Genomic DNA, 72,089 nt, shown 5'->3' on the forward strand with positions numbered 1-72,089 from the left:
CAGCGGGCCAACAAGTCCAACCCGATAATGCACGGATCTTTTATATCTGCAAGCCAGAATTCGTGGTTGGTCTGGCTCGTCCCTACCATCACAGATAACAGTTTCTTTCCGGCATTACTGTCCGCTCACCCGTAACCGCGCGTAGTTCGCTATGTGTGGGGTCCAGCCCTCGGAAGAAGACTAGCTGTTTCGGGCAACACTCCTTTTCTCAGCAAACAAATAGTGGACCCCACTAAGGCACTGCATGGCCATCCATCAATAGTGCAGTCCAGGTATAGTCCAGTGGAAAATCCACAGCCCAACTTTGAAGCAGTCTTTGTTGAGGGGTGCTGAAAAACGGAGCGAGGGCCCCCTCACGGCCTCACCCCGATGTCGTTTCCCTGCGGTGATGCTGTACGAGGTAACGGACTTGGGGCGGGGCAATCCCTGGCAAAGTGTCCTGGCTCTCCACATCGAAAACAGCAGTCCACTCGTTGTCTCTGTCGGGGGGTGGATGTTGATTGGGCGCGGCTGACCTCCACTACCTCAGACAGGTCCCCTTCCACCCTTCGTTCAACGGCTCTGGTTAATCGACTCGGTCGTGGTGTTCGTTTTGCCGGTGACTCTGCCTGTAGTATGTCTTCGACCCGCTCAGCCTCCCTCATTGCCTCGCTCAAATCTCGGGGTGATGATAGACAGACATGCTGGCGAAGACGTTCTGGTGTGAGGCCCCGCAGGAAAGCATGAAGTCCGAGTTCTTCCCTCACTGTTGTCGAGAAGGTAGGATAACCTTTTCGTGTCAATACCCTGACGTCAGCGCAAAGGCTCCTATACTCTCACCCTCATGCCGACGCCGGCTAGTCAGCTTGTCTCTGTTGCATTCTGCTGAAGTTCTTTGTCCAAAGCGACTGGTGAGAGCAGCTGTGAGAGCCTGAAGATCACGACACTCTTCTGATGTCAGATCAATGAGTACCTGTAGTGCGGGACCCTCCAAGGCAAGGGCCAAGTGTGTCGCAGCTTCTTCGGGTTCCACTCATTGTGTATCGCGGCCAGGTCCACTTGTGCAAGGTAGGGCTCTAAGGGCGTCAATCCGTTGTATCGCGGCAGCTTAGCAGGTGACCGAGAGAAGAGGACCGGCCGACTGGTAACCTGGGGTATCGCGGTGGCTGCCGACGCCCACTCTGGCCGTGCTTGGACGATCGCAACCTGTCCGGGGAACACTGGCACCATCAGGTCGGTCTGCCTCTTTTCTTCGCGACAGCTCCGCTGATCAGGCGTTTTAACGTAACGCTGTTCTCTAAGATGGCACGCTCTACTTCTTCAAGACTCTGTTCCATGACGGCGTCTTCTAAACAGCCTGGTCTCCCACTTCTGACACCAATGTAGCGACCCGTGGTGGAGTCTTGAAGATTTTCAAGCCGATTTCGCCGTGCACCTCTTCCAAGCTGTCGGCTAGCGGATTGCCAGCATTAGGCACGCAGCTGTACCCAGCTCTTTAAGTACGAGCGCTCGTGTCCCATACACCGCATGACTACGAGCGTCTCGGCAGCACGCAGCTGTACCCAGCTTCTAAGTAACGAGCACTCGGGTCCCATACACCGCACGACTCCGAGTGTCTCGGCATTAATTGCTTAGATGAAATCTTAGCAATGAATAACAGCTCTGTCCTGTTGTATCTCTTTATTCACAGATAGCCAGAAAGCAAAGCTCAAATTCATCCGCTTAACCACTGTCAAGGTCAACAACAAAACGACATTTCTTAACGGCGGTATCTATTTACATTTTTACAACCCCGGACGGCGATATCCCAACCCACCCCACCGGCTGCACAAACACATATAACATTTACAACAGGAAAGACAATTACGAACTTAGTTAATCTTTACACAACAATAACTTTCACATAAATTTCCCATAAATTCCCCACAACTATTTACATAACTTACCCACAAGGCGTCACTCCGCCAGGGCGGACTGCCGGGTTGCTACAATATAAACCATTGATTAGTTCTTTTATTTGATAATTTACTACCACTTGCCCGTCTGGGAAGGGATATTACAGTATATTTATTTTCTTACTATTGGTTTATAACTTAGAGCGGTTGTGTGAATATTTTATAGCGTTTTTATGTAGTCGTATATATGCGGGTTTTTGCACGCTGATAAGTGTATATTTAATTTTATAATATTAATTTTGAATCTAATGTTTATAAAATGAGGTCGTGAGTTTATAAGCGCGGGGGTGTGAATATTTTCAGAAAGTTACACATAAGCATAGCTATGACTGCAAGATAAGTGTATATTTAATTTCACAGTATTAATTTTGAACCTAATGTTTATAAAACCCACATGTCCTAAGTTTATAGCTTATAAATACATTTTCATACTTTTATAGTTTCATATTTACATAAAGTATATTTTCATATTTCATAAATCATATTTGGGGACGGGGCTTAATGTCATCCATCATATTTGGGGGCGGGGCTTAAAGTCATCAATCAAATTCACACCTCTTTTGACACTTGCTATCTATATGTACTACTTGGCTCTCTTCCTCCGACTGGACACAGAATCCATTACATTCATGATATTACAGCTCTCTGAATAATTAAAATACCGAGATGTATACGTGATATAATTTTCATGGTGACAGGAGTTAAAGCACGTTATTAAACATGGGTTTCAAGCGCAGTGATTGTGTGCGACCTTCGATTAAATAATTTATTGCAGCAGTACTCAGGGGCGGCTCTAGGCTTGTGGTGGCCCTGGGCAGAGGAAGAATCGGTGGCCCCTTCACCCGCCGATGTCAATATGGTAGCTTATGCACGGTGGATGGCCACGTCTGTTGCGGACACTGCATAGCTGCCTCGTGCTCATGACACAAGCATTTAACTGTTGCCGCAATTTTCGCTGCGTTTTTAGCTGTGTTGTTATTTTGTCTTTCTGTTTTATATTCAATATACTGTATATTGGCGTAGCCGGCCCTGCAGTCTTTGATTTCTTTCTCCAAGTAACCAAAGAAGGTGCATTGAGAGTAACAACGCTAAAGCAGTTATGGTATTTGGAATACTATGGCTATTCCCTGGACCATTATATTGTTACAAGTTAATTACAATCAGATGTGTTAATATAATAAACAATATGCGGTTAGTTTCAGTGTATTTATAAAGCCGCGCTAGGAAAATAAGGTGTAACCACACAGGAACAGTAGCATTGCTTTGATGTTGGGTGCCGCCAGTCTGCAAAACCGAGCGGAAAACTTGCGTACGACAAGACATTAGGTACCGTGGAAAAGTGCATGGCTTTACGCCAAGTGTAGGTTTTATACATCGGGATTTTAACGTGGAAAAGTTCTTACGCAACATTTCTGTGCGTACGCACCGTTTATACATGAGGCCCCAGGCCTGGTGGGCGGCTGTGGCTGCAGGTTTTCTTTCTAGCTCTTTCTCTAATCAGTTATCAGTTTTCACTGCTAATTAACTCCTTTTCCCTTCATTTTAATAGCCCTGTTTTTAAGGATTCAGTCCACTGAATTGATTCTTGTCTTCATTAAATGACAACCAAACAGAAATGAAATGTGAAATGAGCCAACAGGTGACCAGTTAAATTGGGGCTTCAAACTCTAACCAATTTCACTCCAACCAATTGCTTAACGAGAAGTCAATCCTTGCTATTAATTGAACTCGTTATTTAATTCCATGGCTTCTTGCTGCTCTCATTCTGCCACAGCACACATTTCCCAAACTGTTGATTTTTCTGTTTTTTTTTTTTTTTAAGAACACCATCGTAATGTTTTAGTGGCTTGAGAGATCAACCTTACCAAGACCTCCACCTTTCTTTATTTCCGCATATTGATTGATGGGCACAGGTACACTGGCCATGTGGCAGCTTGTTTTGGGTCTCTTTATTGTTTGGTTGCTAATTAAGAAAAAAGAAACAACTAAGGTGTCTGAGTCAAGTTAATTAAAACTAAGGCAAAAGAAGTTAATTAACAGCAAACACTGGTCACTAATTAAGAAGATGGTTAGAACTCCAGGACTAGAGTTTGACACCCCTGCTTTAGAGAGATTCTCCGACCGGGACATACTTTCCCTTTTACTAAACTTCCACCTCTCCCTTCTAATTACGAGTCTACTTAGGACTCCATCTCATTCCAAGAGGCACTCTTATCATTACGTCCCCAGTACCTCTCCCGGATGGGAAAGCCATTGTGCTCACCGGTCACCAATCTTATTCCTGTCTGCACTTCGCACCTTCACTCAGGTTCCCGGCAGGAGGGGAACTGTTCAGGTCCCAAATAAACTGTGAAAGTAACAGGAATAGTTCAATCAACTAGTCTTTATTCAGTCACAGATGAGTACGTGGATTCATGATTTGCAAAGCAGAAGAGCCAAGTTTTCCAGTTTCCGTCGGCTTTAATATTCAATTTCCTTCCTCCAAAAACAATCCTTCCAACAGAGACCTTTGATTTCCTAAAGAGATCTTGACCGGTTTACTATTTGTGTTTCTCATTATTGGAGAGCACCAATAGTGCAAGGTATAAGGTTTCAGGCCCCTGCGGTTTTCTACCCCAGGTCCATTTCGTTTACCGGGTCACAATCTGCTGCTTTGTGGCTTTAGCATACTAACAGTTTTGTCGGACAATTGGGTAAGGGGATTCTACTTTTCAGCGCCGATCCCCTTCTTCAGTCGTCTAACAGCTGGTTACCGCTCATGGTTTCCACATCAGATCAACCCGTTGGAGCAGGAATATGACCAGACCGTAGAGACAAGAGAGACTCGCCCTCCCGCAACAGTGCTTTGTTGTCCCTCCCGTGAGTGTCGAAGAGAAAATCGTCGGCGCAAAGACACACCAAAGGTCTTCACCCGGAATGAAGGCTCTCAGGAGTCAAGAGGATAGGCAAACAGAGTTTATCGTTTTATTGCAATAAATAACAACACGGACTCAAATCAATTCGGCCAAATCAGGCTGAGCTCTGAACAGTTCAAAAATCACAGATTATATCTCATTTCTTATCATTCTGACCTCGCTTGAAGCAGCTCATTCGCTGCTTATTCTGACTCCCCTTTCCTGTAGCTGGCCTGTCAAATTCTTTTATCATGATCACGGTATTTTAATTTTCTTGTCAATTATCTTTATTTTTCTGATTCGCTTATTTTTAGGTCAGCTGAGAGCAAAACAGATGTGTTCCCTTCTTCCATCCTGGGGCTGTCCTTACCTTATTTTCCTCCCTTCCTGGGTCCTCTCGCTAGATTATATTGGCCGCTAAAGCCAAGCTGCAATTCAAAAAGAAATATGGCCTGTGCCTTTATTTAACCATTAGCAGGCCTTGCTTACATTAATATTTCCACTAAGGTTAATGCTTATATATTTTTCTATATTTATTTATGGTAATACATGAATATACTAATTTTATTTTCCATATGAGGTGTTTTCCCTCATATCTATTATTCCCATGCCCCGCCTTATTTTATTTTTATCCCTGAGCCGGTAATAAACTCCGTCCCGTTCCAGGGAGCGTACTAACTAAGCATTCTCAACACCTCACTTATTCGGCGCCCAGGTCAAAAGTGCTCCTTTTCTAATTTTTGTTCTTCCCACCCATTCTTTCTTTAATATTCCTTTCAGTTCCTAGGGGTGTACTCACTAGCTATTCTAGCACCTTTGTTTCTGTCTGGAGGCACCTTAATCGGCTAAGATTATCTTTCCCGGTCAAAAGACCCCAGGAACTCACCAAGAATTTTCCTTCTGTGTGGAAGTTTCTACTTCACTCGACTTCCAGGAAAAAAATCAGAGGAGGTCAATGGCTCCTCATGCAGGACTCATCCGAGGCAGAACAGTCCTAACTTTTTCCGGAGCTGGTCCTCCCGATCCAGCTGGAATCAGTCCTTTTGCTCAGGCTGTCGCTTGGCCGTTCCTGTCCCCTTACAGGCCACCAAAATCTGTGGATGCTGAAATTGGAAACAACAGGAGGCAAACACCAATTTAAAGTATAAAGCAATCTCTTTATTCTTGGTGAGTCAAAGAGAATAGCATAAGAGCTCAGTGTCACGGACTGGTCAGATCAGACATCCTGCTGCCTAACGTGGGGTCTCCCTCTATATACCTAGTTAGTGTATTAATAAAAAAAAAAAAAAAAAAAAAAAACAAACACATGGCACTTCATTTTGAGGCTATAAATAAATTATAATGGCTTACAACTACCTGAATTGGAATTGCTTCTTTCAGATAAAGAGGTCATCAGGGCACTCACAGTTTTAAGAAATATGTTCAAATAGTTTTAAGAATTCAGAAACTGTCACATTGATTTATAAAATCACAGGGTGTTCTGTTAGTATCAAGAGGTCAGCATTTTCTCATAAAAAATGCAAGTTAGTTTCTGTTGTCTGGTGTTTGTATTGTTCACCATCTTATGTCACAGCATTGGTGCACAGCTGATCAGTCCCTGTATGGCTGACGTCCTGGCAGTACCGTTTCTGAGTCCTTCCTGAAATCTTACATGATGCTGATGATAGCTGATACAGGAGGACCACTTTCAACATTCAGAGCAGCTAAAAGGCTTACCACAATAGGCCAGTCATTTAAGACTATGAAGACCACTGCTGCCTGAAAAGTGTTAACCACATTTAGGACAACAATGAGGTTTATTCTTGCACTTAGAAGTTGTTGAAGAAAATTCTTGCTGTTTGTTAAATATCTGTTGTTTTCCAGTGTGGTCATTCCAGTGTGAGTTCATATGTGGCTCTGAGGTTACCTTACATCTAGGATCGAGTTGCCACTTTCAGTGTTTTGTCCACTATTCTAATATATTTATTAACTACATTCAATAGGAGTCCTTTACCATATTCAGAAGATTTTTCTTCAGTTTTATTGAATGAGGATCCAATGAAAAGATCATTTGTCATTTCTGGGACAGACTTTACTCTAATATGACTTCGCGTGTGTCTCCAAAACCTTTTTCTGGAAGAGATTCCATTACCACATTCAGAACGGGTGTACTGTTTCTCTCCAGTGTGGATCCTTCTGTGGCAACTAAGTGCATTTGGACTTGAGAATCGTTTGCCATATTCTGGACAGCAATTAGGTTTCTCTCCAGAGTGAATTCTCATGTGATCTTTAGGAGTTGTGCGGTCTGAGAAAAGCTTGCCACAGTCAGAACAGGTTTGTTTCTAACCAGAATTAATTATTTTATGATTTTGAAGGAATTGTTATACAACATTCCACATTCAGTACAAATGTAAAGCGTCTCTCCAGAATGACTTTTGTATGCTTATACAGAGAATTAAAGTGTGGATATTGTTTGCCACATTCCAAGCAAAGGTGAGGTTTCTCTCCCGTGTGACATTTGATGTGACTTGTGATGGTGCTTTGTTGTGAGAACTGCTTATTATATTCAGGACAACAATAAGGTTTATCTCTAGTAAGAGTTCTGATGTGGCATTGAATTACACTTAAATATAAGAATCGTTTCTCACATTCAGAACAGCAATGAGATTTTTCTTCAGAATGCATTTTGGCATGTTGATAAAAGACCTTTCTGCCTTGTATAACATTTGCTACATTCAGAACATACATACTGCATTTTCGCTTTACTGGGAGTTTGTGTGTTTACTTGAAATGAGCTAATGTTTAAAACTTTTTTCCACATTGAAAAGAGCAATATGGCTTCTCTCCAGTATCAATTTCAATGTGTCTTGGCAGACTGCGTTTGTCAGAAAATTGTGTGGCATATTCTGGACAATAATGAGGTTTTTATCCTGTGTGGATTCTTCTGTGCCGCTGAAGACTGTTCATACGTGAGAAAGATTTACCACATTCTGAACAGCAATGAGGTTTTTCTCCTGTGTGAATTTTTTTGTGACAGTGAAGACTGTTTATCCTTAAGAACGACTTACCACATTCTGAACAGCAATGAGGTTTTTCTCCTGTGTGGATTATTCTGTGACTCTTAAGATTGCTTCTCCTTAAGAACAACTTACCACATTCTGAACAGCAATGAGGTTTTTGTCCTATGTGGATTCTTCTGTGCCTCTGAAGATGGCTTCTCCTTAAGAACGACTTACCACATTCTGGACAGCAATGCGGTTTTTCTCCTGTGTGGATTCTTCTGTGACTCTGAAGACTGCTTCTCCTGGAGAACGATTTACCACATTCTGAACAGCAATTAGGTTTCTCTCCTGTGTGAATTGTTTTGTGCAACTCAAATTCACTACTCCAGGAGAACAATTTTCCACATTCTGGACAATTATGAGGTTTTTCTCCTGTGTGGATTCTTCTGTGCCTCTGAAGATTGCTTCTCCTTAAGAACGACTTACCACATTCAGGACAGTAATGAGGTTTTTCTCCTGTGTGAATATTCATATGCCTATTAAGAGCACCTGTGTATGTAAATTGTTTGCCGCATTCCAAACAACATTTTTTTCCAGTATGAATTTTGATTTCTTTCTCCACTTGTTGTCTATCAGTTTTCATGGCTTCTGTCTGTGTTACTCCAGTAGCAGGGAGAGAACTGCAATGCAAATAGGCTGCTGTCTGGTTCTCTGATCCTCTTGCTGATTTCTTCATACCGTTCTCATTGTATTGAAGAGAGGGCTGACCAAATGAAGGTGGAGAGAAGCTGCCGTTCTTCTGTACATCTGAAATAACACAAACATATTAACCATTTTTTTTCCAGACAGGTTTATGAAAGTCAACTTAAAACATTTAATACACAATTGGTTACATTTCTCTTCTTCTTCCAACTGGAGCACAGGCAGGTCATGTGACTTGCTTGTCATAACATGGTGCTAATAGCTGAATTTAAACCTGCAAATTCAGGGTTTGATGTCCAAATTCCTAACCACTACCCGCCTTTTAAAATAAATGACACAGTATAAGTAAAGTGGTGGCACATTGGTTGGAGTTTCTTCCTCACACTGAGGTGCCATTTATGGTCTGGCCACTCAGTGTGTGGTCTTTACATGTTCTGCTGCTATCCATTCAATTTCTCCAACTTTCTCTTACATGTTAAAGACAGGCCTGATCTGATCAATCGATCACAAATCAAAATCAGCCGATTTTCACTCCAAATGACTTGACCGATGATCAGCAAATTAGCTGATCTTAACATCTGATATTGAATGATAAAAAGCATGCAAGACCAAGTTCCAACATTACTAAAATACAGAAACACGTCCTCAACAGTCTAACAGTTTTATTTCCTTCATGTAATATTTGTGCAAAAAGAAGTCACTCATGGAGGATTCTGTGCTAACACTTTCAACAATACAAACCTTATTCAGCAACTGAGAAGTCAACAGAAAAGGGACTGGTGTGAAGAACGAGCTGTTCAAATGCTGAGGTGACCAGCAAGCTTAGTCTAGCTCAGTCGCCTACTATCACTCGGCCTCCAATAATGGCAGCACTTAGAAAACTCAACCTTATAATACTGACAGCAAGAACGCCAAAGACTTACTGTGACAGCAAAAACAGTGGAATTTGTAAGCCTGGACAACCAGCCACTTTCAGTTCTGGAAGATGTCACCTTCTAGATCATTTAGATCCACAATTCCATCTGCTAGTGAGTGTTTGTTGACTGATTTATTTGTATAATTAATTAACCAGGCATTAGATGTTTTGACTAAAATCGCTTTTATTAGCCTTTCAGTGAATTTCTAGGTAGATGGGAGGAAACGGATGCAGAGTTTCACTGAGCTGGTACATAAATATAAATTGTTATCAAGTGCACGTCGATTACTTAGAAACTGCAATCAGCCCTCTTATTTACTTACTGGGTAGAATGGTACGAGCCTAGTTTTTAGGCCTAAAAAATAATATTAATAATGCATAATAAATCATTGAGTGTGAATAGTCACTATACAGTTATGAATTCTGTAACAGATATCATCATCATAATGATTTTTCCACAAATTAAACAATGGTGCAAGGACACATATTTCACAGATTATTACAAATCTCAAGCATATAGTCTCCTCAGTGCCGGTGTCTTGACCACACAGATGCAGTTGGAGCGACAGAGGACAGCCGAGAGATCCAAAGAAACTCCCTGCCAACAGAACTGCAGAATGCATGAAGAAATTGTCAATGAAGATAAAAATGATATTTGAGTCAGCAGCATCAGAGGTGAATCTTTATCTCTGTGAACCTCATACCACAAGAGATGCTGGGCCACTGGCTTTCTGGAGGACCAATAAAAGTCATTGTCCTACTTGTGCCCTCTTTATATGAGTGGGGACAGTGAGGGTCTGTTCAGCATGGCAGCACACATCGTGGATGACAGGAGGACCAGACTGTCCTCAGAACATGCAGAGATACTTATATTCTTAGATAAGAACCTGAAGTGTTCACCAAGACTGTCTCGTTTTTCTTCTGGTCGTGGTAGATGGCTACAAATATCTAATTGAACATTTTATTTGATTAGAAATGTGGAGTATGATTAAGACATGCCTTTTTTTTTCAGCTTGTTTTTGTTCATTATGTGTGCATTGTGGGTAAATGTTCTTCGTGTATGCTGTAAGCAGTAGCACTTTATTATGGAATATGACGTTTATGAATGGCTAAAAATACATTATTAAAAAAAACAGTATTTTTATTATTGATATCAGCAGGTCCTAAAGGAATGGAATGGGTGTTCAGTTGTCCTGGGGTCAAATCCTGCCCACAGTTGTTCTACAAAAGGGCACTGTATGGCGTTTCTGGTTATTCTGGTTTTTCCCTTAATCCCCATAAACATGCAGAGGAAGTGGAGTGGTGACTCCAAATTGACCTGATGTGACTGTGGGAGACGGAAGGGCCCAAGATCATCTCCAAGTGAAGATTTCACACCACTGCCAACTTGTCCAGGACATGCTGCCCCAGCAAGTTCAGGCTGACAGCAGAACACAAGATGCTGAAAGAATGTCCTCATGGCTCGTACAGGTAGCTCTTGTCACCGTTAACATCAAAGTGCACGAGATTACCATTAGAAAGATGAGGCACATATTAGGTGTGCACTGGCTTGAGCAAATTCACTCTTATTTAGTGCACAGGGCTGAGGATTTTATTCTTACTTATTTATTTCTTTTTGTGGAGATTTCTGCCTTAACTGCCATACAATTTAAGAAATATACATGTCTTTAACAAAATATGATTTTTGATATTCTCATTGAACGTACTGCGCTGTTGGCCTAACATACGGCACAGCATCAGTCAAAGCTTCATGATGTTCAAGTCATGCGCTCAACACTTTAGATTTTTCCTTATTCACCCAAGTTATTCTATTTCATCATTTATTAGGTAACCTGTTGTTTGTTATCTTGCACCTGAGCAGGTGGTTGAGAAAGAAAAAACTTAAACCCTTAACTTGTATTCCTTTATGAGGAAGAGCTGACCTCTGCTACTATCAGAAGACCCCTGAAGAATGTAAGATCTTTATGGACTATAAGAATGTTTAAATTGATTCTAAGTAGGTGCAAATACAGGGGTGTATTCCTTAGGAATGCAAATGACTGTTTATTTCATGTTTTAGGACATTCCAGTATGACATAAATTAAGATTTATGTATAACCTTAGAATGAACTGCTAGGGTTTTTTTTTTTTCTAGGATATAAAAGAGAGAACATTTTTACTTTAGGTATTCTGCTAAAACCCAAATCAGTCGACTGAGTTGGAAAGAGGCAGTCTCACATTCTCTCTACTCACCAAGAATTAAGAATAAAGAAATTATTTTTACTTTAATTGGGTTTGAGTTCTTCCGTTGTTTCCGACTTCAGTGCTCACAGTTTTGGCGCCCAACGTGGGGCAGAGACGGCCAAGTGACTCCTTGAGCGATCGTCCAGAGGACCAGTGAAGGACCGATTGGCCGGGTCGGTAGGACCAGATCCGCAAAAAGTTAGGACTGGCCTGCCTCTGCCGAGTCCCGCTTGAAGAGCCCTTGTCCTCCTCTGATTTGCTGAAGTCGAGTGAACTGGGAACTTCCAGACGGGAGGAAAATTCTTGGTGAGTACCTGGGGTTTTCTTAACTGGGAAAGATAGACTTAGCGGATTAAGGCGCTTCCGGACGGAAATAAAAAGTGCCAGAATAGTTAGTGAGTACGCCCCTTGGAATTGAAAGAATTATTAAAGGAAAGGAGGGGTGGAAGAAGAGAAAACTAGAAAGGAGCACCTTTTGATCTGGGCCGAATAAGTGAGGTGTTGAGAAGGCTTAGTTAGTACGCTTCCTGAAACGGGACGGAGTCTTATACCGGCTCGGAAAAATAAATAAAAGGCAGGGAGTGGGAAGAATAGATAAAAGGGAAAACACCTCACGGGCGGGACAACAAAGCACTGGTACGGGAGGGCGAGACTCTTTTGCCTCTATAGTCTGGTCATATTCCTGCTCCAACGGGTTAATCTGTTGTGGACACCATAAGCTAACTAGTTGTTAGACGACTGGAAAGGGGGTTGGCACTGAACTGTCAAAACCCCAGACTCAGTGGTCAATAAAACTGTTAGTCCGCTAAAACCACGAAGCAGCAGATAGTGATCCGGGAAACGGAAGGGACTGGAGGCAGAAAACCGCAGGGGCTGTAACCTTATATTTTGTAGTATTAGCACTATCCAATAATGGGAAAAACAAATAGTAAACCAGTCAAGATCCCTTTAGGAATTCAAAAGTCTTTGTTGGAAGGATTGTTTTCGGAAGACTTACCACACCCCAGTATGAGTCCGAAGGGAGGATCACCTAGAAAATTAGTGGAAAAGACAACAGGGCTAGACTTTAAAAAAGCGTGTAAGAAATGGAATAAACAAAGCAGTGGTAGATGGCCAGTTGAGGGAACTGGGGATATTTTCGAAATACAAGAAATTAGAAAAATCCTCTGTAGAAACATGCAAAGCTGCTGGAAAATGGGTCCCTATAGGATGGATATGTTTGATAGATGGGAACTAGTAATTAAAGATCGAGCAATTGAGGCGATGCGGAAGCGAAATGAGACGCTTTCTGGAAATTAAGACCAAAAGAAAAAGAGGAGATGTTACTAGCATTACAAAAGAATAAGACAGAGACAGAGCCAGAAAATAGGCGAAAGAAATCGGATAAAAGAATCCTCTTTACCCAATCATTCACACCCCACCTCCTTATCAACCCCTACCACCTCTTCCTCCTGCTCCAAATGCCCCACCGGCTCCTCTTGTAGCCGATGATTTACCCGGAGCAGATTCACAGTTTCACTATGACTCGTCTTCTCATTCAGACCCGGATGACGAAGACCGAGACCCGGCTTGGAGATAATACTAAATCCCAGCCACATGCTTCACTCCAATCCCCTATTTCTAGTCATACAAGAAGCCGAACATTACAATCACACCAAAACCCCCAATTGGGATGCAGCTTTACTTCCCTAAAGCCGCAGAATTCTGGAGCTGAATTTTCATGTCCCTTAATACAAGTCCCAAATCCCAGGCACAACCCCAATCAACCCGCAGGAGCTAATAATCCCACCACTGTTATGATACATCGAAATTGGGACATCCAAGAATTAAAAGATGTGGTGTCAGAACTGCCAGATCCAAAGGGAGTCGGCGGCTTAAAATTTGTTGAATCACTTCAGCAGCTGGATGACATGTATAAACCAAATGCTGCGGAGTGGACGAGGTGCTGCGCCGAAAGCTAGGCACCACCTGGGCAACAGTAAATCATGGAACCAGAGGGGATGGAAATGCTTGGAGATGGGATGAGTCCTTGAATCGTGATAATCAGGAGCCCCAATTTTTAGAACAATGGGAATTATTAAAGACTGCAATTGCAGGAAAATACAAAAAAGGAACAGATTGGTCACTTATATCAGCTGCCAAGCAGCGGAAAGATGAGACGGTTGATGAATGGGCCCAAAGGATTCAAGACCTGATGGCTAATCATTCTGGTTTGCGAGATAACGAAGATCGAAACCGCTACCGTTCCCCTTTGTTTCGGGTTTAAGAAGTGACATACAGAATAAAGTCAGAACGTCTTGCATAGGCTGGGAAAGTGCTACTTTTGAGGAAGTGAAACGCCATGCTGAGCATGCTGAGAGACAATCCAAACAAAAAGAATATGATACAAACTAAATTGATAGCGCACAGCTTCAATATTACACGGGGAACGGGTAGGGGCAGAGGATTTCAAGGTCGTGGTCGTGGCAACTCCTTCAGATGGAGAGGAAGTGGAAAGGGAAGAAGACTCCAACCCTCCATGCCTACTGACCAGTTCACCCAGATACCTAAATCATCAGAACAGTTTCACACACCTTACACCTGCTACAACTGCGGTGAAGCTGGCCATTTCAGACGTAATTGCCCAAACAAGCGTTCACCTCCACCACTTCCACTCCAGGAACCCAGTGATATTCCCTGGTCATAGGAATTAGCAGGGACCCCAGCCATTTTTTCCAGTTTCCCTTGCTCACTCATCATGCTGATGCAGACCCTTTACTAACTTTGATAGTAAATGGTAAGGAAACTGTTTTCCTTGTGGACACTGGAGCTACCGCTCAACTTTATCATTGTTGGAGGTCCCTGCCTCGAAAGACACTGTGAAGGTCCTCACTGCCTCAGGACAACCTCATACTTTATCAGTATCCAAGCCTCTTCAAGTTCAACTGTCCACTGATAGTTCAATTTTGACACATCGATTCCTGTTAAATCATCTGTGTCCAGTTAACTTATTGGGAAGAGATCTCATGACTAAACTGTCTGTTTCAATCTCCTTATCTGAACAAGGATTCTATTGCTCCATTCCTAAGCTCCTGTGCCAAACTCTCCAACCATCTCGACCTTCTTTTGCTGCCTGGACCCTAAACATTTCCCCACAAAAACTCCTTCTTAATGCCCTCCATGCTTTCCCGTCCTGTAATTTTCCCCACCTCCAAGTCCCTGACACTCTTCACTGTACTGCCCAATATTTCCACACTGAAGTTGATATCCCTTGGTTTGAATCTTTTCTCTCCTCAGCCCCTTGTCCAGAGAGTCTTCACATCCCTTGTATTTTCATCTCTCCCACTAAAGCTGCTGCTTCAGTTCACCTTACACACTTACAAAACACTTTCTATTTAGAAGGTGCAGTCCCCCATGTTTCCCTGGCAAAATCTAACACTGCTCGTTGGGTAGAAATTGGGGACTGGGTTGAACAATGTCAAAATAGGACTGATTGGACATACATTGCACCAGGAATTTTGTCACCCTTGATCACCTGGTTACTAAGGTGATAATCCAAATCGACCTGCCAGTTGTTCGTTCCCTGTGTCACCCGTCTCCTTCTCTGTATTCCTTGCAAAGAGACTCTTTCCTTGGCTATCTACAATTCCTGACATTCTGTGGTCTCAGGGAAAAAACGATTTTGGCAGAATCGCAAATTGTGAACCTTTAGTGGTCTTCCCAAAGTCATCCTTCCGCCTCGTGCACAATATCCTCTTTCTCCCGAGGCTGAACTTGGAATTGCTGCTGTACACAAAGACTTAGTTGAACGGGGAGCTATAATTCCTATTCAGTATTCTCCTGTTAACTCTCCCATTCTGCCAATAAAGAAAGCGGATGGATCTTGGCGCTTCGTCCAAGACCTTAGACAAGTCAATTCTGCTATCTTTCCTAGAGCACCGATCGTACCTAATCCTTCCACTATTCTGTCTACTATCCCTCCTTCTGCATGTTATTTCTCCGTTATTGACCTTGCAAATGCTTTCTTTTCTATTCCTGTACACGCTGATTCACAATTCTGGTTTGCTTTTACTTTTCAAAATCGCCGCTGGACCTGGACCGTTATGCCACAAGGTTATACGGAAGCTCCTTGTATATACGGACAGGCGCTTGCTCAAAACCTGGAAGGCTTCTGGCCTAACAGGGGAAGTGTATTAATACAGTACGTTGACGACTTATTGCTCTGTAGTGAAACAGAGGAAGCATGCGTGCAAGATATGGAATTATTATTAAGATATCTTGTGGAAAATGGCCACAAAGTCTCTAAAGCAAAGCTGCAGCTAATTAAAACCACTGTCAAGTACTTGGGGCATGACATCACTTGTGGTACCAGAGCTCTGTCGAAAGACCGCATAACTACCATCCAAAATCTTCCCAGACCGGTCACAAAGCAACAGGTAATGTCTATATTGGGCATTCTTGGTTATTGTCGACATTGGATCCTAAATTTTTCCGAAAGAGCACAGCCCTTACAAATTCTAGCTAACACTGTCGACCTTCCTCTTACAGGTCGTGTACAGTGGAATGAGCAGGCTGAGAAGGCTCTGTGTGATTTAAAAGTGCATTATTTTCTGCGCCTGCTTTAGGACTCCCTGACTATTCTCGTCCATTCACTCTCTTCGTGGACGAAAAGGGGGGATATATGAATGCAGTATTAACACAGCTCCATGGAGAAAAACAGAGGCCAGTAGCTTATTTTTCAAAAACTAGATCCAGTGGCTACAGGACTTCCGACTTGTCTTAGAGCAGTTGCAGCAACAACGGAGGCTGTGCTGGCAAGCACGGATATTGTGCTCATGAGTCCCCTGACAGTGAAAGTGCCTCACGCTGTTCACTCCATTTTAGTCCAGGCCAAAACCTCACACCTCACTACTGCAAGGGCAATCCATTATCAAAATGTACTCTGTACCCTGTCAAATGTTACTATTGAAAGATGCTCAACTCTGAATCCGCTACCCTACTTCCCACTGAGGGAGAGGGGGAACCACACAACTGCCATAAAGAAATCACAAAGGTCCTGAAACCCAGGCCAGATCTCCAGGAAACTCCATTAGAAACAGGAGAAGTACTTTATGTGGACGGTTGTTCCTTGAGATTGGACGATGGGACACTCTCCACCAGTTATGCAGTGGTCAAAGGAGATCACTTACTTGAAGCAAATCGAATCTCTTCAAACTTAAGTGCACAAGCAGCTGAGTTAATAGCTCTCACCCGAGCTTGTCAGTTGTCCAAAGGGAAGGTCATAACCATTTACACAGATTCCAGATATGCCTTTGGAGTTTGCCATGATCATGGGGCATTATGGAAATTAAGGGATTCAAAACCGGTACTGGTAAGCCCATACAACACCAGAAATTAGTGGAATCCCTTCTCGAAGCTATAACAGAACCATCAAAACTAGCAATAGTTAAATGCCAAGCCCATACTGGGAAACAAAACCCAGTCAGCCAAGGAAATGAATTGGCTGACCATTTTGCTAAACAGGCTGCTTATAATATTACACCAGTCTCTTTATTCCAACAGGAAGATGACAAAGACCCTGATAATCAAATTATTTCTTTACAGAGCTGCCACTGACCGAGAAAGAATAAAGTGGTCCCGAGAAGGATCTCTCTCTGCTGGGGTCTGGATCCATAAGCAAACTAACAAACCTTTCCTCCCAAAAGCTTCTTTTCCAGGAATGGCAAAAATCGCACACGCCTGGATCATGCAGGAAAGACACTATGACTCAGGATGTCGAGCAGCATTGGGAAACCACAGGGTTTTCTACATATGCTGAACAATTCTGCCGACGATGTGCACTATGCCAAAGGTTTAATGTAGGTAAAGGTACTCAGGTAAGCCCGCCACTTCTAACCCAATGGGTCCCTTTGAACACCTCCAAATGGATTTCATTGAGTTAACACCGCCTAAAGGCTACCGTTATTGCTTGGTAATTGTTGATGTGTTCTCCGATGGGTGGAAGCTTTCCCTTCTAAACATGCAGATGCCAAAACTGTGGCTAAAGCTCTAATAAAAGAAATTATTCCAAGATGGGGAATACCACAGAAACTGCAGACCGATAATGGAACCCATTTTGTGAATTCTGTAATAAATGAGCTGACTACTTGGCTCCAGATAAATGTGCATCATTACTGCAAATACCATCCCCAAAGTGGAGGTATTGTAGAAAGATGCAATGGTACCCTAAAATCAAAATTGGCAAAAATCTGTGAGCAGACAAACTTAACCTGGCCAGATGCTCTACCCTTGGCCTTGATGGGGTTGAGAGGAAGAACACATCGGCAGTTGGGACTATCACCTTTTGAAATTTTAACTGGACGCCCATGCCTGTTGGCATGGTTATCGAAATGTTACTCTGCATACTGTGGACAATGATCTTCTTCTAGTCTTGCAGGTCTCCGAGCCTCCCTGAAAGAAGTCCACGAACAAGTTAACAAGGCTTGGCGGACGGTCCCCACCAACGGAGTTCAAGATCCCCTTGGAACCTGGATACTGGTCAGAGACACCCAAGGAAACATTGGCATCAACCTCGCTGGAGGGACCATTCCAGGTGCTATTATCTACACCTCACGCTGTTAAAGTCGAAGGACTTCCTGCCTGGATCCACATCTCACATTGCAAAGAATGGCATTCTTAGTTCTATTATTAATAACTTCTTTTGTCCCCTTGAACATGGGACAGCGAACTTATGGGGACCTTCCCACACTAACTTTCCAAGTAGGGAAGACTACCTCACTCCAGATTGACTTTTGTACTGTTGCTCCTTGTGGAACCGCAGCCATGAACAATGGACTAAGGCTGAAAAATATGTGTGTGTGACTACTGACTCCACTCATTATGGTAGTAATTGTGAAAATGGCAGTGGGTATTTGCCAATACAGGTACCTATGACTGGGGTTATCAGCCCTGGAAGGCTCAGCAACATGATCTCAAGACAAGGTTCTCTATCATTAAGGGACATACTAGCAGAACATGTTTACATGATAATTGTAATCCGTTAATTATCACTTTAAAAGATCCGTCACCTTATGATGGGGGTATTTACATATTAGGGGCAGATGTCTCTGGAAAAGATCCTCTTGGAAAATTCGTTATTCGAGTCACAGCACCAACACCGATTCTGTCACCCCTACCTCTTTAACCTTCCCTACCACTGTCCTTCCTGATGACTCTCCATCGCACCCTGTGCAGTATTTAAATATTACCTCCTTGTCCTCTACTTTCGCAGTTGAGACTGGATATGGGGACCAGAACCGATGGCTTCAGTGGGTAATTTACTCTGCTAAACAGGTGAACCAATCAAATTGTTATGCCTGTGCTATGGCCGACCACATCTGGCCACTACCCCTTTCCCTTAACAGACCTATTGCACCCTGCAGGTCTCTGTTGTGTGTTGCAGCTATTTTCCTCCCCGACTCCCCCTAAGGACCCCTTATGTACATCTCTACACCATCTATTCCCTCCTTTTCCCCTATGACCCCGCCAATGTACCGTTCATACAAGGCCAATTATACTTGTTTTTTGCGAAACGACCCTGATTCCTTGAACTTCATTGGTAAACTACCACCTGAATGGTGTCATCAGACCTATAATGTCTCCCTCGGCTCAAGCACTCATGAAAATCTTTCTCATTCCTGGTTTTCCTCCCATAATTCCCCACGTGCGATATATGGTGGATGTGTAAAAGAACATGTTACTCTCAATCCTTCCCCTGACTGGAGTGGCGTTGCCCTAATCCAATTACTTATGCCTTTCTACCTCTTACCTCTGCACCTTCTGAGTCAGGTCACCCAGGTAAATCCCGAAACGTCGTTCTACCCTTGAAATGTTTGATTCTAATGTATATATAGATGGTATTGGAGTCCCCAGAGGAGTTCCAAACCAATACAAAGCACGTGATCAAGTGGCTGCTGGATTTGAATCAATTATATTCTGGTGGTCAACAATAAATAAAAATGTAGATTGGATAAATTATCTTTATTACAATCAACAGCGATTTCTAAATTTTACTCGTGAAGCCATCGAGGGCATCCATGAACAACTAGACAAAACTCTCTCATGACCTGGCAAAACCGGATAGCACTTGATATGCTTTTAGCTGAGAAAGGCGTGTATGTGCCTTGTTTGGAGACAATTGCTGTACCTTCATCCCTAATAACACTGCTCCTGATGGCTCAGTATCTCGTGCACTTGCTGGTCTTACTGCCCTTTCTGTAGAACTTGCAGAAAATTCTGGTATCTCCAATCCCCTTGATGAACTATTTGAACGGTGGTTCGGAATTTGGGCCGGATGGTGTAAAACTATTTTCACCACTGTCCTCATTTCCCTTGCAATCATGGTTATTTGTGGTTGCTGCCTCATCCCCTGTATTCGTGGCCTTCTTCAGAGGCTTATTGACACCTCTCTCACAAAAGCCTATTTTCTTTATGCTGACAGTTCCCAAAACCCTGATTACAACCCTTTGCTTTCGGAACTTTCTCCCTCTTCTGAATATGATGATATTATTCCCGATGATTGGGTCTGATCATTCACATGTGCACATATTTATGTGCAAAAGGGGGGAACTGAGAAAGAAAAAACTTAAACCATTAACTTGCAATCCTTTATGAGGAAGGGCTGACCTCTGCTACTATCAGAAGACCCCTGAAGAATGTAAGATCTTTATGGACTATAAGAATGTTTAAATTGATTCTAAGTAGGTGCAAATACAGGGGTGTATTCCTTAGGAATGCAAATGACTGTTTATTTCATGTTTTAGGACATTCCAGTATGACATAAATTAAGATTTATGTATAACCTCAGAATGAACTGCTAGGGTTTTTTTTTCTTTTCTAGGATATAAAAGAGAGAACATTTTTACTTTAGGGATTCTGCTAAAACCCAAATCAGTCGACTGAGTTGGAAAGAGGCAGTCTCACATTCTCTCTACTCACCAAGAATTAAGAATAAAGAAATTATTTTTACTTTAATTGGGTTTGAGTTCTTCCGTTGTTTCCGACTTCAGCGCTCACAGTTTCTTTATTCAACTTAAATTAACCATGTTTTCCACTCTCACTTTAATCTTCTAAAAACATCAAAGCACCCACCATTAGAATTTATAAATGCTCTCTTTCTTTCATATTTAGTCACATTACTCACTTATTTTAACACTCCCAGGTGACTCTTCTTCTCTCCCATTTCCCTCGGTGATTTTTTCTTCAGACTCTGATAACTCTGATTTCAGCTCTGCAGAATTCTCCTGCATAGCCAGTCGTCCCGTATTAGTAGACCAGGGCTGTAAACTGGATGGAGATTCTTCACTGGCCTCTTGCTTGAAAATAGTTTCATACTTTTGAAGATCAAGACCAAAGAAGAAATCATTCAAATCCTCAGCTTTAATGGCAGCAGTCACCTCCTTGCACTCCTCCTCCTCTTTAAAAACTGAATTTTTTTTTTCGTGATCCTCCAGCCACTCACAGTCTTCTTCTTTAATGTCCACCGTTCTTTCATCAACACCATCTTCTTTGGCAGAGGCCATGCTCTGTGGGAAACTCTCTTCTCTCTTTAAGTGCCTGCCCTTCTCTTCTCAGATTCACTTCTCACATGGACAGCCCTGAGCTGAAGGCCATTAGATACCTCAGTGTATGGTCAAGTGAAATGGGAAAGCCCTGTGAAAATAAAAGTGTAGAATTAACTTCATAAAGTCAGTGAAAATAATGAGCACACTTCAGGGTCGCAGTGCCCTCCATAAGGTTTGGTTCAAAGACACATGTTTCTTACTTTTCTCTTCTGCCTCACAGTTTAAACTTCCAAATCAGACAATTCAGATGTGATCAAAATGCACTGCAGACCTTCATTAAATGGGATTTGCATACATTTCCGTCCCAGCATGTAGACATGACAACACTTTATCTACACAGCACCATCATGTTTGGACACAGCAATGGCAGGTCTATTAAAGTTGTAATATTTAGGGCTTTGTTGGCTATAGACAGACGTGAACATCAAACAGGAGGACGGGGTCTTCACCTCATTGACAAATTCACATGTTTTAGTGCAGGAAGTGTTGTAAAGACAAAGAGACCATCAGAAATTGTGACACAATTCATTCATTCGTTCACAGATAAGAGTACATCGAGCTCCTCAGAAACTACTTAGTTATAATTGTGAAGAATCAGAGAGATGGCAGAGAATTTTAACATTGAAACAAAGACCACCGCTGCATACAGTCCCTAGGGTAATGGACTACCTGAGAGACACAATCAGACACTCAAAGAAATGATACAGAAAGTGATAAAGAATACTGGATGTGACTGGTTAGTGCCAAATTAGCGCCACAGGGCACTACTGGTAAAGAATACCATGCACAATACTTATATGTACAGCTCATATCAGCCGGTGTTTGGCCTAAATCCAAATCTTCCTTGTATTCTCGTGGACAGACCACCCACCATTGAATACAGCACTAGGAGTGTGTCCGAGGAGCACATATTCCAGCGCTGCACACTCCAAGAAGAGCATTTACTGAAGCCGAGTGTTCAGACCAAATACGGAGATCACTCCATAGACAGGTTAATTTTGAAAATGATAAATCTGAGACAAAGTGGACGACAAAAGAGTGGACTGTGCAGAATGGAAAGGACCTGCAGATGTCATTGGACAGGATGGAGTTGTGAAATGTGTCAGACGTGGAGGTGCTCTTGGACGGGCCCACCATTCTAGACTATGTAAAGTCGACGGTAAAGGTGACAATCGACATACCACCAGCAGTGAGAGAGATGAAGAGAGAGATTTATCTAACACTACATCAGATAATGAAGACACTGGAGATGAGAAGGAGACTCTAAACCAGGGGTTGGCAAACCTTTTGGCTCGGGGGCCACATTGACTTTTAAATTTTGACAGACGGGCCGGGCCAGCACTAGATTCATACATATCAAACTAACATAAAAAAGGCATTGCAGTGTTAATATTCACTTTTAGTGGGAACTGTGTTGTTGATCACCTATTTTTACCATGGCATCGAAGTCTGGTGTTGGTTTTGTTGTGGCAATTCTCAGAACAGATCCGAGGTGCTCATCGCTCAACTGGGATCTGTGGGGTGCTTTGTTGGTGTTCATCACACTAAAAGTCTGTTCACACACATACTGTACGTAGAGACAAACAACACCAGCATCCTGTGTGCCATCTTCTGGATGTTTGGAAATTTGGCTGCGCTTAATGAAGTATAAAGCTCATCCAGTTTAAGAGAGTTGAACTTCTCCTTTAAGACGGTTTCTTTTTCCGGTTTCTTTGTGGTGGCGGCCTGCGCCACCACCACCTAATCAAAGCATCATGATGCACCAACATTGATGGACTGAAAGCCAGAAGTCTACATGACCATCATCATCAGGTCCTTCCATGAAAACCTGAAAATACAAAGAGGACTGTTTGACTTATGTTAGGTAGATTGCCCAGAGGGAACTGGGCGGTCTCGTGGTCTGGAACCCCTACAGATTTTTTTTTTTTTTCTCCAGCCTTTGGAATTATGTTTATTTTTTATTGTGTCTTCTATTTTTCTATTCTTCATTTTGTAAAGCACTTTGAGCTACATTTTTTTGTATGAATATGTGCTATATAAATAAATGTTGATTGATTGATTGATTGGAGATCAATCAGTTCCAACTGCAACTCCTGTGGTGCCATTTCAGGGTCCTGTGTGAAGGGACAAGACACCAGCTGAAGTGACTTGTAAATTTGTCCAAAATCAGAGAACCGATGGCAGAATTCTCCAAGCACGTCTTCCAGTGATTTTCTGTGTTTTTTCACAAGTCGAGGGGCCTCTTTCAGCGTAGCCAGTGTGAGTAAATGAGTGAATGAGTTGTTTGACATTTGCTTTGAGAGTAAAGCTATAGCTTGGTTTTGAAGGCTCTGACGTTTGTGTACATTTTATGCACAAACTGCTCTTTCCCTTGTAGCTTCACGTTCAGCTCACTCATGTGTGTCAGTATGTCCACAGCAAAAGCTAAATCACAAAGCCAATCTGCATCATTCAGTTTAGGAAAATCATCAGCTTTCTCAAGTAGCTCCAAAAATGAGATAATCTCCTGTTTGAGCTCCCACACTCGTCGACATACATTCTACAAAGTTAACCAGCGGACATTGGAGTGGTAAAGCAAGTCCTGGTGATCAGCGTCAATTTCTTCAAGAAACTTAAACTGACGATGCTGAAGTCCCCTCGCTCAAATAAAGTTAACGAGTTTTACAACTGGCTTCACTATGTAGTCAAGCTGCAATACGGATTTACTAAGTTTCTTGGGGGATTAGGCAGTGTAAGAAAATGACTTCCTGCTTAGGGTTGTTCTCCTTGACCCTTTACTGGATTCTTTTGAGCAACCCAACGTTTTTTTCCAGTCAGATTTGGCGATCCATCTTTGTTAACGTTGGCGAGCGTACTCCAAGGTAGCTTGTGCCTATTGATGACCCCCGACACGCTATCATACAAGTCCTCTCGCCGCGTTTTCCCCTTTAGGTATTCCATGGCCAAAAACTCCTCCATTATCTCATAATTGTCATTAATCCCTCTGATAAAAATTAAAAGCTGAACGGTGTCCTTTATGTCATTACTTTCGTCCAGTGCCAAGGAATATAATGTAAACGACTCTGCTTTATTGTTTAACTTGCTAGCTAAGTCTTCGTCTGTCTATTAGCTCAACACGGCGAGTTACTGTCCTGCGTGATAAACTCATTCTTTCAAATTTGTTCTTGCTCTCAGGACACAAGATTCCTGCTGTCTCTACCATGCGCTCTTTGAGAAACTCCCCTTCGGAGAAAGGCTTGCTGGTCTTTGCTAATTTGAATGCCAGCACATAACTTGCCTTCGTGCTTGATTCTTGGATGGCAGTTTGTCTGATAAAGGAGTTTACCTCTGAGCGGTAGCCGTCCGTTCTTGAGTTGACTGGTTGTTAGTTTAATTAGCATGCTTGGTGGAAAAGTGACGACTGATGATGTATTCCTTTAAAACCACAACGGTTTCTTGGCAAATAAGACATACAGCCTTTGACCAGACTTAGTTGTCCATTCCTTATTAAACACTCTGCACTCACTATCGACTTTTCTTTTCTTTGGCCCACTCATTGTTGCAGATGGGTTCAGAGCAGTATCAGAGTAATAACAGAGAGTAACCCGGGCTCCGCAAAATCAAGTCAATGTATCACTTCGCCTAATGCGCCACCTGGTGGAACGCCAGGCATTAAAGGACAAGGTCAAATGAATACAGTCATAATTATGATAGGATTTCATTTGGGCTATTTTGTACCAATCTTCGGCGGGACAGATTAAAAAGACCAATGGGCCAGATGTAGCCCACGGGCCATAGTTTGTCCACCCCTGCTCTAAACTATTCAGTCCCAGTAGAAGATTCCGATGTTGAAGTTGAGCAAACTCACAGCTTAAGACGGAGTCGTGTTTGTCTAAAAAAGAGGCAAACTCTGAGATATGTGGACAGAGATGGTGACATACAGAAAAAGTATTAGATTGGGCTGGCAAAGCAGAAATTGGTATAATTTAGAGTTTACTGATCCTGACAGCATTGCTGACACAGAAGGGTCTGTTGGCACATCAAGTGCGGATAATCTGCAAGTTCAACCAGAAACTAATGAACTGCAACTACGGGACATGTTTGTGGAAATACGGAGATATCAGCGGAGTCAGCAAAACAGGAAGAGATAAGCAGGTGGGAAAGAAAATGGAGCATTTGAGGAGGTGGAAAACCACAAGATGGATATGCCCTTTAAAAAGAGACTTCAGCAGGAATCGTACCTAAAGACCACCTAGTAGCACGAGGGTCTGAGGGACAAGATCACTACAGATCACTGTAACTGGAACTAACTTTCTCTCTTTCTTTCCTAGGTGACGAAGCGGAAGCGGAAGTAGAAGCAGACAATGGCCGACAGTGAGATGAATCGCGTTGCCGTCGAAAACTCCAGGCACTAGACAAACAGATTCAGAAACTCCTGTCCAGACAAAGGTACCTCAGAGACTTGAAGGCTCGGCTGCTGGACAAACCACACTCAACAACTGAAGTTGGCGTAACATCAACCCCACCTCGTGCCGCTCAAGTCCAAGGGCAAGTAAAATTCACCCCCGCGCCTCGTAGGAGCAACGAGAATGATGATGAAGACCTTGACGGGTTTCAGCTTTGCAAGCGGGGGTTCAAGGCTAGAACACCTCCATCGGCACAGGCGAGAATCTCAATCCAAAACCGATTCGACCCTCTCCGCGTCCCCAGTCTGCCTTCAACCCCAGGTGATGTAATCGTGGTAGGTGATTCGATTGTACGAAACCTGAATATCACGTGCCCTAATCGAAAATCCTTAATTTCTTGTTTACCCGGTGCTCAAGTCCGAGCTGTGATGAGGCGGGCGCCGACCTTCTACGAGAAGCACAAGAGGGCAATTGGACGCCAGCAAAACGACATAAGGCACCGAGAGTCGGAGGTTCTCAAGGCTGACTTCGCAGCACTAGTTGAAGACACGAAGGAGAGGACCCCATCCGCAAAAATCTTCATCTCGGGTCCACTACCTCTCGTCAGATGATCGAATGAATACTACAGTCTGCTGGGGTTAAACAACTGGCTGAGAGGCTTCTGCGAGACTCAAGACATCGGGTTTATTGACAACTGGGATCTCTTTTGGGAAAGGCCGCGCTTCTTCAAGCGGGATGGACTTCATCCAAATAGATTTGGCGCCCGGGTCCTCTCCGAAAACATCGCTAAGGTAATTCGTCTATCTTGACTGTCTACTTCTACTTTTAACCCCTTCCGTAATGCTACTGCTTTGATAGGACATAATGGCTTAACAGAGTCTTCCGTTAAAGTGCACATCATTAATAATCTAATAACAAATCTTAATGCACGTAAAAAATCTAGGCAATGCGGCATAAACACCAATAATTTAATTGCAATTATTCCTTCAGATCAACAATGCATTAAAACTATAAAAACGGATTGTAGATTACATAAAAAATACACACAGAGCGGCGTTAACAAAAATAACCTAATTTTTGTTCTGAATACCAATAACACGCATAAAATTCAGCTCTGCCCTTCAGAAACATTAATTATGGCACTATTAAATGTTAGAGCTTTAACTAACAAGACATTTTTTATAAACGATCTTATTAGTGATAGAAAGATTGATTTTATTGCACTAAGTAAAACGTGGCTTAACTCAGACGGTGCGGCTGTTTTAATCGAATCTGCACCTCCGGATTACAGTTTTACTCGTGCAGACCGCCAGGGAAAAAGGGAGGCGGACTGGCAAACATTTACTCGAGCCGATTAAAATGTAAAGATGTTAGTTTTGGTAAATTTAAGTCCTTTGAGTATCTCGCCGTTGTTATTCATGGAGATTCTCGCGTTCTCGTATTATCCGTGTATAGACCTCCTAAATATAACGCGTCTTTCCTTAAGGAATTCTCTTGACTTAATGTCAATTTTAATTACAAACTATGACACACTCTTAATAGTCGGCGACTTTAACTTTTATATCGATAATAAGTGTGAACAAAAAGTTAAATAATTCATGAACCTCCTGGACTCTTGATTTGAGACAACTTGTTAATCAGCCTACACATAAAGCAGGTCATACGTTAGACTTAGTGATTGCTAAAGGACTTAAAGTTGATATAAAGCAGGTCATTGATATCGGTCTATCAGACCATTTCCTTCTACTATTTAATATAGAAATAAAGATAGAAAACACTCATGAGAAGCATTTTGTTAAAAAACACTTCTTTGACTCATCAGCAGCTTTAAAACTTACAAACATTCTAAGCAATCAGTCCGTTTATAATGCCAGCTATAATACAGAGGATAATGTAAATAGTAAGGTGGAAAAATTTAATACTAAAGTAAGAGCTGCTGTTGACATAGTTGCACCTGAAAAGACAGTGAAAAAATCTTCTAGCATGGTTATTCCATGGAAGACCCAAAGAGTGTCTGATTTAAAAAGAACATGTCGTAGAGCTGAGCGTAAATGGAGGAAAACTAAACTAACTATCCATTATGAGATATTGAAGGCTAAAATAACAGAATACAATAACACTGTCCGTCTTGAGAGGCGCTGCTATTTCTCTAATATTATAAATAACAATGCTAGTAATCCCAGAGTCTTATTTTCTACAATTGATCGCCTACTAAACCAGGTAACACAAAGGAATGCCCCCAGAATACTTCCAGTGAAACCTGTGACAACATTGCTGTATTTTTCAATCAAAAAATTAATGATATTAGAGATAACAAAGCATATCTCCCCAACACTGCAGAACCTCCAAAGCCCCGGTACTCCATTATAAACAAATTAAATGCTCTCACCTGGATTGATTTACCTGAATTACATAGTATAATCTCTCAACTGAAACACTCCACCTGCGTCCTTGACACAATACCAACAAGGTTTTTCAAAGAAGTATCAGGCGTGCTAATTGACAATATTCTGGACATAATAAATTCATCATTCGATACGGGGGTCTATCCAGACTGTCTTAAGACTGCTGTAGTTAAACCCCTGCGCCACCACCACCTACTCAAAGCATCATGATGCTCCAACATTGATGGACTGAAAGCCAGAAGTCTACGTGACCATCACCATCAACTCCTTCCATGAAAATCCTAAATACAAAGAGGACTGTGTGATTTATGTTCGGTAGATTGCCCAGAGGGGACTTGGCGGTCTCGTGGTCTGGAATCCCTACAGATTTTATTTTTTTTTCTCCAGCTTTTGGAGTTTTTGTTTTTTCTGTCCACCCTGGCCATCGGACCTTACTTATTCTATGTTAATTAATGTTGACTTATGTTTATTTTTTATTGTGTCTTCTATTTTTCTATTCTTCATTTTGTAAAGCACTTTGAGCTACATTGTTTTTGTATGAAAATGTGCTATATAAATAAATGTTGATTGATTGAAGATAGGAGTGGGCTCAACAGCGATTCACCAACATGGGCATCAGAATCTGCTCACCAAGGTCTCTGAGGCGGCACAGCCACTTTAAACAATGAGGACAGACAGTTGAGCTCCAGCCCATAATAGTCGAGTCGCGGCTCTGCTGAGCTCGGTCGCTTTCACATTTTGTATTTTGATGGCTTCATATAGTCCAACACAAACTCCCCGAATCGCTTGAGTCTTGTTCTTAATATAACACGACCATCTCTAGTAAGCTAAAGTATCAAAGTGTACAGAAATAATGAAAGTAGTTGTAAAAGATAAGACATTAAATAAAACAATACCGTTTCAAATATCACAAAAATGTACTTGTAATGCCATGCCAGCTGTAGATTTTACTGTATCTCTCCAGCAGCACTAGCTTGTGTAATGTTTGTGTTTATTTCCCATTAAATGAATCAAAGTGAAAACGCTCAAGCATCTTTCCTGATAAGAAAATACAACAAAATAATTTAAATTACTTCTAATAGGTCTCGGTATGAGACAAACTGCTGGGAATGAAACCTGAATGCGCCTTGTAAAGTTACCTCTATCGACGCCACTTTAACAAAGTTGACCGATGACAGCTTTAGAGGGAAAAGGAAAAAGGTAAAAAACACGCAGAGCTCGAGAAAAATCAGAAATGAACGACGGGGCCGGGCGGGAGCGAGCAGCTGAACAAGCGCGTGCCCGACGGACAGCACAGTTCGGAGCATGCGCGAAATCAAAAGGGGAACTGGCACGTTAAGTACAGGAGCTTAAAGAGATCAATCCCAATTTAAAGCGCCTCCAAGTTAGATATAGCATTACATTTCACGGGACACCGACCGGATAATAAGGTACTGCAGCACAAGCTAAAAAGTTTGTGACCTCTGTCATCCACAGTAAACTCGTAAAGGTGCGATTTGCTGTGCCTCCTCCTAAACATATTTCTCAAACCCAAACACTTAAAATCAAACCATGCGGCGCCAGGCACCTCCTCAAATTTAAAGCCTCTCAGCATGTCGCGGTGTTACTCACTGTTTGCATTCCCACCCGTACGCGATCGCCACGTTTGTCTTTGTCTCACCTAACGCACCTTTGCTTGATCTTGTGGCTGTGAAAAAGTTGCAGCGAGAGTGTCTCATAACAGCACACTAGTAATGGGTAGCTTGATACTGACTAATCGAGACTCGAATTCTCAAAGCGCTGCTCGGAGACTTGTTTGAAATGCGCCTCTCACGTGATTTTGAGGCACGCTAGCGTCATGACGTCATTGATATCCGCGCCATAGACATATATAGATAGACATCGCATTCACGGTGTTGCCCAGTCGGCACGATACGTCAGCGCGTCCGCCATATTGCGAGTGGCGAAAGTGCCATTTAAACTAATACAGGTAGACGTGGAAAACGGGTGTTCTGATGAAAAAACAATAACGTTTAAAACAGTATTGTTTACATACAACAGATTTTGGCGAATCGTTTATATTCAATTAGTTATTTTCATTTAAACACTAATAATGGCAATTACTAAATAATTTAATTATTATTATTACATAATTCCTCCCATATAAGTAACATTTCTTGGGCTGCCTTCTTCCATCTCCAAAACATTTCTAGACTTTGTCCTGTTCGTACCCAACACAGTACTAAAGTATTGGTTAATGTCCGAGTCACCTGACGTATAGATTACTGTAATGCTATTCTATCTGGCATCTCACAAAAACATATCCATCACTTACAACTTCTTCAAAATTCTGCTGCCAGGATAATAACCTGCTGTTCTAAATCCACTGAACATATCACACCTACTCTCTCTCAACTTCACTGTTAACTACAGTATACAATACACAAACCGCTCTGAACATTCAATGCTCCCCACAACCTCACTGATCTCCTACTGACCTACAGACTGACACTCCCTCTCGCTCACTCAGATCCTGTAATTTGAGAGTATTCAGTCTGTCAATATGGTGCAGCCTTAGTTTGTGGAAGACAGACACAACTAAAGACATGAGCATAAAATGATGGTTGTTAATTTCAAACTGTGTTTCCTCAATGTGCTTCTTGAGAAAAATATCATCAAGTTTGAGAAATATTAGCAGCTAACAACAATCTACAACCCCAATTCCAATGAAGTTGGGACGTTGTGTAAAATGTAAATAAAAACAGAATACAATGATTTGCAAATCCTTTTCAACCTATATTCAATTGAATACACTACGAAAACAAGATATCGAATGTTCAAACTGATAAACTTTATTGTTGTTTTGCAAATCTTCACTCATTTTGAATTTGATGCCTGCAACACGTTCCAAAAAAGCTGGGACAGGAGCAGCAAAAGACTGGGAAAGTTGAGGAATGTTCAAAAAACACCTGTTTTGAACATTCCACAGGTGAACAGGTTAATTGGATACAGGTGTTTGTCATGATTGTGTATAAAAGGAGCATCCCCAAAAGGCTCAGTCGTTCACAAGCAAGGATGGGGCGAGGTTCACCACTTTGTGAACAACTGCGTGGGCAAATAGTCCAGCAGTTTAAGTACAACGTTTCACAACGTACAATTACAAGGAATCTAGGGATTTCATCATCTACTGTCCATAATATCCTCAAAAGATTAAGAGAATCTGGAGAAATCTCTGCACGTAAGCGGCAAGGCCGAATACCAACACTGGATGCCTGTGATCTTCGATCCCTTAGGTGGTACTGCATTAAAAACAAATATCATTCTGTAAAAGATATTACCATGTGGGCTCAGGAATACTTCAGAAAACCATTGTCAGTTAACACAGTTCGTTCCTACATCTACAAGTGCAAGTTAAAACTCTACCATGCAAAGCGAAAGCCATATATCAACAACACCCAGAAACACCGCCGGCTTCTCTGGGCCCGAGCTCATCTGAGATGGACTGATGCAAAGTGGAAAAGTGTGCGGTGGTCTGACGAGTCCACTTTTAAAATTGTTTTTGGAAATCATGGACGTCGTGTCCTCCGGGCCAAAGAGGAAAAGGACCATCCGGATTGTTATCAGCGCAAAGTTCAAAAGCCAGCATCTGTGATGGTATGGGGATGTGTTAGTGCCCATGGCATGGGCAACTTGCACATCTGTGAAGGCAATATTAATGCTGAAAGGTACATACAGGTTTTGAAGCAACATATGCTGCCATCCAAGCGACGTCTTTTTCAGGGACATCACTGCTTATTTCAGCAGGATAATGCAAAGACACATTCTGCATGTGTTACAACAGTGTGGCGTCGTAGTAAAAGAGTGCGGGTACTAGACTGGCCTGCCTGCGGTTCAGACCTGTCTCACATTGAAAATGTGTGGCGCATTATGAAGCGCAAAAAACGACAAAGGATACCACGGACTGTTGAGCAACTGAAGTAGTACAGCAAGGAATAATGGGAAAGAATTCCACCTACACAGCTTCAACAATTAGTGTCCTCAGTTCCCAAACGCTTATTGAGTGTTGCTAAAAGTAAAGGAGATAGAACACAGTGGTGAACATGCCCCTGTCCCAGCTTTTTTGGAACGTGTTGCAGGAATCAAATTCAAAATGAGCGAAGATTTGCAAAAGAACAATAAAGTTATCAGTTTGAACAATCAATTTCATTGTCATCTAAGTGTATTCAATTGAATATAGATTGAAAAAGATTTGCAAATCATTGTATTCTGTTTTTACTTACATTTTAAACAACGTCCCAACTTCATTGGAATTGGGGTTGTAGATAGTTAGTGACTAAATATAAGTTTAGCCAAAACATCGTTTAGAAGTTCACTTGAGCACTTAAATGCATAGCTGTGCTAGCTTAGCCTGGTTTAGATAAAGTAAAGATTAGAAATACAGGATTTTTCAAATGGCCAAATATAACCAAAACGATTGTTCAGCCTTACCTATGAAATGTAATCCCCTGGGATCTGGTTTGGAGCGTACAACGGTTTGTAAAATCCCAAGCAGAACATGTGTGAGATATCTTATCCATTACTTCACTCCACAGCAGTGCCACTCGCAATATGGTGGTGACGTTGACATACGATTCTGCTGGTCATGATGCGTCTAGTTATTCTATGTCTATGGGTATTGGTGCAGACCGGAGACATTATGGGCGGATCTAAAGGCGGGATAACTGTAAATGCAAGTGGATAGTATTGGCTAATTCAGAATTTCGACGAATGAGATTATTGTTACTCTGACAATCAAAAACTCAACTGTCCAATTATCAACATTTGAAGTTGTCTATCAAGTGTAACTTTAACCAAACGTCTTGCAGTTCGTGATCTCTACCTCTTTGAGGTTCCGCCTTAGAGTTTCCCCTTAAATAACCTGTCGTTGTACCAAGCAACAAAACTCCATTAAACGAAAGGAGATAAAAAAGAAGCTGTGGCGATGTAACTCCATTAGACAAATGAAGAAAAAGCGACGAAACTGATTGCTCGTATTTTTGACAATGGAAGTAAGTGTACTTGGAAATGAAAACGTTTGAAAGTTGCAGTTTTTTCGTATTTTTAATAACTTTGTTTTGCATGGTTATGTTTGTACCGTGAACCTTTACGTTTGTATTATTAATCATTTTCGCTGTAGTAATTGATTTATATTCAGTGCTTGAAGTGGATCGGCACTCAGCGGTACTGGCAACTCTTCAAATTCCACAAGACAAGTTTCGCGAGAACTCCTCGACTGTGCATGGAAGACAAAAAGCAAACTTTTACAAGCATCTAGGAAACACTTGATCATTTATACTGTCGGGAAGTAGGCTTTTGTGAAAGTTCAGACTGACTACAGTGGTGCACGATATTACCTTTTTTTTCTTTTCAGCCGAGTTCCTTATGTTGGAGTAATGTGTCTAAATTGTAATACCAAATAATCTGTGATGTTTATATACTGTGAATCTTAATAGAATTTCATGGTAGTTTTGTGCAGATGATGCCTGCCATTTCTAAACTGTTAAAGACTTTCCTGCAATGGGCAGTGCGCCACTAAATTATACGTGAGTCAGACTGACAGTCACGATGTTCACAGAGCCTTTCGATTTAATTCCAAGGGACATTTAGATTTTTTCCTTTCAACCAGCTTGCTACGAAAATATCTTCTGGAAATTGGATGTTAATGAAAAATCAGGTAAATTCCAAACACCCATTTCTTAAACTTGTAATTCACTTGTAGTGTTCGACTTTCGTGTGTGTCATTTTTTTTTCTTTCCTACAGCATCACTGCTGGTTCAGTAGACTGTGGAGTACACATGTTGATGGTGTTTGAATATGAACTGTAAGCTTTATGTAACTTTACATGTGTATTTAGATTGTGTAGGAGTTCAATACTTTATCTCTTATTCTCTCTCAGTCTGCTCTTTATCTGACTATGGAGGAACCCTTTGATTTTACTGCTCTCAGTCTTTTAGAGATGCTGATAATATTTTTTTTTTCTCCATGTGTGGCACACGTTTAATTGTGGCATTCATTTAACATGCCTTCCACTATTAATGACACCCCTTATAACAATGTTAATTTTAAAAATATTTCCTGATGAGGGCTTTGTTTTTCTTTGAATGAAATTGTTTCAATCAAAAGTCTGATGTTTCTAATTTTTTCAGTCCAAGGTGACATTTCTTCAGCAAACAGGGATTTTTTTTCTAACCCTTCTTATTAATTTTTACAAGGGGTGCCAATAATAATGGAGAGCACTGTATTTATCCTTTTTATCATAGGATGACATGCCTGTGACTTGCATATGACTTTAGGTAGTGGCCAGATTGGGGTAGTCATAATACTCTGAAATAATTGACATATTCTAAAAAAAACTATTGAGATAACCATGAACGAGAGTTTTTGTAGTGAAGCACAGAGTAATTCTCACAGTTTGAACTTCATTCCAAAGTGTCCACTTTTATGAGAAAACAGGAATGTTCAGACCCAAACCAGACAGCTTGCACAAGACAAACACTACTTGTGACAGTCTGATGTTTTATTTGTGTGTCCACCGTGTTGGAGAGCTGCCTGGCTGTGTGGCTGAAGTGGGGCGGTTGACTCGAGAACAGGAGGCTCAGGTTAATGAGGCTGCAGAGATCAGCAGGACCTCCAGGAGAACTCAACATGAAACTGTTGGAGTTCATCATAAAGGGCCATGGAGCACATGATCTCTTGTTGTTAACTTAGTTCAGATAATAAGTAAAACTTTGTTATTGTAATCTATCTAGTAGCAGAGAGCTATGATGACTTTAGAGCACCAAACTCTTGGATTTGCTTGTCCAACAGGCTGTTGTATCTAAAAAGGTGTCATCCAAATGGTTCAAAAATGATGAAGATCCTAAAGGTCACTGGGTAATGATCTCTATACAGTAGAAGATGAGGAGCTGACAGATGGCCTCTACAACTACCTGATGAAGTGATGGAGGTACTTTTGTAAAGATTAACAGAGTTCACATCTGTGTGGATGTGCTGATGCCAGAGGCTCATTTGGCTTCAGTGAATCTCTAATGAGTATAGAAAGTGTCTCCGTGAGTAAGAAGCAGAAGGTCTGATCATTGATGGACCAGCAGACAGTGAGTGGGACGTCATGTGGTGTTGGGGAGCAGACGGTCCTTTATTTTTATTTTCAGCACCATTAGTTCTTTCGATGTAGATGTCCAGGAAGCTGATGTGTCAGTTAATTTCTTTCTCCGCTATGTAGACGACACATTCGTCATAATAAAAAATGATCAGCTGAATGAATTCTACAACCACATCAACACAATGTTCCTTGCAATCCAATTCACAATGGAGAAAGAAATTAACCGACACATCAGCTTCCTGGACATCTACATTGAAAGAAATAATGACGCCACCCTGACCACAAGTGTTTACCATAAAGAATGCTACGCAGACAAGATATTACACTTCACCAGCAACCACCCGGTATCTCACAACCGGAGCTGTGCTAAAAGTCTATTCAGAAGAGTCAACACCCATTGTAATATGAAGGAAACAAAAATGAAAGAGAGACGCTATCTCTTCCATCTTTTCACTTCAAACGGATACTCAAAAACATTCATTAATCGAAGCCTACACAGAAGACACCAAAAACTCAGCAAACAATAGACTTAAATCAGAACCCCCACCCCGCCTGGCAGTCACTCCCTTATCACCACATGGTGTCTGAAGTCAGGCGTCAGAATATCACACAAACCCACGAACAATCTGCGCACGGTCCTCTTTAATTCACGAAACGCAGTGTACAGCATTTTATGCAGTTCGTGCTCAGCGGTATACATGGGGAAACATAAAAAAGAATTGCAACACGAGACTGGGCCGAAGGTTTACCTTCCAACAAGACAATAACCCTAAGCACACAGCTAAAATAATGAAGGAGTGGCTTCACAACAACTCTGTGACTGTTCTTGAATGGCCCAGCCAGAGCTCTGACTTAAACCCAATTGAGCATCTCTGGAGAGACCTAAAAATGGCCGTCCACCAATGTTTACCATCCAACCTGACAGAACTGGAGAGGATATGCAAGGAGGAAAGGCAGAGGATCCCCAAATCCAGGTGTGAAAAACTTGTTGCATCTTTCCCACGAAGACTCATGGCTGTATTAGCTCAAAAGGGTGCTTCTACTAACTACTGAGCAAAGGGTCTGAATACTTAGGACCATGTGATATTTCAGTTTTTCTTTTTTAATAAATCTGCAACAATTTCAAAAATTCTTGTTTTATCTGTCAATATGGGGTGCTGTGTGTACATTAATGAGGGAAAAAATTAATTTAAATGATTATAGCAAATGGCTGCAATATAACAGAGTGAAAAATTGAAGGGGGTCTGAATACTTTCTGTACCCACTGTGTGTGTATGTGTATATATATATATATATATATATATATATATATATATATATATATATATATATATATATATATATGTATGATAAAGAAGAAAAAAATGCCTTACCAGAAATATCATTGTCAAAATAAATTCCCAGCTGTTCAGATTGAATTATTTAATGGCTATGACTTGACAGACTCAGTGCAGTGTGTGCTGACATGACAGTAAAGTGGAGTCGTTTACAGCTGTACAGGTTCTTATGTCAGAGCCATACTGGAGTATACAGACTCGGTGGGCTCTTGATATGCTGTTTGCTTGTGTATTCATATAGGATGATGCCCAGCTGCACTATCTGACATCTCTATTTTGTTACCAGTCGTGATGCTGATGCCCATCAGTGCCTGTTGTACTCCTGGCCTCTTCCAGTCTCAGAGACACTAAAGACAGGCTGACGTGTTCAGCACACCACTAGGACATGATGGAGTCAAATGGAGGACAAATGAGATATGAACTACAAATAAAGATCTGTCAAGTTTCAATCTCTAAATGTAACTTGTGCATAAGTAAATATTTGTTATAATAAACATATATTTAATGATATTATGTATTTAAAATCCCAAAAGTAATAAAGATCCAGTTAAGTCAAATAATTTAATACCCTGATTAACAGGTGCACAGTCATAAAAACATCAAAATTATTACTCTTTTTAAGGCATAATATTTACTCTTCACAGATCGTTTAACATGGTAAACTTCATTATAAAAATAATAATTGAAATGTAACTATTAGCACTATGAGTGTGTCTTACATTTAACACTGATAACATGTAGAGACAGCCAATGGATTCTTTAAAGTCACTGTTTTATTGCCAGCTGTCTTAACGTTGTCTATTCCCTGATACATGAAGGTGAGAGTGTCAAGTATGTGATTTATAATATTTTGTAATCATAATACAACTAAAAACAAACTTGATTATGAGATCCACAGGCAAGAAACTCACTAGAGCTGCTGGTATGTTGAGGACAGACATGAAGAGCGCAGAATATCTGACAGACATCAGCAAACAAAGAACTGAGGCTGATCTGCTAAAATAAATAAACGTTGATAAATAGTGAAGAAAGTAATAAAACACATTTTAGATTTAGTGTATTATAGAAGTGAAGATTTAACTCTGACAGTTCATTCAGTGTTTAAAATTGTAATACGTTTATAGCCCGTCTTTAAGGTGACCTATTAAATGTAGGCGACTGTTTCATTTGGACATTCGAGTAAACAGCAACTGTCAAACATTTGTTTTAATCTGACTGACTCGATCAAGTAGAGCCCACACTTAAGTCAACGTCAATCAATTAAAATTAGGCGGACACAAATTTGTATTGTTATGTTAATTTAAATTTTCTTCAGACGTTGTTTAGTAACGATAAATATCTCATATCCACTTTAATTATTATTATTTTTCAGAACCATTAATCATAAATGACAGTGGTAAAAATACACTGCAGTCTTAATAATGGACTCGACAGAATGCTGTGGTGTAAGATAGTGGCACTAGTAGACTATCATTGCAGAGGGATTTTACGAATACACACTGTAGCGTGCCATGAAATCACGTGACAGGCGCATTTGAAACAAGCAGCAACAACTCAGTATCGAGCAGCCCATCAGTAATCCCAGTTTAACGCGCTCCCACAAATTCAGATGTAGCATTACATTTCACGGGACAGTAACCAGAAAATATATTAACATAGCACCAGCTAAAAAGTGCGCGACACCTGTAATCCAACGTGACTCTGCTCAGTTCTTTTAAGAATGACAGGCCGGCTTTGAGGAAGATCAGGTGTAGAATGTTACTTGAGAACTCCAGCACCAAGGGGTAAATGACATTTAAATTTCCTTTAATAACTTTTATTCACTTCAGTGGTAATGTGGCAAATAAACTTAGTCATATTGTTAATCAAAGAGAAATAGTCAAAATGTTTAGCAATATAAACTTAGTGCTTCTTTTTGAAATCACTGAAGTAACTGCTCACATCGGACTGAGCGAGCAAACGCCTTTCTATATGAAGGCCAAGAACCAAACAAAAAATCAGAAGGTACAGAAATAATGGACAGCCATGACAGGGTCATTTATTGTGCTTATTGTTTTGGTACTTTTTTTTCATTTTCCTTAGGATTATTTTCTCCGTTTTCAGGTTTAGACTTTGTCTTCTCAATAATGGTTCAATAAATTAAAGACTTGGCACTATATTTGAAATGAAAAAAAAAAAAAGTCTTGCTATTCTGTTCCATAGCACTGCGTTCAGCAGGTTTCAGATCTTTACTTTTAGAAGAAACGTCAGCCATCCTTCTCCAACATCCAGCACAGTGCAGTTTTTAGATAACGTGAGAGGAAAAAAGAAAATGACTGCTTTGTCAGAAAATGTAACAAACATACATGATCCTCATTGTTCAGTTACAACCTACAATTCTTGTTCTATATTTTATATATTCTTTAACTTTTTGTAACAAATGTTGCAAACCAACTTCATCTTTACAGTCCATTGTCTCAGATCTGCACTTCTTAGTGTTATGTATTAAAATAATGTTTTATAAAGCAGGGCAAGGCAATTTTTATTTTTAAAGCACATTTACAACAGCAGCCAGAACTGAACCAAAGTGCTGTACAAGAAAGGGTAAAGAAGCAGTTCAAATATACTGTATGTACACAGCACAAAACTGCAAGAAAAACCAACCTTTACATAAAAGATAAACATAAAATACACATAAATACATATTTCTAATCATGAATGCAGGTGAGCCAATATATACAATGTCAACCTCTTGCAGGGTCAAATGGCGGCAAGAAGAAATAAGATTTTAATGATGACTTAAAATGGCCTGTGCTGGAGCAGACTTAACAAAATAAGGCGAGCCATTCCAGAGAAAAGGAGCAGCCACCACAAACACCCGATTCCTCCTTTGCTTCAGCCTCAACCTCAGCACATCAAAGAGCCTCTGGCTAGTAGACCGCAGGGCTCTTGTTGGCACATACAAGTGAAGAGGTTCCAAGAGGCAAGATGGGGCTGATCCATTCAAATATTTGAAAACAAGAAATAGAATTTTAAAATCAACTCTGAAATGGACCAGAAGCCAATGAAGCGAGGTCAGTATTGGTGAAATATGGCCACACTTACGAGAGCCTTCAATAAGCGAACAGCAAAGTTGTGGAATAGTTGTAGGTGTCATAACAAGGCCTGACCAACACCTACATATCACTGAAAGAAAGAAAAGCCTTTACCTTAAAGTCTCAGCTGGAAAAGCTTCATTTAACCTCACAATTTATATGTTTGTCAAGTTTGAATAAGCTGTCACAGATCATACCTGGGCTAACTGAAGCTTTATGATACATACTGTATAAGGCAAGGGGTCCAAGAGCAACATCAGAGACACTCAAACTTTAACTTTTGGAAACCATGATCACAGTTTTATTATCATTTGGTTTAAGAAAATGAATTGCCATCCAGGTTTTTATATCATTCAAGCATGGAGGGTCTGTATTTTATCACTTTGATTTTAGTGGCAAATATATATTTGAGTGTCATCAGTATAGAGAAGCCATACTTGTTAACAATGGAGCCTAAAGGTAACATGCCTATCAAAAAGAGAACTGGTCCAAGGATGGAACAGCACAAGTAAGAGGAGCTACAGAGGATGAGAACTCACCCAAATGAACAGAAACGCTCCTATTTCTTAGATAAGATTTAAACCATTTCAGGGCATTACCTTGGATGACTACATACAGTTCAAGGCAGGATATAAGAATCATAAGATCCACTGCATCAAAAGCTGAGGTAAGATCTAGCAGTACAAGAATGGCAGAATCTCCAGCATTAGGGAAAAGGAGGTCATCGTAAACCTTTAACAAGGATGTTTCAGTGCTGCAAGAACATCTGTATCTGGATTGGAGTTTTTCCAGAATACTATTTTCATCTAGAAATGTTTGAGTTATGAAAACTTTTTCTAAGACTTTAGATAAAAAAGGCAGTTTAGACAATGGCCTGAAACTTGGCACATTACAGGGTCCTTATTTTGTTTTTTATAATACTTCTCTGCACCACATCGTGTTTCAAGGCAGCAGGAACACAACCAGAAATCAAGCTAATATTTATTAAGGTAACAATACTTGGTGTGACAGAATCAAAAAACCCTTAAGTAATCAAGAGGGGGCACTGCTGTCCAGGGGGCAATTTGTAGGATTCAGGCGTTGCACCAAATCAGACAACAAAGACGATGACACACACAGGCACAAAGTGGTCAAAGACAGCTGAACACACTGTGGGAAGAGATGAATCTGAGCAGGCAGTGAGACCGATGAGCTAATAACGGTAATCTTATTTACAAAAAAGTATATCTCCGTTTGGAGAGTAAGTTGGGGTATGCGACAAATGAAAAAATTCCTAATGCAGTACAAGAAATGGTATATGGCGATTAAAGGATTTAAAAATCACTAAAAAATGGACTTTTAATTATTGTATCGACCCAAACAAAACATTTTTAAAGTTAAGTTTAAAATCTGTTAGCTCAGTTCCAAAATAAATAAAAAAGTCGTTTATGGAAGAGAAACTTTCAGTAATGCTAATTTTTACATTTCTTTAGAAAAACAAACAATATAATATCTATTAAGCAATTTAAGAGATTTGCTTCACTTTTTTTGATAAGTTCATACTTATACGTTAGGCTCCCAGGGAGAACAATTATGCATTAAAATTAAAAAACAGGTAAACGTTTGAAAGTTTAAAAACTCCACTTGAAATTTATCAACATTATAGCAGCAGCGTAGAACAAAATTAAGAAAACACAATTCAAGACAGACAATGGAAATGGAGGTACCCATGAACTGTATAATAAGCTGGATCATTTAAATAACTGTTCAATACAAACAATTTGAAAAGTTTCTTTTACTGAGAACTCGAAAGTTTAGACCTTCATTTGCATGCCTTTTGATTGCTTTGTTGTGTTATAGATCATCATTTATTTTGTAACATAATAAATTAATGTCATTAACGGAATTTTACTTTATTGAACGAGGTTCCAGATATGTCAGACATGCCGTCTAGTACTAAAAATACCATAAAAATAACTTCAAATATTTTGAAAGATAGAATGCACTATAATAGCAGTTTGAGCAACCACATGCATGCATTTAGTAAGGTGTGTCCTTAATCTAAAATAGGTTATGTTTAAGACACAATGCATTGTTAACGTGACGCACTCTCTACTGACGCGATGTCACGAAAACAAAGAAACAGAGCAGTCCATCCAAACTCAAATCCTCCTTGATGTTTGACCTTATGATTAATTGTCAACATCAAATCAATAAAGTCATTTTAAGAAGATGACAAGTCTAGTCAATTTAATCAACGCTCCTTTTAAAAAGTTTCCTTATACAGAATTGTGGTGTTATGGGTCCACAGCTCGTGGAGAAAAGGCCATTGATTTTAAATAAATAATCACCGCACCCGAGGCGGCTTCGTGAGGGGGGCGTTGTTGTAGCGAGCCGCGGGGCGGTCGTCGATGTGGGCGTTTCTCACCGTGTGCACAGGTGAGGAACTGCCCACATTCGTGATTGCTCCCGTGGCTAATGCTGCAGCTGTGATGGCCCCTCACGTTTTTAAAAGAAGCGCAAGTCGGTTGGGGAGAAAGAGAGAGAGAATCGATCGGAAAGGAAAGGAAAGGAAAGGAAAGGAAAGGAAAGGAAAGGAAAGGAAAGGAGAGGAGAGGACGGACGGACGGAGGTTACAGGGAGCGTGGAAGCAAGCGGTGCAGGAGAGAGACGGACACGCGAGCGTGTGGTGAGCGCGATCGAGCGCTCGTGGGCAGCTGCGAGGAAGCTGGGTGTTGGGCCGACACCCAGGTGTTTGTGTAGATGTCGCTCCCGCTGAGTGATCTGGTAGCGGGAGTGACAAGGTGAAAGCGACGGGCCGCAGAGAGGCCATGGAAAAGGCAGCGGAAGTCGGGAGACTTGGTGATGGAATCCCCAACGTGGGCGACCTGGCCGTTGAGGGTAATCAAGTCTCGGGACTGGGATGAGTGCCAGACCGAAGCCAGGGATCGGGAGGTCTCCAGTCTCGAGCGTGTGATGTAGGAGGGCAGCTGCAGAGAGCGTCTTGCCTGCTGCTAAGCCCGTACGGGATAAGCAGGTGAGACGCATACAGAAAAGAAGCACCAAGCTTATTTGTTGTTGTTTTTAAAGACAGCTTCCTGATCATTTTAACCTCTCGATTTTAAGGATTGTTTTTCTATATATTGGTTTTACTCCCATGTGTTCTTTTAATGGATTATTTATTTATTTATTGAAGAACTTGAAGATCTGCACTATTTATGGAACACTGTTTTTGATTTGATGGACAATTATAAATAAAAGCACTTTTGCACTTTTACCTTCCCTTGCTAAGATGCTCAATTATTGCCTCCATTGACTAGCTCACTCGGTTTCATTATCGACGGTGTGAGGTTCCAGTGCTTCAATAGCAAAGGGAGTGTGGAGCCAGAACCCACATCGTCACAAGAATATAAAACAGAATCTCAATGATACGGGACTCATGAGTAGTAACGAATAATATGTGACACTGAGAAATTATAATTCTTAATAACAGGAACAAGCAAAAACTACGACTTCCTAAAAGGGACACTGTAAATGTAGGTATTTCAATAAATAATTTAGGAGACTTGTGTGTGCATTTCAATATCGATTTATGAACTACGTAGTTCACCTGTTGTACTATAAACGGTAGCTCAAGTAGCACTTAACAGTAAATAGTCTAACAGGACAATGACTGACTGAAACGAAGATGCTGCGCCGTAATAATAAAGGATCACACTGTCGTTCTGCATGTTTAGAAGGCGCTGATTGGCTGAAATTGTTTATAGCGAATTGTCCCAAGTTGGAAGTGCCGTATAGCGATCAGAAAACAAAAGACACATTTAGGCATAATGGACAGTAGGTTGTTTATCTAAAATACAAATTCAGTACGACACCAGGGTCTCCAAACACACAAATATGAAGCTTATTACGTTTTACAGTGAAACTCTTTACATACACAATATAATTAAGGGCGTGTGCCCTCTGCCCGACTACGGTGGCCCAACCTTCCCTCGATAGCTCGATTCGCTCGCTATCCGTCCAAGCTTGTTAAATGGAGGAATAGAAAAAAAACTTTCACAAGAGGAGGATCAGCGACGCGAACCTGAGCGACAACACCACTGAGCCACCTAATCGGGATAATTAACGAGCTCTGCACAACTGAACTACTACTACTGTTCTTACTGCGGCGGATGAAATATGTTGTTTGACATATGCACGTTAAAATGGTTTAATTGATACGAGAGTATCATTGTTGTATTCTTCTAATGAAGACGAAAAATTATATTTATAGATGTACTGTATACTATATGACGTACGGTTTGAACAAAATTAAGTGTTCCATAAATAGGTTGAACAATTTACCTAATCTTTTCATATATATATATATATATATATATATATATATATATATATATATATATATATATATATATATATATATATATATATATATATATATATAAAGTTGATATATGACAATATATCTTTGACACTATGTATCAGACAAAAGAAATCACAGCAATCCACAAGAACAATAATTAATTCTCAGCAACTACCTGAATTGTAGCTTAACCATATCAACTGAAATGTGTAATGTCAATATGAATTACAAAATATAACTAGAGAGTTAAGTATCAGATAGACTCTCAAAATTAAGAGGTCAATGCCTTTCAGTGTGCTGAGGCTTCACAAAGATTCAGTAACCAGTGACCATTTCTGCTCGAGGCTTCTAACCAAGCTTGACGATTCCAGTGCACTTTTCTGCTTAGTGCTTCCAACTCTTTATTCATCGAGCTGCCATTTGAAGTACATATGGCATCAGCAGAATTAAAAAACTCGACAGAATTCCCATTGAAATGAATGTTTGTGGATGATCAATACATTTTAAATGACTGTGCCCGATAATACTTGGTGGCAAAAAATAAATCTATAAATTATATAGTGCATCCGGAAAGTATTCACAGCGCATCACTTTTTCCACATTTTGTTATGTTACAGCCTTATTCCAAAATGGATTTAATTTATTTTTTTTTTCCTCAGAATTCTACACACAACACCCCATAATGAAAAATGTGAAAAAAGTTTACTTGAGGTTTTTGCAAATTTATTAAAAAAAAAAAAACTGAGACAGCACATGTACATAAGTATTCACAGCCTTTGCCATGAAGCTCCAAATTGAGGTCAGGTGCATCCTGTTTCCCTGATCATCCTTAAGATGTTTCTGCAGCTTCATTGGAGTCCACCTGTGGTAAATTAGTTGATTGGACAAGATTTGGAAAGGCGCACACCTGTCTATAGAAGGTCCCACAGTTGACAGTTCATGTCAGAGCACAAACCAAGTATGAAGTCAAAGGAATGGTCTGTAGACCTACGAGACAGGATTGTCTCGAGGTACAAATCTGGGGAAGGTTACAGAAAAATATCTGCTGCTTTGAAGGTCCCAATGAGCACAGTGGCCTCCATCATCCGTAAGTGGAAGAAGTTTGAAACCACCAGGACTCTTCCTAGAGCTGGCCGGCCATCTAAACTGAGTGATCGGGATAGAAGGGCCTTAGTCAGAGAGGTGACCAAGAACCCGATGGTCACTCAGTCAGAGCTCCAGAGGTCCTCTGTGGAGAGAGAGGAAAACCTTCCAGAAGGACAACCATCTCTGCAGCAATCCACCAATCAGGCCTGTATGGTAGAGTGGCCAGACGAAAGCCACTCCTTAGTAAAAGGCACATGGCAGCCCACCTGGAGTTTCCCAAAAGGCACCTGAAGGACTCTCAGACCATGAGAAACAAAATTCTCTGGTCTGATGAGACTTAGATTGAACTCTTTGGTGTGAATGCCAGGCGTTACGTTTGGAGGACAGTAGGCACCGCTCATCACCAGGCCAATACCATCCTACAGTGAAGCATGGTGGTGGCAGCATCATGCTGTGGAGATGGAACTGGGAGACTAGTCAGGATAAAGGGAAAGATGACTGTAGCAACGTACAGAGACATCCTGGATGAAAACCTGCTCCAGAGTGCTCTTTACCTCAGACTGGGGCGACGGTTCATCTCTCAGCAGGACAACGACTCTAAGTACACAGCCAAAATATCAAAGGAGTGGCTTCAGGACAACTCTGTGAATGTCCTTGAGTGGCCCAGCCAGAGCCCAGCCTTGAATCTGATTGAACATCTCTGGAGAGATCTTAAAATGGCTGTGCACCGACGCTTCCCATCCAACCTGAAGAGCTTGAGAGGTGCTGCAAAGAGGAATGGGCAAAACTAACCAAGGATAGGTGTGCCAAGCTTGTGGCATCATATTCAAAAAGACTTGAGGCTGGAATTGCTGCCAAAGGTGCTTTGACAAAGTATTGAGCAAAGGCTGTGAATACTTATGTACATGTGATTTCTCAGTTGTTTTATTTTTAAAATTTTTTATTCTTTTTTAACCCTAATAAAGATATTATATATACACACATTTCATATCAATGGGCCTCTTGTTTAATTTTTATAACAAATTATTAGAATGACGATTTTAACTGTTATTGTAGTTGTTGATGGTGGTTTCAGAGGTATACATTTTTAAATATTAAATTGATAAGGTGGAATGTGTTCTTACTTTGAGTGTTAATGTGTTAGTAACTGGGATTGCGCCTCTATTACTGGAAGATTGCTTAGGAATGATACAGACTGGACAACTATATGTTTTAGGAAATGTTTTATTATTGCACTGTGCTGTGACTAAAAAACTTTTTACTGATCACCTGTCCGGACCTTGAAGATGTGTTCACGAGGGAGGGATGCTGCTGTTAAAAGCAAATGTTTTTTCGACAGCAGCTCCAGATGTGTTTATCCCGCTGCTTTTTGTTGCCTCAGCACTCAAGAGGATCTTTAATGCCGACCTTGATATGTGCACTGCTCACCTTGGAGTGTCCCGTGTGTGTCTGTGTGTCGGTGACTGATCTGCGCCGTGTCTCTCAGCCTCTCTGATGTGCTCCGGATTGATACCTTTGAATGTTTGGTGCAGCAGAGCAAATTCAACCTGATCTACCACAGTGGCTTTGTTATCACCTTATTCAATGGAGGGGTTCATGGACGTCAAATGGCAATGAGCAGAAGATGAATTAATGTAAATACGTGAGCTGCAGTCAGCAATTAGACATCACATTTTGATGGCGATTTTGGAGATTCCCGAACAGATCTCTTATGCGATCCTTCCACAGTATCTCTCAAAATTATTTAGTTCAAATTGGTCGTAAAGATTTCACTCCTGGTCATTTTCTTTATTATTATTAATTTTGATGAGTCTTTAATTCTGATCGAACTCAGGCTAGCACTACGCTCAGAATTTGAAAAGCAACCACTTTAGTTAGTTAAGCCATTGACGGCGTCTTTTCTTCGTACCGAACTCGTTACTTTTGTGCTCCAAAAAATATTGCAAAGTATTAATAAATGAAATATTTCAATACTTGATCGAATAACATATGTGATTAAAGGATCTCATCTTTCCTTTCTCAAATGTGCTTACCTATATCATGGCAAAAGTACAGGGATAAACCTTTATGTTCCGTCTACTCCGTTTTAATTAAGTCAGAACAAAGAAAACATTTGAGGCTATTAAATGTGATCTCAAGAAAAGATGAAGGTTAATTATAATACTAATAACAGGAGCGATTATAATACGGTGCAAAATTAAATATTAATTGAAAGAGCCGGGAATCCATGCGTGAGGCGTCTTATTTATTTATTTTTTTTTTAATTCTCGCTATCGTATAGTGCATTCTTACTGTCGGCGTTAGTGTGTGTGTATATATATACTATATATATAGGTTCCTGCCTTGTGCCCTATGTTGGCTGGGATTGGCTCCAGCAGACCCCCGTGACCCTATTCGGATTCAGCGGGTTAGACAATGGATGGATGGATGTTTTTTTAGACATCAGACACTAGAAACTGCTGACGAACCCTTCTCTTCATTGCCAGTCTGTAGCAGCAAAAAAGTAAAAGCATAAAGAGTTTTAACAGACGTCATTGAAGTGGATCATGAGTTTGTGTAATGTTAATGAAAATGGCCAGGAGGGGTCACTAGAGAGGCGAATGTCAAATGCTTCGAAGCTTCGATAAGATTTCCGACACAATTGCTTCAAACGTTTTGATGCTTCGTGAGACTTCACTCCGCACATCACTAGAAAATACCCTAAAAATGATATCATTTAAATTATTTCTAACAGGTGTCAGTATAAGACAAACTGCTGGAAATGAAATCTGAACGCTCTGTAAAGTTACATCGTTCGACGCCACTTTCATAAAGTTTACCGATGACGGCTTTAGAGGAAACAGGAACAAACACAAAGAACACGCAGAGCTCGAGAAAAATCTGAAATGAACGACTGGGCCGTGCGGGAGCGAGCGGTTGAACAAGCGCGTGCCCGACGGACAGCACAGTTCGGAGCATGCGTGACATCAAAAGGCAAAACAGCCCAAGAGCATCTGGCTGCAGCCACTGTAAGGTGTTGAGCTCCACAGTAGACGGAAAAACACCCCTCTTCTACTATCTTAAGCGTGCTATTTGCATGTTACTGCCTTCCCCATTGTTTTTTAAGGTTTGGATTGTTGATTGGGTAGATCCTATATTAGTTAGTCCCGTTTAGCCTTTTTAATTTTATCCTGCCTTGTACGTCCGGTTGTTCGGGTTGGCTTCATTTAGTTAAAAGAAACCGTTTTCATCTTACTCTTGTCTGGAATGGTGTTCATCCATGTATGTTTTTGGTTGGATTTTTTTAGTTTGCGGAAGAAATAGCTTTTTAAGTTGGATCCTGTCCTACCTCGTGTTACTTGTTGTCCGGGACAATTTCTGGACATTTCCGCGAAAGGTTATTGTATACGCTAAAGAAGGAATATGCCCCCTCTCCCACTATCTTAAGCTTAGACATGCAATTTCACTGTTGCTGCCTTCCCCAGTGTTTTAAGGTTAGGGCTGGTGATTGGGTAGGTCCTATATTCATTCGCCTACTGTGGAGGTCACGTGTTTTCGCTTACTGTGCAGTTCAACACCTTACAGTGGCTGCAGCCAGACCCTTCTCCAAAACAGCGTGGTAAAGTGCAAGAGCGCGAAGAAAGAGGAAGCAATCCCAAATTCACGCGCTTCCGCCAAGTCAGATGTATCATTACATTTCACGGGACACCGACCGGAAAATTAATTAACGTATCAGCAGCTAAAAGTGCGCGACCTATCCTCCCCCAATTTGCTGTGCCGCCTCCTCCACGTAGCGCTCAATCCCCAACACTTAAAAGCTAACCACGCGGCGTCAGGCACCTCCTCAAATTTAAAGTCTCTCAGCATGTCGCGATCTTCCTCACTGACGGCATTCACACCCGAACGCGATCCCCACGTTCGACTTTGTCTTACCTTCCGAACCTTTGCTTGATCTTGTGGCCGTGAAGAAGTTTGAGCACGAGGGTCTCATAAAGCAAACAGAGCGGAATTGCAGCACGCGGAAGATATCTACTACGTCATTCACTGAACGCACACGAGACGCCCACAACGTCTTTCCCAAGACGCCCACAACACCACGACACGCCCACTGCAAGGATGAGCTGCCCGCTTATTTATGGCAGGCCGTTTTAACATTTAATCCGTTTTCCATATCAGCAGATATGCTTGCTTTTAAAATTGATATCGAGTTGTTAAAATTTGATATCACGCTTTTGAAACTTAATTTAAAAAATGACAGTTTAAATGCTTACATAGTACGGCAGGCACTTTAACATTTAATCCATTTTTCTTTTTATGAAATTTGATATTGGGAAGCGCAGTGGGTAGCGCTGCTGCCTAGAGTTCGGTGACCCGGGTTCTTTTGTTCCCTGTGTCTTTGTGGGTTTCCTCGGGGTGCTCCGGTTTCCTCCCACAGTCCAAACACATGTAGGTTAGGTGCATTAGCGATCCTAAATAGTCCCTAGTTTGTGCTTGGTGTGTGTATGTGTGTGCTCTGTGGTGGGCTGGCGCCCTGCCCGGGGTTTGTTTCCTGCCTTGCACCCTGTGTTGGCTGGGGCTGGCTCCAGCAAATCAATCAATCAATCAAAATTTATTTATATAGCACATTTTCATACAAATAAATGTAGCTCAAAGTGCTTTACAAAATGAATAGAAAAATAGAAGACACAATAAAAAATAAACATAAGTCAACATTAATTAACATAGAATAAGTAAGGTCCGATGGCCAGGGTGGACAGAAAAAATAAAAACTCCAAAAGCTGGAGAAAAAAAATAAAATCTGTAGGGGTTCCAGACCACGAGACCGCCCAGTCCCCTCTGAGCAATCTACCTAACATAAGTCAAACAGTCCTCTTTGTATTTAGGGTTTTCATGGAAGGACCTGATGAAGATGGTCACGTAGACTTCTGGCTTTCAGTCCATCAATGTTGGTGCATCATGATGCTTTGAGTAGGTGGTGGTGGCGCAGGCCGCCACCACAAAGAAACCGGAAAAAGAAACAGAAGAGAGAGTTGGGGTCAGTATGGATTTTAGAGCCACTATGAATAGTTATTATGATGAATTGAACATACAGAGTATCAGTATTAAGTTAAAGTGAAGTTATAAAAAGGCCTTGTTAAAGTAATGTGTTTTCAGCAGTGTTTTAAAGTGCTCTACTGTATCAGCCTGGTGAATTCCTATTGGCAGGCTATTCCAGATTTTAGGTGCATAACAGCAGAAGGCCGCCTCACCACTTCTTTTAAGTTTAGCTTTTGGAATTATAAGGAGACACTCATTTGAAGATCTAAGGTTACGATTTGGAATATAACATGTCAGGCATTCCGATATATAAGATGGAGTGAGATTATTTAAGGCTTTATAAACCATAAGCAGAATTTTAAAGTCAATCCTGAATGACACAGGTAACCAGTGTAGTGACATCAAAACAGGAGAAATGTGTTCGGATTTTCTTTTCCTAGTTAGGATTCTAGCAGCTGCATTCTGCACTCGTTGCAAGTGATTTATGTCTTTTTCGGGTAGTCCTGAGAGGAGTGCGTTACAGTAATCTAGTCTACTGAAAACAAAAGCGTGAATTAATTTCTCAGCATCTTTCAATGATATAAGAGCAAACCCCCGCGACCTTGTAGTTAGGATATAGCGGGTTGGATAATGTATGGATGGAAATTTGATATCATGCTTTTAAAATTTGATATTTTGCTTTTTTAATGTTATAACACACTTTTCAAATGTAATATCGAACTTCTGAAATTTGATGTCAATATCCTTAAACTTCCATCCATCCATTATCCAACCCGCTATATCCCAACTACAGGGTCACGGAGGTCTGCTGAAGCCAATCCCAGCCAGCACAGGGCACAAGGCAGGAAACAAACACCGCAGGGCGTGCACACACAAACACATACCCACACACCAAGCACAATTTAGAATCCCCAATGCACCTAACCTGCATGTCTTTGGACTGTGGGAGGAAACCCACGCAGACACGGAGAGAACATGCAAACTCCACGCAGGGAGGACCCGGGAAGCGAACTCAGGTCTCCTTACTGCGAGGCAGCAGCGCTACCCACTGCGCCACCCTCCTTAAACTTTATAACTATTTTACTATTTCAAAAGCTCGATATCAAATTTGAAAAATATGTTATCAAGTCCTGCCTCATTTAAATGACTAATTTCTCCTCGTAACGTGTTCTTCACGTTGTCATCTGTAGAAATTAAACAGTAATATATCAGCGTAAAGCGACCTGCACAAGGGTCAGTAACTTTGACTTTATCGCACTGTGGCGAGTTTTCATGTCCTTTAACGCTGAACTTGGAAGTGTGTGTTAGGATTCGGTGGACTCGCCTTTGAATCAGAACGACATACAAAAGTTCCAAATGGCCGATGGTGATCTGGTAGCAGGTGGGAGTTGTTCAGATTCAGCAGCAGTTGGTATTTTTATTTTAGGTTTTAACGCTGTTGATTGTGCCCGACAAGAGTTAGGATCATCTGCTGATGGGTCATCTCTCTTGTCACTGAAGATCCGACAGACGTCAGTGACGTAAGTAACACGCAAACATTTTATTATATTTCAGTTTTGGTGACTCCTACTGCAATGACAATGAGTGGCGACCTCGGCGCAGATTGGGATGTTTTCAGGTCAGAATTTGAAGACGATGCCATTGCTATCGAGCTTAATACGCTGCGGAGTATCATGGGCGCCGAGTGCAGACGTGTCTACGAGCACAACGTGAATCTTTGACCACAGAGCAGACCAATGTAACGGCTATTCGAAAAGCATTGGAGGGACACTTTAAATCTACAAAGAACGTGATGTATGAACGCTAGTCGCACACAGGATGAAGGGGAGCCATTTGACAGTTTTCTTACTCGGTTAAAAGAAAAATCCACCCCCTGTGAGTATGGAGCACTAAGAGACGAATATGGTATAGCAAATGAAACAACTTGCAGGCGTTTATTACGAGAGAGAGATCTCACCCTGGCCATGGCAGTGTGGACACGTCGATCAGCAGGGCCCACTGACATGACACTTTGGTCGATCGAGTTGGATAAACCCTTCATGATGGTGTTAATGCCACCTCAAACCAAACTTCTAGGATGCCGCTACCCGTCCAATTCAAATAAATCAGTTCTCAGGCTTGCATACAGATCGTCCGACAGGTAAATATTGTGTCAGTCCACATGGATGAGGGAGGGAGCACTGCCAGCATATGGAAAGACATGCAACTTCTGTCAACCAGCCAAGAACTTTGACTCCTTACCACTGAACCAGAGGCAAACCAAGCAGGCAGCGGTACTGATAATGAGGTTTATCCTACTGAGCGCATGGGAACGATGGGTGCTGGAGGTAAGAAGTGGTTTGTTACACTGCAGCTTCACAAGAAACCACAGCAATGCCAGTGAGATTCTGGGGCCACCTGCAATGTTATCTGCTTAGAGGACAACATGAGACGAGCACCAAGAGCTAAACTGCGTCCCCCAAGTTCAAACTGTACTCGGGTCAAACAATGACCTCCTTAGGACTCTTTGACACTGAATGTCGTAAGCACAGATTGGAGTTTGAAATCGTAGAGGGAGTCAGAAACCTCTATTGTCAGGCTTAGCGTGTGAAAGGCTTGGCCTAACGTGCTTTACAATTCCAGCAGAGGTGGACCTCACAGACTGAGCCCTTTACCTGCTGATTAAAATGTATGCTGATGTCTCACAGGACCAATAGACTGCCTCCCTTGCACCACACATTTGAACCTGGACAGATTAGTACAGCCAGTCCAGTGTCCCCACGTCATGTGCCAGTTGAGATGAAGGATGATGTTAAAGCCGAGCTTGAAAAATATGAAACTGATGGCCATATTTCCTCGGTTTCTGAACCGACTGATTGGATTAGCAAGATGGTTATTGTGAAGAAGCCTGATGAATTGTGGGTGTGCACAGACACAACATTTGAGAATCAAGCACTGCAACGTTCTCGGGATATTATGCCCACTCTGGAGGATGTACTTGAGGCTCTTTACCTTAGTTCAGCTCAAAGAAGTTGACTCCTCACCAATCCAATAAACAGTGAAGCTCAGTCTCTCTCTGCTGTCACAAAGGACTCGTCTCTGAGACGTGTCAACACGAGATGTATACGCCTGCAGCGGCGCAGTTTTCAGCCTCAACAACTCTGCACACAATTAAACAACTCAAACTGTGCCATTACATCAACGAAGAAACAAAAACACACCTCATTTTAATCACTTAAAATGCCAACACACACACAAAACACCTAATTGTCACTTAAGGATTAAATTACAGGGGTAAATATGAAAGGGGATAGGAATATACCTGTATTTAATAGAATAAACATTTACCTGTCTAATTATACAGCAGATTATCCTCTAAGTAAAAGGGAACGATCCCTTGACAGAGTCTCAACACTGAAAGTACAAACAGCAGCAACAGCTTAATGATTCAGTTCACTTTTTACAGTGAGAGACGTGCATTCAAGAAAGGAGTCTTTCAACCTTCACGGCATGTGGGGGTACAGATAGCAGCACCTGGAGTGGTCCCCACCAGCGAGGTTGATGCCAATGTTTCCTTCGGGTGTCTCTGACCAGTATCCAGGTTCCAGTTGGTATAGAAATTTACGTGTCAGGTAATGAGGTAGTTCACCGTGTTTCACTCACTTATTCATGTACTCTATCTGTAAGGCACTATGCAGACCAGAAAGAAAAGATGCAAGATCACTGTCGACCATGTGGAGAGTAATTTTACAGTGCGGAAAGCACATTAGCATAGGATGGCCAGTAAGAATCTCCAACGGGGAGAGTCTTATTCGGCGATGAGTCCTTCCCTGCAGGTCATTCAAAGCCAAAGGCAATGCATCAGGCCAAGATAGGCCTGTTTGTTCAAAGATGTTTGCCAATTTAAATTTTGAAGGTGGACTATACATGCTCCATCATCCCTTCACTCTGTGGATGGTACTTGACGTAGAGGTGGACATCAATCTACAGCCACTGAGACAGCTCTTGTAACAGAGGATTTACTTGCAATTTCTGATGCAAACCCCAAATGTTGGATGATGTTTTTTTTTTTTAACTAGCGATTTGGCCACTGACTTGGCATCTGCGTGCCAGTATGGGAAAGCGTGAAAACACGTAGATGATTACTAAGCAATATTTATACCCATGAGACGGGGTTAGCTAAAAAAAAATCTATCTGCAGATGTTCAAAGGGCCCTCCAGCGTTTGGTGTTACAGCCGGACTTACCTGCAAGCCTTTTCCTACATTAAATCTTTGGCATAGTGTACACCTCTTACAGGACTGATCAGCAAAGTTAGAAAAACCTCGGGCATGACAGGATTGTTGCACCTGTGCCATCATTGTGTCTTCTGGAAGGGTGGGCCAAACCATGAGCAGCCTTTGCAATACCTGGAAAGGAAGCTTTTGGTAGAAAAGGAAATTTAGTTAATGGATGGATCCAAATTCCTTTCGGATCTTTTTCTAATCCCTCTTTCTGCCACGTCTTAATCTCCTTTTCTATTGCTACAGTTTGTAGAGATAAAACTGCATCCTCGGGTGACTCTTGTTCCTCCTCCTGTTATAGAAATAAAGAGGTTAGAGGTGAAGTAGGATCCCAGGCGGTTTTCTTTGCCCACATGTCTGCTTGCACATTTCCCTCACTCACTGGATTCGTTTTCCCCGTGTGAGTTTGACACTTCACTACCACAAGCGCGGCTGTCAAATGAGATGTTCCTGCCTGTACTAAGATGGAATGTACAGCATGTTGTACCTTAGCAGTTAGTGGACTCATGAGAACAACATCTGAGCGCTAATATGGCCTCTGTTGTTACAGCAGCTGCTCTCAAACAGGCCGGGATTGTAGCGGCCACTGGATCCAGTTTTATTTATTTATTTTTTTTTAATAGTATGCGACCGGTCCTTGTCTATGTCCTTGTTGTTGAGTTAGTACTGCAGTCATACACCCCACTTTATCGTCCACGAACAGAGTGAAAGGACGAGATTAGTCAGGAAGTCTTAATGCAGACGCAGACGTCAAGATGTATTTTATATCAGTTAAAGCCTTCTCAGCCTGCTCCATCCATGAAATTTTATCAGTCAAAGCCAAATTAGAAGAGGTCGCTAAATCTTGGAGTGGCTGTGCTTTTTCAGCATTTTTTTTTTTTACTTATTGCCGGCAATATCCTAACATTCCAAGAATGGACATAACTTGCCACCTTGCAGACCGTGCACTTTCTCCTGCAATCAAATCATGACCCAGGTATTTAATTTTTCTGTAATCAATTGCAACTTTTTCCTGGGTCACTTTGTGCCCGTTTTCCCCTAGGAAGACCAAAAAAGCCTTTGTGTCTTCTTCGCATTATTCCTGCACCTCAGAGCACAAATGCAACTCAGCTACATATTGCACCACGACACCACCTCCCTTTGGCTAATAACCTTTAAATTTTTATCTTTTTTAATTCTTATCCATACACACATACACAGACACGCACACATCAGACACTCTTTGGGTCTTCCATGGAATAACAGTACTAGAGGATTTTTTAACTGTCTTTTCAGGTGCAACTGTGTCAACAGCAGCTCTTATTTCAGAATTAAAGTTTTCCACTTTACTATTTACATTATCCTCACTATTATAGTTGGTACTATAAACGGACTGATTGTTTAGAATAGTTGTAAGCTTTAAAGCTGCTGATGAGTCAAAGAAGCGTTTTTTAACAAAATGCTTCTCATGAGTGTTTTCTATCTTTATTTCTATATTAAATAGTAGAAGGAAATGGTCTGATAGACCGATATCAAAGACCTGCTTTATATCAACTTTAAGTCCTTTAGCAATCACTAAGTCTAACGTATGACCTGCTTTATATCAACTTTCTGTCCTTTGGTAATCACTAAGTCTAACGTATGACCTGCTTTATGTGTAGGCTGATTAACGAGCTGCCTCAAATCAAAAGAGTCCAGGAGGTTCATGAATTCCTTTACCTTTTGGTCACACTGATTGTCGACATGAAAGTTAAAGTCGCCGACTATTAAGAGTGCGTCATAGTTTGTAACTAAAATTGACATTACGTCAGAGAATTTCTCAAGGAAAGACGCGTTATATTTAGGAGGTCTATACATGGATAATACGAGAACGTGAGAATCTCCATGAATAACAACGGCGAGATACTCAAAGGATTTAAATTTACCAAAACTAACATCTTTACATTTTAACCGGCTCGAGTAAATGTTTGCCAATCCGCCCCCCTTTTTCCCCTGGCGGTCTGCACGAGTAAAACTGTAATCCGGAGGCGCAGATTCGATTAAAACAACCGCGTCATTTGAGTTAAGCCATGTTTCATTTAGTGCAATAAAATCAATCTTTTTATCACTAATAAGATCGTTTATAAAAAATGTCGTTAGTTAAAGCTCTAACATTTAATAGTGCCATATTTAATGTTTCTGAAGGGCAGAACTGAATTTTATGCGTGTTATTGGTAATCGGAACAAAAATTAAGTTATTTTTGTTAACGCCGCTCTGTGTGTACTTTTTATGTAATCTACAATCCGTTTTTATAGTCTTAATGCAGTGTTGATCTGAAGTAATTTCAATTAAATTATTGGTGTTTATGCCGCACTGCCTAGATTTTTTACGTGCATTAAGATTTGTTATTAGATTATTAATGCTGTGCACTTTAACGGAAGACTCTGTTAAGCCATTATGTCGTATCAAAGCAGTAGCATTACGTAAGGGGTTAAAAGTAGAAGTAGACAGTCAAGATAGACGAATTACCTTAGCAATGTTTTAGGAGAGGGGCGGCACGGTGGCGCAGTGGTAGCGCTGCTGCCTCGCAGTTAGGAGACCTGGGTTCGCTTCCTGGGTCCTCCCTGCGTGGAGTTTGCATGTTCTCCCCGTGTCTGCGTGGGTTTTCTCCGGGCGCTCCGGTTTCCTCCCACAGTCCAAAGACATGCAGGTTAGGTGGATTGGCGATTCTAAATTGGCCCTAGTGTGAGCTTGGTGTGTGGGTGTGTTTGTGTGTGTCCTGTGGTGGGTTGGCACCCTGCCCAGGATTGGTCCCTGCCTTGTGCCCTGTGTTGGCTGGGATTGACTCCAGCAGACCCCCATGACCCTGTGTTCGGATTCAGCGGGTTGGATAATGGATGGATGTTTTAGGAGAGGACCCGGGCGCCAAAGCTATTCGGATGCAGTCCATCCCGCTTGAAGAAGCGCGGCCTTTCCCAAAAAAGATCCCAGTTGTCTATAAACCCGATGTCTTGATTCTCGCAGAAGCCTCTCAGCCAGTTGTTTAAACCCAGCAGACGACTGTAGTATTCATTCGATCGTCTGTCGAGAGGTAGTGGACCCTAGATGAAGATTTTTGCGGATGGGGTCCTCTCCTTCGTTTCTTCAACTAGTGCTGCGAAGTCAGCCTTGAGAACCTCCGACTCTCGTTGCCTTATGTCGTTTACGCCGACGTGTAAAATAATGGATCCAACTGCCCTCTTGTGCTTCTTGTAGATATGTCTCATCACATCTGGAACTCGAGCACCGGGAAAACAAGAAACAAAGGATTTTCGATTAGGGCACGTGATATTCAGGTTTCTTACAATCGAATCACCTACCACGATTACATCACCCGGTGTTGAAGGCAGACTGAATGCAGACTGAGAGGGTCGAATCGGTTCTGGATTTGAATGCTCGCCTGTGCCGATGGAGGTGTTCTAGCCTTGAACCCCCGCCTGCAAAGCTGAAACCCGTCGAGGTCTTCATCAGCGTTGTCGTTGCTCCTACGAGGCGCGTGGGTGAAGCTTACTTGCCCTTGGACTTGAGCGGCACGAGGTGGGGTTGATGTTATGCCGACTAAAGTTGTTGGGTGTGGTTTGTCCAAGCAGCCGAGTCTTCAAGTCTCTGAGGTACCTTCGTCTGGACAGGAGTTTCTGAATTTGTTTGTTTGTCGAGTGCCTGGAGTTCTTCGATGACGACGGCAACGCGATTCATTTCACTGTCGGCCATTGTCTGCTTCTAACATATATACAGAGGCTCTGTTTAAAAAGAACATGTCGTAGAGCTGAGCGTAAATGGAGGAAAACTAAACTAACTATCCATTATGAGATATTGAAGGTTAAAATAACAGAATACAATAACACTGTCCGTCTTGAGAGGCGCTGCTATTTCTCTAATATTATAAATAACAATGCTAGTAATCCCAGAGTCTTATTTTCTACAATTGATTGTCTGTTAAACCAGGTAACACAAAGGAATGCTCCCAGAATACTTCCAGTGAAACCTGTGAAAACATTGCTGTATTTTTCAATCAAAAAATTAATGATATTAGAGATAACATAGTATATCTCCCCAACACTGCAGAACCTCCAAAGCCCGGTACTCCATTATAAACAAATTAAATGCTTTCACCAGGATAGATTTACCTGAATTACATAGTATAATCTCTCAACTGAAACCCTCCACCTGCGTCCTTGATCCAATACCAACAAGGTTTTTCAAAGAAATATCAGACGTGCTAATTGACAATATTCTTGACATAGTTAATTCGTCATTAGATACGGGGGTCTTTCCAGACTGTCTTAAGACTGCTGTAGTTAAACCCCTGCTCAAGAAAAATAATCTTGACCCCTCTGCCTTTGAAAATTTTAGACCCATCTCTAACCTGCCCTTCTTAAGTAAAATTCTAGAGAAGGCAGTCATTATGCAGTTAAATGACCACCTCAATAAACATGCTATTCTTGATAAATTTCAGTCAGGTTTCAGAACAAATCACAGCACAGAAACTGCACTCGTTAAAGTAGTAAATGATTTGCGAGTGAATGCAGACAGAGGCCATTTATCTGTTCTCATCCTCTTAGATCTGAGTGCTGCATTTGACACCATTGATCACAATATTCTTAGAAATCGCCTTAGTCAATGGGTGGGCCTCTCTGGCAGTGTCTTAAATTGGTTTGAATCCTACCTGGCAGGTAGAAAATTCTTTGTGAGTTGTGGTAATCAAATCTCAAAGACACATGATATCCGATATGGTGTTCCACAAGGCTCTATCCTGGGTCCGCTGCTTTTCTCAATCTACATGCTTCCGTTAGGTCAGATTATCTCAGGTTACAATGTGAGTTACCACAGCTATGCTGATGACACACAGCTGTACTTATCAATAGCACCTGATGACTCCGACTCTTTCGATACACTAACACAATGTCTTACTGGTATTTCTGAATGGATGAATAGTAATTTTCTCAAACTAAATAAAGAGAAACTGAAATTTTAGTAATTGGCAATAATGGATTCAATGAGGTTATCAGAAATAAACTTGATACATTAGGATTAAAAGTTAAGACGGAAGTAAAAAACTTAGGGGTAACCGTTGACTGTAATCTGAATTTTAAATCACATATTCATCAGACCACTAGGACAGCATTTTTCACTTAAAAACATAGCAAAAGTTAGACCTCTTATATCATTGAAAGATGCTGAGAAATTAATTCACGCTTTTGTTTTCAGTAGACTAGATTACTGTAACGCACTCCTCTCAGGACTACCCAAAAAGACATAAATCATTGCAACGAGTGCAGAATGCAGCTGCTAGAATCCTAACTGGGAAAAGAAAATCCAACACATTTCTCCAGTTTTGATGTCACTACACTGGTTGCCTGTGTCATTCAGGATTGACTTTAAAATACTGCTTATGGTTTATAAAGCCTTAAATAATCTCGCCCATCTTATATATCGGAATGCCTGACACATTATATTCCAAATCGTAACCTTAGATCTTCAAATGAGTGTCTCCTTATAATTCCAAAAGCTAAACTTAAAAGAAGTGGTGAGGCGGCCTTCTGCTGTTATGCACCTAAAATCTGGAATAGCCTGCCAATAGGAATTCGCCAGGCAAATACAGTAGAGCACTTTAAAACACTGCTGAAAACACATTACTTTAACATGGCCTTTATAACTTCACTTTAACTTAATCCTGATACTCTGTATGTTCAATTCTTCATAATAACTATTCACAGTGGCTCCAAAATCCGTACTGACCCCTACTCTCTCTTCTGTTTCTTTTTCCGGTTTCTTTGTGGTGGCGGCCTGCGCCACCACCACCTACTCAAAGCATCATGATGCTCCAACATTGATGGACTGAAAGCCAGAAGTCTACGTGACCATCATCATCAAGTCCTTCCATGAAAACCCTAAATACAAAGAGGACTGTTTGACTTATGTTAGGTAGATTGCCCAGAGGGGACTGGGCGGTCTCGTGGTCTGGAACCCCTACAGATTTTTTTTTTTCTCCAGCTTTGGAGTTTTTTTGTTTTTCTGTCCACCCTGGCCATCGGACCTTACTCTTATTCTATGTTAATTAATGTTGACTTGTGTTTATTTTTTATTGTGTCTTCTATTTTTCTATTCATTTTGTAAAGCACTTTGAGCTACATTTTTTTGTATGAAAATGTGCTATATAAATAAATGTTGATTGATTGATTGATATCCGTGTGGCATCACAGTTCAGATCCAACACTTCTCTTAAAAAGTGAATGAGAACCTGAATTGGGAGTCAGGGTGAACAGGAATTGAAAAGAAAACATTTGCAAGATCAGAAACAGAAAACCACATAGCAGTAGACGGGACAACAGAGAGAATAGTGGAAGGATTCGGGACCATAGGAGTCCTAAGGTGTACAGCAGCATTGAGTCTGCGGAGGTCCTGTATGAACCGTCACAAGCTATCTGCTTATCTAACTGGAAGAATAGGAGAGTTCACATGAGAGTATTGGATTGGAATAATAGCACCCCCTTAACTAAGTCAGCATGGTCAATGGTAATACCGGCATTGGCCTCAAACAGAAAAAGATATTGTGCACAAGGTAAATGGGAGGATGACTTTGGGAAAAATGACCAAGGGTTCAACCTGAGCTATTCAGACAAAATATTATTTCCCTTGTACCCACAGAGATGAGTGGGGTGAGTCTAACTAAAAGATTTGAAGGGTAAACAGCATGAGTGTAGGTGGAGAGGTGGAAGATGAATGACAGAGCGATCGGGTTACAGGTACAAATCGTCCTACTGCAATTTTCTTAACAGATCTATCTGGGGTGGACCAAATATTTGGTCCCACATACTCCCAATCCTCCCCTTCCTAACATGCTAATACCCATTGTCTCACATCACACCACTGAAAGCGAGCAGATTTAGCAATGGGAATATGTGGGATTAGAACCACTCCAGAAGAAAAGCAGTTGTGACGTAAGAGAGATACTGCCCCAGCCAATTCGGTTGGGATGTAACAGTTCGTTATGCAAATAGTCTCTTTTTCTGACAGCAGCAGCTAAAAAGTCCGAGAGCCAGACTTCATCATAATGCAGTCCAAAAATCATGCAATACACTGAAAAAAGAGATTTTTGCTGTTTTGAGAAAAACATGAACAATCAAGGCAGCATATGAGTATGTAATGGTGGTGGTCAGTGCACGGGCGGTGTGTTGTTCTGATGTGACCTTCACTCCCTTTTTCATAACTGAGATGTAAAGGCACAGGCGGGCCATCAAGTCTGTCCAAACAAGTTCACTGGGCATTAGAGGGCTGATATACATATTTCGTATTCATTTGTGCTTGTAATTGTCCACTGAACACTGATCTGGCCACTATCAAACCCCTGTTGTCCTAGTCTCAGTCCATTGTCCTCTCTCATTATTTCAGCCTGGACCTTCCTTTTAAGGACATGAATCCATTCTGCAGTATTGGGCTTATTCATGTTATCTAACTGCTGCTCCGCCATCAAGAACTGGTTCAGCAATTCCTGCACCACCTCTTTTCATTCTTGCAGGTCCCAGTTTCTTAAGGTAGGACGGTTTTAATCTGAGTCCGGCTGTTGTACATTATATTGCGAAATGGGCACTTGTATTAATGGTGCTTGAAATTCCATCCTTTCATTTTCATGACTGCCCCTGAGGGTTCAGAATCGGGGCTTATTAGGCATCCCTTTCCCCCCGAGTCGTGTCTTTGTGCCGCAGTACTTGCTTGCACCGATCATAACTGCGGTCGGTGGTGATCATTACCCTCTCCCTCTTCTTCATCCCTCTCTTTCTGAAACTGTTCATTATAGAAATCATCAGGACCATCTTCTTCTTCCCTCATGAATTCCTCCAGCTTCCCCAAGGGGTGGTGATGGACTATTGTCCTCAATGGGAGGGGAAATGCATGCTGACGCTAAATCAAGGTATAATCTATTCTTCTTTTATTTATTTATATTATTTTTCCTTCTTTTGTATGGACTTTTGGGATGGTTCTTGCATTATCAAGAACAACTTTTATTTTTGTACTATAAGTTTCATTTGGTTTTGCAGTCCCTCATGGGCTTTGCCTTTAATTATCAATTCCCATCAATCAAACATTTCCATTTTATATGGCCCTCTACTACAACACCCTCGTGCATTTCTATGTACAATCTTCCTAACTTCCTGTATTTCACTCATATCACCCGAGCCTTCTACTGGCCACCTGTGCTCGCTCTGTTTATTCCACCATTTACATTATTTTTTAAATTTAACCCTGTTTTCTGTTCTATGTAGCGTCTTGGAGAGTCGCTTTTTTTTTCTTCCTTAGTACGTTTTCCGAAAACAATCCTCCGAACAGCGGCTCCTCATTCACACCCTGTTTCTTCAATTTCAATTGTTCCCACTCCCCCCATTGCTTATTCCGAGTCTCTAAAAAGACTCTGTCTCATTCCAGGGAGTGTACTAACTCAGCATTCCCAGCACCTCACTAATTCATTCACACTTTATGCTGCTCACTGTCCTATTACTTTACAGCAGTGGTATCGAACTCCAGGCCTGGAGGGCGGCTGTGGCTACAGGTTTTCTTTCTAACTCTTTTCCTAATCAGTGATCAGTTTTCACTGCTAATTAACTCCTTTTCCCTTCATTTTAATAGCCCTGCTTTTAAGGATTCAGTCCACTGAATTCTTATCTTCATTAAATGACAACCAAACAGAAATGAATTCTAATCAATTTCACTCCAACCAATTGCTTAACGAGAAGTCAATTCTTGCTGTTAATTGAACTCATTATTTAATTCCATGGCTTCTTGCTGCTCTCACTCTGCCACAGCACACATTTCCCAAACTGTTGATTTTTCTTTTTTTTTTAAGAACAACGTCGAAATATATTAGTGGCCTGAGAGATCGACCTTACCGAGACCTCCACCTTTCTTTATTTCCGCATATTGTTTGATGGGCATTTGATGGCCATGTGGCAGCTTGTTTTGGGTCTCTTTATTGTTTGGTTGCAAATTAAGAAAAAAAGAAACAACTAAGGTGTCTGAGTCAAGTTAATTAAAACTAAGGCAAAAGAAGTTAATTAACAGCAAAAACTGGTCACTAATTAAGAGGATGGTTAGAACTCCAGGACTAGAATCCAGATGAATCCAGATGCAGGAAACTGTGCGTACTCCAACTTCCACGTTCTTCCGCTATATAAATCCCGGTCAGCCTGAAAAGTAACGCTCCTGCACGCGCCTTCTGTCCCGCCCTAACTCCTCCTAGAATTACGTCTCTTTGAATATGCAAATCAATATAAATAGCCCCTAAGCTCAGCCTTCTGTGAAAAGACAATGGGAAAAGCACAGGGGAAAATATAAGAATTTTACCGAATACCAAGTGGAGGCAAAGGAAAAACATACTATTTGTTTAATTAAACAGTGGTATAATCAACAAAAGGAAGTTGATTGAGTGACATAGCGTGTTGGAGAAACTTGAAAGCTCAGATAAAGTTGCCGTGAAAAGGCGAGTCGTAGCCCACTATCTGAGTGTCATATAAAATCTTATTAGGGTACAGAGAAAAAAAAGGCACACAGTGGGGAAAAAGCACGAAATGTCAACTTCAATCTCGACATTTCCACTTTAATCACGTAGTTTATTTTGTCATTAAACTAGAACATCAAAAACTTCATCTTAAAGTCGTTTAATTAACCAGTTTCTCAAATCACATCGTAATTAAAGTAGCATGTTAAATGCTTTGTTTTGTATTTGATCTTCTATGTGCTCTATGTGTGTGAATCACTACTTGCTTCTTAAACCGGCTCTCTTCCTCCAACTGGACACAGAATCCATGACATTTGTGATATTACAGCTCTCTGAATAACTAAAATACTGAGATGTATACGTGATATCATTTTTATGATGATAGGAGTTAAAGCACGTTATTAAACATGGGTTTTACGGCGCAGTGATTGTGTGCGACCTTCGATGAAATAATTTATTGCAGCAGAACTTAGGGGCGGTTCTAGGCTTGTGGTGGCACTGGGCAGAGGAAGAATCGGTGGCTCCTTCGCCCGCCAATGTCAATAAGGTAGCTTATGCACAGTGGATGGCCACGTCCGTTGCGGACACTGCATGGCCGCCTCATGCACAAGACACAAGCATTTAACTTTTGCCGAAATTTGTCGCTGCGTTTTTATTTTCTCTTTCTGTTTAATATTCAATATATATTGCCGTAGCCGCTCCTGCAGTCCTTGCTTTTCTTTCTCCAAGTAAGCCAGACAATCAGCTCTGTAACAGATGTTAAGCCATCTGTAAGCTTAGAGCTCCGATTCTTCAAAACGTTTAAAGAACATTGAAATATCTTCGTAGTACATGTTTAATTATTCTATCCTTCACAACAGTCCAAGTGAGGAATATAGATTATTTAAATGAAGTTAAAGTTTTATCTGTATAATTTAATAAACATATTTTGCTGCATTTCATCTTAAAAATGATATCATCATCATATGTAAATACGCGCTTTATAAAGTGGCTCAGATTGTGTAATATTATAACTGTAGTGCAAGTTTACAGTGGGGTGAAGTATAAACAGTTCTACAAGGAGCAATTGATTGAGCGCGTTTAAAGTTCTTGGGATGAAACTGTTTCTGAACCACGAGGTCCGTACAGAAAGGGCTTTGAAACATTTTGCCGTGGCCGAGGCAGCGTGTGCTTGAAGCTGTATACCAATAATTCTCTTTCCGATCAGCTGCTGCTGTGATTCACACTCAGATGCAGTGATATAAATACTCCGAGTCGTGCAGTGAGAGAAATATGGAAAAAGATGATCCGCTGTGGCAACTCCTAACGGGAGGAGCTGAAAGAAGCAGAAGAAGAAGAAGAAGAAGGGTCAGTTAGAGTAACAACGCTAAAGCAGTTATAATATTTGGAATACTATGGCTATTCCATGGACCATTATATTGTTACAAGTTAATTTCAATCAGATGCATTACACTAATAAACAATATGTGGTTAGTTTCAGTGTATTTATAAAGCCGCGTCTAGAAAATAAGGTGTAACCACACAGAAACAGTAGCATTGCTTGACGCTGGGTGCCGCCAGTCTGCAAAACCGAGTGGAGAACTTGTGTACTACAAGGTATGAGGTACTGTGGAAAGTGCGTTGCTTTACGCCAAGTGTAGGTTTTATACATCGCGATTTGAACGTGGAAAAGTTCTTACGCAACATTTCTGTGCGTACGCACTATTTATACATGAGGCCCCAGGACTGGAGTTCGACACCCCTGCTTTAGAGATTCTCCAACCGGGACGTACTTTCCCTTTTACTAAACTTCCACCTCGCCCTTCTAATTACGAGTCTACTTAGGAATCCGTCTCATTCCAAGAGACGCTCTTATCATTACGTCCCCAGTACCTCTCCCGGACGGGAAAGCCGTTGTGCTCACCGGTCACCAATCTTATTCCTGTCAGCACTTTGCACCTTCACTCAGGTTCCCGGCAGGAGCGGAACTGTTCAGGTCCCAAATAAACTGTGAAAGTAACAGGAATAGTTCAATCAACTAGTCTTTATTCACTCACAGATGAGTACGTGGATTCATGATCTGCAAAGCAGAAGAGCCAAGTTTTCCAGTTTCAGTCGGCTTTAATATTCAATTTCCTTCCTCCGAAAACAATCCTTCCAACAGAGACCTTTGATTTCCTAAAGGGATCTTGACCGGTTTACTATTTGTGTTTCTTATTATTGGAGAGCACCAATAGGGCAAGGTATAAGGTTTCAGTCCCTGCGGTTTTCTGCCCCCGGTCCATTTAGTTTCCCGGGTCACTATCTTCGTGGCTTTAGTGGACTAACAGTTTTGTCGGACAACTGGGTAAGGGGCTTCTACTTTTCAGCGCCGATCCCCTTCTTCAGTCGTCTAACAGCTGGTTACCGCTCATGGTTTCCACATCAGATCAACCCGTTGGAGCAGGAATATGACCAGACCGTACAGACAAGAGAGACTCGCCCTCCCGCAACAGTGCTTTGTTGTCCCGCCTGTGAGTGTCAAAGAGAAAATCGGCGGCGCCAAGACACACCAAAGGTCTTCACCCGGAATGAAGGCTCTCAGGAGTCAAGGGATAGGCAAACAGAGTTTATCGTTTTATTGCAATAAATAACAACACGGACTCAAACCAATTCGGCCAAATCAGCCTGAGCTCTGAACAGTTCAAAAATCACAGATTATATCTCATTTCTTATCATTCTGACCTCGCTTGAAGCAGCTCATTCGCTGCTTATTCTAACTCCCCTTTCCTGTAGTTGGCCTGTCAAATTCTTTTATGATGACCACGGTATTTTTATTTTCTTGTCAATTATCTTGATTTTTCTGATTCGCTTATTTTTAGGTCAGCTGAGAGCAAAACAGGTGTGTTCCCTTCTTCCATCCTAGGGCTGTCCTTACCTTATTTTCCTCCCTTCCCGGGTCCTCTCACTAGATTATATTGGCAGCTAAAGCCAAGCTGCAATTAAAAAAGAAATACGGCCTGTGCCTTTATTTAACCATTAGCAGGCCTTGCTTACATTAATATTTCCACTAAGGTTAATGCTTATATATTTTCCTATATTTATTTATGCTAATACATGAATATATTAATTTTATTTTCCATATGAGGTGTTTTCCCTCCTATCTGTTATTCCCATGCCCCGCCTTATTTTATTTTTATCCCTGAGCCGGTATTAAACTCCGTCCCGTTCCAGGGAGCGTACTAACTAAGCATTCTCAACACCTCACTTATTCGGTGCCCAGGTCAAAAGTGCTCCTTTTCTACTTTTTGTTCTTCCCACCCATTCTTTCTTTAATATTCCTTTCAATTCCTAGGGTTGTAATCACTAGCTATTCTAGCACCTTTATTTCTGTCCGGAGGCACCTTAATCGGCTAAGATTATCTTTCCCTGTCAAAAAGACCCCAGGAACTCACCAAAAATTTTCCTTCTGTGTGGAAGTTTCTACTTCACTCGACTTCCAGGAAAAAATCAGAGGAAGTCAAGGACTCCTCATGCAGGACTCATCCGAGGCAGGACAGTCCTAACTTTTTCCGGAGCTGGTCCTCCCGATCCAGCTGGAATCAGTCCTTTTGTTCAGGCTGTCGCTTGGCATTTCCTGTCCCCATACAGGCCACCAAAATCTGTGGATGCTAAAATTGGAAACAACAGGAGGCAAACACCAATTTAAAGTATAAAGAAATTTCTATATTCTTGGTGAGTCAAAGAGAATAGCGTAAGAGCTCAGTGCCACTGACTGGTCAGATCAGACATCCTGCTGCCTAACGTGGGGCCTCCCTCTATATATCTAGTTAGTGTATTAATAAAAAAAAAAAAACACATGGCACTTCATTTTGAGGTTATATATAAATTAAAATAGCTTACGACTACCTGAATTGGAATGTGTACATTGCTTCTTTCAGATAAAGAGGTCATCAGGGCACTCACAGTTTTAAGAAATATGCTCAAATAGTTTTAAGTAAGAATTCAGAAACTGTCACATTGATTTATAATATCACAGGGTGTTCTGTTAGTATCAAGAGGTCAGCAATTTCTCATAAAAGAAAGGAAATTAGTCCCTAATTCTGTGCACAAGCCTAATTCTTTTATTACCTAAACTAGGCATTAAGCCCGTTACAATAACGGGCACTAAAACAGTATTGCATAAACGTTATTAGGAACAGTCTACAGTATATTAAATGGCAAGGGACCTTGACCTCATTCTGTTTGTTGTCTTAATTTTTTTGTTAAAAATATTTTTGCAAGAAGCCTAAAGCAAAATAATATTAAAAATAAAATAGAAACGTATATGACAATACAGTAAGTATAATTAATATTGCCTTAGTGTAAAACTTTATAACAATCTGTAATACACAATATCTGAAGAAGATATTTAGGAAAATGTTTTTCTTTTTTTAACTCAGGAAATGTTTCAATAAAATTTCATTATAGACAACATTTTTTGTAAACACTCTTGTTCAGGACCATCTACAACGTTGACAACAACATCTGTAAAACTTCTAACTCTTGATAATGCAACATATAACTGACCGTGGCTGAATGCTGGTTCTGGCAAGTAAACGGCAACTTTTTCTAAGGTTTGCCCCTGAGCTTTATTAATTGTTATGGCAAATGCTAATGTAACTGGAAATTGTCGCCTTCTTATGGTAAAGGGTAAATTAGTAGAGGATAGAGCCAAATCAATACGGGGAAAATTCTGATGCTCATTTTCTTTTTTACAATCGATCTATTTGATCGTATTTTTTATTGTCTTTCAGCCTTTCTTTTGTTAATGTTTACTTGCTGAGCTGACCGTTCTTCCATGAGATGTTGCTTATATACAATTTGAGTGTCTGTGTCTTTTGTCCTACTTGACGTTTCATTTTTTTTTGGGTGGCATGTTGTTAGTAGATAGTTAGTTACTAAACCTGCATGGGACAGTATTTGTGGCATCTCCCCAGCAATGGATTTTATGTGCGTGGCCGCGACTACCCAATCAACACTCTCCCCAGCAATGCTGTCCTTAATTTGCTTATCATACGCGGCCGCGGCTACGCCATTCACTGTTTGCCCAGCTTCCAGTGTGTGTGCGACCACGGTCTCCCCACCAATGATGTCCTTTATTTGCTTATCATGCGTGGCTGCAGCTACGCCATTTACTGTGTGCTCAGCTTCCAGTGTGTGTGCGTCCACGATACCGGTCGTGCATTTTGTACCGAGTATCGCGCATGCGCACTTCACCAAAAGACACACACACACGGACACCTGGACGCACACAGGGTTTTATTAAAGAGGTTGAAGAACAGATGATATAGAAATAACAAATCATATAGCTCTCTACAGCATGATTAATACAAAATACAGTCCTTGGTATTGTGAAGTAACTACTTATCATTACAGTTAATGTTTTTTTCTTTCACAAACATTACAAGTTCATTGCTCCTGCACCTAGAAGTTGTTGAAGAAAATTCTTGCTGTTTGTGAAATATCTCTTGTATTCCAGTGTGAGTACATGTGTGGCTCTGAGGATAACTTACATCTAGGATCTGTTTTCCACTTTCAGTGTTTTGTCCACTATTCTAATGTATTTTTTAACTACTTTCAACTGGAGTCCTTTACCACATTCAGGAAGATTTTTCTTCATTTCTATTGAATGAGGATCCAATGAAAAGATCATTTGTCATTTCTGGGACAGACTTTACTCCAATATGACTTTGTGTGTGTCTCCAAAACCTTTTTCTGGAAGACTACCCTTTACCCCATTCAAAACAGGTGTACTGTTTCTCTCCAGTGTGGATCGTTCTGTGGCAAGTAAGTGCGTTTGGACTTGAGAATAATTTGCCATAATCTGGACAGCAATTAGGTTTCTCTCCAGAGTGAATTCTCATGTGATCTTTAGGAGTTCTGCGGTCTGAGAAAAGCATGCCACAGTCAAAACAGCTTTATTTCTAACCAGAATGAATTATTTTATGATTGTGAAGGAATTGATATACGAGAATAACATTCCACATTCAGTACAATTGTAAAGCTTCTCTCCAGTATGACTTTTGTATGCTTATACAGAGAATTAATGTGCGAGAATTGTTTTCCACCTTCCAAGCTAAGGTGAGGTTTCTCTCCAGTGTGACATCTGATGTGACTTTTGATGGTGCTTTGTTGTGAGAACTGCTTATAATATTCAGAACAACAATAAGGTTTATCTCTAGTAAGAATTCGGATGTGGCACTGAATTACACTTAAATATAAGAATCGTTTCTCACTTTCAGAACAGCAATGAGATTTTTCTTCAGAATGCATTTTGGCATGTTGATAAAGACCTTTCTGGCTTGTATAACATTTGCTACATTCAGAACATACATACTGCATTTTCGCTTTACTGGGAGTTTGTGTGTTTACTTGAAAAGAGCTAATGTTTAAAACTTTTTTCCACATTAAGAACAGCAATATGGCTTCTCTCCAGTATGAATTTGTATGAGCCTTTGAAAATTGCGTTTGTTAGAAAATTATATTGCACATTCTGGGCAATAACGAGGTTTTTATCCTGTGTGGATTCTTCTGTGCCTCTGAAGATTGTTCATACGTGAGAACGATTTACCACACACTGAACAGCAATGAGGTTTTTGTCCTGTGTGGATTATTCTATGACTTTGAAGAGTGCTTCGCCTTAAGAACGACTTACCACATTCTGAACAGCAATAAGGTTTTTGTCCTGTGTGGATTCTTTTGTGCCTCTGAAGATAGCTCCTCCTTAAGAACGATTTACCACATTCTGGACAAAAATGAGGTTTTTCTCCTGTGTGTATTCTTCTGTGCCTCTGAAGACTGCTTCTCCTTATGAACGATTTACCACATTCTGGACAGCAATGAGGTTTTTCTCCTGTGTGAATTGTTTTGTGCAACTGAAATTCACTACTCAATGAGAACAATTTACCACATTCTGAACAGCAATAAGGTTTTTGTCCTGTGTGGATTCTTCTGTGGTTCTGAAGATTGCATCTCCTTAAGAACAATTTACCACATTCTGGACAACAATAAGGTTTTTCTCCTGTGTGCATTCTTCTGTGACTTTGAAGACTGCTTCTCCTTGAGAACGATTTACCACATTCTGAACAGCAATGAGGTTTTTCTCCTGTGTGAATTGTTTTGTGCAACTCAAACTCACTACTCCAGGAGAACAATTGCCCACATTCTGGACAACAATAAGGTTTTTCTCCTGTGTGGATTCTTCTGTGCCTCTGAAGATTGCTTCTCCTTAAGAACGACTTACCACATTCTGAACAACAATGAGGTTTTTCTCCTGTGTGGATTATTCTGTGTTTCTGAAGATAGCTTATACATGAGAATGATTTACCACATTCTGAACAGCAATGAGGTTTTTCTCCTGTGTGAATCTTCATATGCCTATTAAGACCACTTTTGTATGTGAATTGTTTGCCGCATTCCAAACAACAATTTTCTCCAGTATGAATTTTGATTTCTTTCTCCACTTGTTGTCTATCAGTTTTGATGGCTTCTGTCTGTGCTGCTCCAGTAGCACGGAGAGAACTGCACTGCAAAAATGCAGCTGTCTGGTTCTCTGATCCCCTTGCTGATTTCTTTATACCGTTCTCATTGTAATGAAGAGAGGGCTGACCAAATGAAGGTGGAGAGAAGCTGCCATTCTTCTGTACATCTGAAATAACACAAACATTTTAACTATTTAACTATGCTTATCCAAGTCGATTTAAAACATTTGATACACAATTGGTTACATTTCTCTTGTTCTTCCAACTAGAGCCCAGGCAGGTCATGTGACTTGCTTGTTGTCACATGGTGCCAATAGCTGAATTTAAACCTGCAACTTCAGGGTTTGATGTCCAAATTCCTAACCACTACCTGCCTTTTAAAATGAATGAAACAGTATAAGTAAAGTGGTGGCACACTGGCTGGAGTTTCTTCCACACACTGAGGTGCCATTTATGGTCTGGCCTCTCCGTGTGAGGTCTTCACATGTTCTCCTGCTATCCGTTCAATTTCTCCACCTTTCTCTTACATGTGAAAGACAGGCCTGATCTGATCAATTGATCACAAATCAAAATCAACCGATTTTCACTCCAAATGACTTGACCGATGATCAGCAAATTAGCTGATCTTAACATCTGATCTTGAATGATAAAAAGCATGCAAGTCAAAGTTCCAGCATTACCAAAATACAGAAACACGTCCTCGACAGTCTAACAGTTTTATTTCTTTCCTGTAATATTTGTGCAAAAAGAAGTCACTCATGGAGGATTCTGTGCTAACACTTTCAACAATACAAACCTTATTCAACATCTGAGAAGTCAACAGTTTGTGATTTCAAATGCTGAGGCGATATTTGTGCAGT

At 41.1% G+C, this 72,089-nt stretch overlaps 2 protein-coding genes across 7 annotated transcripts in view; both read right to left on the bottom strand.

Moving 5' to 3' along the window:
• Positions 1-5,964: 5,964 nt before the first annotated feature.
• On the bottom strand, positions 5,965-48,992 carry LOC120528348 (zinc finger protein 397-like). 6 transcript variants are annotated; one of them, XM_039752482.1, is made up of 3 exons: positions 48,893-48,992; positions 20,811-21,319; positions 5,965-8,616 (listed from the first exon to the last, which is right to left on the bottom strand). In XM_039752482.1, the coding sequence occupies exons 2-3, from the start codon at positions 21,187-21,189 to the stop codon at positions 7,733-7,735; spliced, it is 1,263 nt and encodes a 420-aa protein (XP_039608416.1). In that variant the 5' UTR covers positions 21,190-21,319; positions 48,893-48,992; the 3' UTR covers positions 5,965-7,732. The 6 variants fall into 6 exon arrangements, with proteins under 6 accessions (XP_039608416.1, XP_039608422.1, XP_039608417.1 ...); XM_039752488.1 differs by lacking the exon at positions 48,893-48,992 and adding an exon at positions 36,515-36,565; XM_039752483.1 differs by lacking the exon at positions 48,893-48,992 and adding an exon at positions 29,691-29,821.
• Positions 48,993-68,992: 20,000 nt separating this feature from the next.
• Positions 68,993-72,089, bottom strand: part of LOC120528352 (zinc finger protein 678-like) — a 5,242-nt gene continuing 2,145 nt past the window's right edge. Inside the window, exon 2 of the mRNA XM_039752497.1 lies at positions 68,993-71,396. Coding sequence (XP_039608431.1) covers positions 70,261-71,121 — 861 coding nt within the window. The 5' untranslated portion in view covers positions 71,122-71,396 and the 3' untranslated portion in view covers positions 68,993-70,260. The remainder of the gene's footprint in view (positions 71,397-72,089) is intronic.

The sequence above is a fragment of the Polypterus senegalus genome, chromosome 4 (assembly GCF_016835505.1).
Source record: "Polypterus senegalus isolate Bchr_013 chromosome 4, ASM1683550v1, whole genome shotgun sequence".
Taxonomy (NCBI): Eukaryota; Metazoa; Chordata; class Cladistia; order Polypteriformes; family Polypteridae; genus Polypterus; species Polypterus senegalus.

Bases quoted from the DNA above. Each gene is read 5' to 3' on its own strand.
- LOC120528348 (XM_039752482.1), bottom strand. From the start codon at position 21,189: ATGGCCTCTGCCAAAGAAGATGGTGTTGATGAAAGAACGGTGGACATT. The intron at 8,617-20,810 runs GTGAGTAATGTG...GTGTTATTTCAG, and splicing joins ACCTGGGAGTGTTAAAATAA to ATGTACAGAAGAACGGCAGC.